This window comes from Scyliorhinus torazame, chromosome 18, assembly GCF_047496885.1.
Source record: "Scyliorhinus torazame isolate Kashiwa2021f chromosome 18, sScyTor2.1, whole genome shotgun sequence".
Taxonomy (NCBI): domain Eukaryota; kingdom Metazoa; phylum Chordata; class Chondrichthyes; order Carcharhiniformes; family Scyliorhinidae; genus Scyliorhinus; species Scyliorhinus torazame.
Genome location: NC_092724.1, coordinates 24,525,528 through 24,597,616, shown reverse-complemented (window position 1 = coordinate 24,597,616; position 72,089 = coordinate 24,525,528). Strand labels below are relative to the sequence as shown.

Sequence of the window (72,089 nt, the reverse complement as noted above, 5' to 3'; positions counted from 1 at the left end):
GTCCTCCCACTGGTTCCACTCAGGGGTGATGAAGACGAGGACAACACGCTCCCGGTGTCACAGGTGACCAAGTCGGCACCCACATCCCCACCAGGACCGAGGCGATCACAGCGGAAGATCAAGGCCCCCGACAGACTGAACTTGTACATTTTTCCACCACCCCTGCCGGACTCTTTTTTAACAGGGGGTGAATGTGGTAGTCTGTATTAGATGTATATTAGATGTAGTATAGTAAAACTCCTGTACTAGAGGTACATGGGTAAATCCCTGCCTGCTGGCTCCGCCCAGTAGGCGGTGTATAAAGGTGTGTGCTCACCGGTGCTGCTCCCATTCTGGTAGCAGCTACAGGAGGCCACACATCTTTGCTCAATAAAGCCTCGATTATTCACTACTCTCGTCTTTGTAGTAATTGATAATACATCAGGGTGATATAGCGCCGTCTGGATGTGCTTAATGCCGTTCGACTTCAAGAACATCTGGAACTCCCCACTCGTAAAGGCTTCTGGTTTGCACGAGTACAAAAGCTCTGATGGAGTTTCTCTATTGTAGCATGAGAAGTCATAGAGACCAAACGGCGCACTTCCATCCATTTAGAAAGGGCGTCCATCATAATGTGGCACGGTAGCACAGTGCTTATCACAGTTGCTACACAGCGCCAGCGAACTAGGTTCGCTTAACGGCTTGGGTCACTGTCTGTACGGAGTCCGCACGTTCTCTGCATGGGTTTCCTCCGGGCGCTCCGGATTCCTCCCACGTGCTTGTTAGGTTTATTCCACAACAAAAGCAAAGCTGGAGCCGCGGCATATAGAACAAGCCAGCCCGGGACCATCGGGAAGTCCCCAGTCCGGGTCTGGATCAGTATTTAAAGCCTAATTAGCGGGGGATCAATCAGCAATCCCCCCTGGTCTTCGTGGGGTTTCTAACAGTGCGTAAATGTGTGCATTGAGTCAGTCACAGCAGAGGTTCAGTTAAACACGAGTTAATTTGCTTCTGGCAATCGCGAAACGCAGAAAGGAGATAAAACACTTTATTTAAAGAGCCTCTCCCCAGTTTTGCTTCCTGCCAATTTTGCTTTCACATTTACACCAGGGCAGGAATTTCAGAACTCATTTCACAAACATTAGTGGGACCGTGAGAGTATGAACAGTCACGCATGAGTCCCCTGTAGATCTCTGTCACATTTGATCAAAACCAAACTCAGATTTTACAAAGTTACAACTCAGAGACAGATGAAACAAACTATTCCAGAATACATTGGGCAGTGGATTCAGGCAGTGAGCTGCTGAGCCAGATTGACCTAACATGACACCATTTCCATGATTTAAGGGATTAATTTTGAAAGCAAGATGTGGCCTCATTACTTCCGGGTTGAGGAGAGGGGGAGAAATCAGCCAGACTTCCCATTTAGGACGCGCCTTCAGGACACGCGACAACGCAGAATCGCCGAGCAGAAACTTATAGCCAAGTTCTGCACACATGAGTGCGGCCTCAACCGGGACCTGGGATTCATGTCGCATTACATTCATCCCCCACCATCTGGCCTACGAAATCCTACCAACTGTCCTGGCTTGATACAATTCACACCTATTTAACCTGGGGTTACCCCATCTCTGGATCTGTAAAGATTTAATCACGGGCTAATGGTTGCATTCCAAGCATTGTTTGGCATCTTTGAATTTGTCTATATATGTGTTTCTGGAACATACCTCTTCATTCACCTGAGGAAGGAGCAGCGCTCCGAATGTTAGTGACATCGAAACAAACCTGTTGGACTTTAACCTGGTGTTGTAAGACTTCGTACTGTGTTCCTATTTACCATCAGTGATCCCGATCCTGCAGAATGATGTATGCAAATATATGTGTGAATGTATGGGTGTCTGCGTGCATGTTCTGGTTCAGGACAGGACAGCATTAGGTACGATGCCTTTTTGAAAAATATAACCATCACCCCATCTCTATAGTGGTGCAAAGCAAAGAATAGGCAATTGGGCGGAGCCTGTGCCTCGACACGGAGCCATTTGGGCAGGAGGAAAATGAAAAGCACGAGGATAAAGGGTATTCAACTTGATTGATGCGTCAAGTTGAACACAATCAACTTGTGTTCTCATCCTGCCCAGTGGTGGTTGGAGGGAGGGGGAGGGGGGGGGGGGGGGGGGGGGAGTATCTGATGCTGAGGACTTTCTGCCCTCAAATGTCCCTTTGCCAGGAAGCTGTTTAAACATTTGATGAACTTTGCACAGCATTTCAACCTGAGGCCACACAAGCTCTTTCTACAACAAATAAAAATTGCAAACACACTGATCAACAAACTTTTTTTTTTAAATTTAGAGTACCCAATTATTATTTTTCCAATTGAGGGGCAATTTAGCACGACCAATCCACCTAATCTGCACATCTTTAGCTTGTGGGGGTGAAACCCACGCAGGCACGGGGAGAATGTGCAAGCTCCACACGGACAGTGATCCAGAGCCGGGATTCGAACCCGGGTCCTCAGCACCGTGAGGCAGCAACTGATCAACAAACATAACACCTGAAATAAGAAACCATGATCTGACCCATCAGGAACTGCAGCGGGAGAAGGCTGACCAAATTACAGCTCAGTGAAAGGAGCATATTCATTTACATTCAAACACCTTAAACACCCTCAGGGGGAATCTTACATTCTGTCAGTGGAGTGGCCGTAGCAAACCAAGGTCACGAGAAGAAGCTGGGAAGGTTATCGGGAGTAAAGGAACCGTGAAAAGAATCGTGTCTGTGTCAGATTCTGACAATCTTTCTTTTGTGTAGAGGAGTCACGTTCACCTTGGGTTTAGTTACAGGGATTTAGTAACTTCTAAATAAATATTGTCAGAAGAAAGAAAATAATTTTACAAGTTGGTGGTAAATGAATGATTTTTGTTGCGAGTCTGTCGTAGTCACTGAGCTGCTCCAGGATTGAGGTAGGAGGACGGAGTTTAGACGCCGAGTCCACAATTTGGAAGGTTGTCTTTGAGGAGGGGACATCCTGATGATCCCGGGCTGGCACGGTTGCTCTGTAGGCCGCGGCTCCAGCTTTACTTTTGTTGTGGTATAAACCGGGGTTCACCTGGAATTATTACACAGGCGATGAGGATCAAGCTCGGATTGCGCTCAGCCTTTAAAAGTACAGAAAACAGCTCCAGTAAGAAATGAAACCCCGGAAATGCTGTTGTTTGGCAAACTCTAGCCATACAACGCAAACGTAGAATACTGGGCCCAGGATGCCGAGCGCATGTGCTGTTTGTTTTGTGCCGGCGGCATTGAAGGGGGCAAAAAGCAGAAGGCAATCCTCCTGAAAGCATGTGGGGCTCCGATGTTTAGCCTAACGTATCCAGCAACCCCTGGCACTATATCATTAAACAAGCTCGTAGACCTGGTGTGGTACCATTACGACCCAAAGCCATCCATCATCCTCCAACGTTACTGTTTTAATACGGGTGGGAGAGCCTGAGGGTATCGTATTACGGAATTTCTTAGTAGATTGCATAAGTTGGCAGAGTACTTACAAATTTGGCCTACACCTGACTAAGATGTCAGGGGGCAGCACGGTAGCCTTGTGGATAGCACAATTGCTTCACAGCTCCAGGGTCCCAGGTTCGATTCCGGCTTGGGTCACTGTCTGTGCGGAGTCTGCACATCCTCCCCGTGTGTGCGTGGGTTTCCTCCGGGTGCTCCGGTTTCCTCCCACAGTCCAAAGATGTGCAGGTTAGGTGGATTGGCCATGATAAATTGCCCTTAGGGTCCAAAATTGCCCTTAGTGTTGGGTGGGGTTACTGAGTTATGGGGATAGGGTGGCGGTGTTGACCTTGGGTAGGGTGCTCTTTCCAAGAGCCGGTGCAGACTCGATGGGCCGAATGGCCTCCTTCTGCACTGTAAATTCTATGAAATCTATGAAGATGCTTCGCGATAGACTGGTGTGTGGGAATAACCTTTTTTTCTTTGTTTCAAATAAATTTAGAGTCTCCAAATCTATTTTTTTCCAATTAAGGGGCAATTTAGCGTGGCCTATCCACCTAGCCTGCACATCTTTGGGTTGTGGGGGTGAGACCAATGCAGACACGGGGGGAATGTGCAGACTCCACACGGACAGTGACCCGGGGCTGGGATCGAACCCGGGTCCTCGGGTGTGTGGGAATAACAACGTCGCAACTGTCATGGGAATGTCACTTTAAGAAATGTTTGTCTGCTCAAGTGGCTGCAGTGATGTCAGAGTGTGGGTGGAGCTGAGCTCTGGCTCTGCTTTATAGTTTCGCTTTGAGGAAAAGCTTGTTTTTTTAGTTTCGTTTCAGTGTTGGAGCTGCAGCCAGTCAAAGAAGGTGTAATTTTGTTCTCTCTGCCATCTAAAGACTATCTCCAGATCATTTGGTGAATTCAGAGTGATAACTGCTCTCAGTAGAGCATTTAAACCTGATGTGCTTCTGTAAAAAGGGTTTTTGTCTTATGGATGTTAAAAGGAAAGTTTAAGGATTACTTAGAGTGTTGTATTCTTTGGGGGTTGTATTTGAATTGATGTTTCTAAGATGTTCATTGTATGTTTTAAAAAGGTTAACTGAGTTCATAGAATAAACATTGTTTTGCTTAAAAAAATTACTTTTAGATGTCTGCTGCACCACACCTGTAGAGTGGGTCGTGTGCTCCTCATACCACTATCTAGTAAAAGTCGTGGGTCAGGTGATCTCCATGATATACTTTGGAGTTCTTTCCCTTGCCCATAACAAATTGGGGGCTCGAGGGGGATAAAAGTCTATCTATTGGGTTGGCTTTGCGAACATAAAGACAGTGCGGGGTGAGCATATTATGGTAGCTTTTCAGGTGTGGTAGTTCAGTTTAAGTAGGGAGTGTGTTGTCGACAATGGCTCTTTCAGAGGCTCTGAAGTTTTTAGGGGTGGAGATGGTCACACGCAGTACCTTACAGACAGAGACTTAAAACAGACTGTTAGATTAGGCAAATACAGGGCGAGCACGGTGGTGCAGGGGTTAGCCCCGCTGCCTCACGGCGCCGAGGTCCCAGGTTCGATCCCGGCTCTGGGTCACTGTCCGTGTGGAGATTGCACATTCGCCCCGTGTTTGTGTGGGTTTCGCCCCCACAACCCAAAAGATATGCAGGCTAGGTGGATTGGCCACACTAAATTGCCCCTTAATTGGAAAAAATGAATTGGGTACTCTAAATTTTTTTTTTTAAAGATTAGGCAAATACATTGCATTTAACATTACCTGCCAAGGTACGAAAAGATGAGGTACTTACGGCAGTAGCTGAGCATTTTAAATTGCCTGAGATACAGTCTGACGCATTGGAAATGGCAAAAATTCAATTACAACTCAAGCAACTTGAACATGAAAAAGAATTTAAGCAGCTTGAATACAAAATGAGAGAAAAAGGAAGAATAGCCCCAGCAGAACAAAAAATGAGAGAAAGGGAGATACAGATCAGTTAAAAAGAAAAAGAGAGAGAAAGAGATGGAGAGGAAAAAGAAAAGGAGAGAGAAGAAAGTAGAAAAGAAAGAATGGCACTAGCAGAACAAAAAGAAAGAGAAAGGGCAATACAGATCAGGGAAAAAGAAAGAGAGAGAGAAAGAGAGAGAGAGAGGGAAAAGAAAGAAAGAGAGAGGACAGGGAAAGAGAGGGAGAGTTTGAACTTCAGAAAATGGTCTTGAAACATGACAGTCAGTTAAGATTGGCGGTTGGGAAGAAAAACTTACAGTTGGAGGATAGTGAAAGGATCAAACAGAGTAATTTTGATAGGTGGATAAGGGCTTTGAAAATAGACCAAATGTATGAAGCTCTCAGAGAAATTATACATTTGGAGGAGTTTAAAAAGGCAATTCCTGATGCAGTGAGAACTCGTGTGGAAGAGCAGAGGGTTAAAACTGCGAGGTTAGCAGCAGAAATGGCAGATGATTATGAATTAGTTCAGAAATCAAAGTTTGGTTTACGTCATCAGTTTCAGCCTGTGAGGGATAGAAACTGGGGACATGAGAAATACTCAAGTGGTAAAGGTAAAGGTGATCTTGAATAAGGATTAAAAAGGAAATCCAGGAGGGTGGAAGAGACATGAAATGTTTAAAATGTTTTCATTGTAATAAACTAGGCCAGTGTTCTTCAAACTTTTTTCCGGGGACCTATTTTTACCAACCGGCCAACCTTCGCGACCCACTCCGTCCAACCTTCGCGACCCACTCCGTTCAACCTTCACGACCACCGCTGACCGACCTGCGTGACCCACCATTTTCTCTTACCTTGTTTGCTGCTGACAAAAATGGAGGAAATGGTTTTAGGTCCCTGTGGCCCTCGTACACGCTCCTCCAATGGAGCCTGTTGGGTGAAGGTGAAGCCTTTCGGTGTCGGAAAGTATGGAGTCTCCATCTGTCCAAAGTTCTGCATTTTTTTCCTGTAAAATTTTATCAAATAAAACCCCCCCTGAACTTGTGAAAAAAAAAGGGGAAACAATGAATAAAGTAAATGAAAAAAATAAAAGTTAAATGAATAAAATGAATAAAACCCCCCCGAACTTGTAAAACAAAAAGTGCGACCGTTTAAAAAAAAAACGGCCGCACTGCGCATGCGTGCCCGATCATCGGTGCGCGATGCGCAAAACTATGCCGGCGTTATTAACAGCCGGCTGCTGTGGCTATTGCACGCAGATTTGCGCGATCGGGCACGCCTCGACGGACGGCTGCGACTCTCCCGACACCCGCCCGCGACCCACCTGCGGGTCGCGTCCTCGGGTTTGACAATGCCTGAAGTATCATGTAAAGTCACAGTGTTGGTGGTGGAAGAAAAGCACTGGGAAGGCTGATATAGTAAAACAGGATAAGACAGTGGGGTTTGTTAAAGTGGTAAAGGAAAGCCCAAGTGAAGCAAAGGAGATGCAAAAGATTGTACAGCCTGATCAAGAGGTGATTGATAAGAAGGTGCCAGATCTCTTTAAAGAATTTACTTGTGTGGGTAAAGTTTACTCACGTGTATCAGGAGGAGCAGGTAAAGAAGTCACAATTTTAAGAGATATGGGAGCTAGTCAATCTTTGGTGGTAAGAGATGAGGAGTTATGTAGTTTGGGAAGAATGTTGCCAGAAAAGGTGGTAATATGTGGAATTCAGGGTGAGAAGAGTAGTGTTCAATTATATAAGGTAAGGTTGGAAAGTCCAGTGAAGAGTGGTGAAGTGGTAGTAGGAGTAAAGATAAACTATCTTGTTCAGGAATACAGTTTATCTTGGGTAATGATATAGCTGGTTCGCAGGTGGAGTGATGCCTACTGTGGTTGATAAGCCAGTGGAAAATCAGACAACTGAAGTGTTGAAGGACGAATATCCTGGGATTTTTCCAGATTGTGTAGTAACAAGGTCGCAAAGTCACAGGTTAAGACAAGAGGAGAAATCAAAGAGTGAAGATGAAGTTGAAGTGCAATTATCAGAAACGATTTTTGATCAAATGGTTGGAAAAGAACAAGAACAGGTGGAGGATGAGGCGGATATTTTTAGTTCAGGAAAATTGGCAGAGTTACAACAGAAAGATGTAGAAATAAACCGGATGTATCAGAAAGCATACCCGGAAGAGGAATCTGAGTGTATACCAGAGTGTTATTACCGTAAAAGTGATGTCTTGATGAGAAAATGGAGACCTTTACATATGCAGGCGGATGAAAAGTAGGCAGAAGTTCATCAAGTAGTATTGCCGGTAGGGGAGAGAAAGGAGGTGTTGCGAGTGGCACATGAGGTACCAGTGGGAGGTATTTGGGAATAAGGAAAACTCAAGCTAAAATCCAGAAACATTTTTATTGGCCTGGACTACATAAAGATGTAGTTAAATTTGTTGATCATGTCACACATGTCAAGTGATAGGGAAACCTCAAGCAGTGATAAAACCAGCGCCCTTAATACCCATTCCAGCATTTGAGGAACCATTTACAAGGGTCCTAATTGATTGCATAGGATCGCTTCCTAAAGCGAAAAGTGGGAATCAATATCTTTTGACTATAATGGATGTGTCTACTAGGTTTCCAGAGGCCATTCCAGTACATAATATTACAGCTAAAAAGATTGTGGAGGAGTTACTTAAATTCTTTACTAGATATGGACTACCCACAGAAATACAATCGGATCAAGGATCAGATTTTACCTCAAAGTTATTCAAGGAAGTTATGGATAGCTTAGGAATAAAACAATTTAAATCAACTGCGTACCATCCAGAATCGCAGGGTGTGTTAGAAAGGTGGCATCAGACATTAAAGACAATGTTGAGGAGGTGAGCAGCGCCGGGCCGCCTGTGGGTGCTCAGGCTCCGGGCGGCGCCCGCCCCTCCTAGCAGCCCGGGGCGGTCACACCAAAGCCGCTTCTCTGGGCTGGGAGCTCCTCCCGGGGGAGGGTCTGCGGTGTGGGGGAGGTGGAGCTGCGTGGGCGGGAGCTGGAGACCCCCCCACCCGGAGAGGAGGGAGACCCCCCTCGTCACCACCGCCACCTCATCACCACCCCCCCTCGTCACCACCTCCCCCTCGTCACCACCTCCCCTCGTCACCACCCCCCCTCGTCACTCCCCCCCCCGTCAACCCCCCCTCATCACCCCCCTCGTCACCACCCCCCGCCCTCGTCACCACCCCCCGCCCTCGTCACCACCCCCCCTGTCACCACCACCCCTCGTCACCACCCCCCCTCGTCATCACCCCCCGCCCTCGTCGTCACCACCAAAAAAAAAAAACAATGTTGAGGGCTTTTTGTCAAGATTATCCAGAGGATTGGGATAAAGGAATTCCATTCGTACTGTTTGCAATTAGGGATGCACCTAATGAGCCAACCAAATTCAGTCCTTTTGAACTAATTTTTGGTCATGAGGTAAGAGGACCACTTAAATTGAATAAGGAAAAAGTGTTGAGTGAGCAGTCGGAACTTACATTATTGGATTACGTGTCAAATTTTAGGGAACAATTAAATAGAGCAGGTGAATTGGCTGGACAACATTTAAAAAGTGAACAACATTTGATGAAAAGGGTAGCGGACAAGAAATGGTAGTTTTGCCAGTGGAGATAAAGTTTTAGTGTTGTTACCAGTGGTAGGTGAACCTTTAAAAGCAAGGTTTTGTGGACCTTATCAGATTGAAAGGAAATTAAGTGAGGTGAGTTATGTGGTAAGAACAGCAGATAGAAGGAAAACACACCGAGTGTGTCATGTGAATATGCTTAAAAGGTACTTTGAAAGGGTAGGAGAGCAAAAGGAAGAGGTTTTAATGATTCTAGCTCAAAGTGCCAAACCAAATCCAGATGACTGTGAATTTGACATACCTCAAATTAAATTGGAAAATGAGGATGTTCTTAAAAATTGGGATAAATTGGTGAGTTACCTTCCAGAGGAAAAACGGACTGACCTGAAAGAGTTATTGATATCACATGGGCAAGTTTGTAGAGATAAATTGGGAAGTACTAAAATGGCTACACATGATGTAGATGTGGGAAATGCTGTTCCAATTAAAAAACATCCATATAGACTTAACCCTTTAAAATTAGCACAGGTTAACAAAGAGATGTAAAGTATGCTTAGAAATGGCATAATTAGAGGGGGGTGGAGGCCTGGGGATAGGGAGTTGGGGTAAATCCGCAAAAAGGAGCTGTGCCAGAGGGGGCGGGGCAGGCTCAGGAAAGCGCGGGCTTTTTTCCGCGTTAGGGAAGGATGGGGGTGGGGTCGGGGGGGGAAGGGCGGTGCTGGAGAGGAGCGCACACTGACTGCCAAGGGGTGGGGGGATTCTCACACTGGGGGGCCGATGGAATGGCGGGAGAGGCCGGGGTCAGCAGGAGTCAGCTGACTTATGGGAGTGTCATGGGGGGAGCAAAATGGCTAGATGAGGATCTAGCAGGGGGGGGGAATGGGGGAGCGGGGAGGGGGGGTAACTGTGTTGCTGCTGCATTGGCCAAAAGGGAGCTGGAAGTAGGAGAGGTAGTCGGGGTGGGAGTCCGCCGCCTGGGGGACTGGAGGGTACGGGAGGCGCGGGCACGTGGCTGGCCTAGAAAAATAGATGGCGAGTCGGCGGGGGGGGGAGTAGCCCCCCCCGATCTGGCTGATAACTTGGAATGTGAGGGGCATGAATGGGCCGGTCAAGAGGGCCCGGGTGTTCGCGCACTTAAAGGGACTGAAGGCAGACGCGGTTATGCTCCAGGAGACACATCTGAAGGTGGCAGATCGGGTTAGGCTGAGAAAGGGATGGGTAGGGCAGGTCTTTCATTCAGGGCTGGATGCGAAGAACAGAGGGGTTGCAATACTGGTGGGGAAGCAGGTGTCGTTCCAGGCACTGAATATTGTAGTGGATAATGGAGGTCGATATGTGATGGTGAGTGGTAGGTTGCAGGGGGTGCGGGTGGTACTGGTGAACGTATATGCCCAAACTGGGATGATGCCGGGGGGGGGGGGTATTGAAAGATATTTGGAGGTCAACGACAACGGGGAGGTGCAGGTGGGGGTAGTCTGGGAGGCGTTGAAGGCGGTGGTCAGGGGAGAGCTAATCTCCATTAAGGCCCACAGGGAGAAGAGAGACGGGAGGGAGAGGGAGAGATTGGTGGGGGAGATTTTAAGGGTAGACAGGAGGTATGCAGAGGCCCCCGAGGAGGGGCTACTTAGGGAGCGACGGAACCTCCAGAAGGAATTCGACCTGTTGACCACGGGGAAAGCAGAGGCACAGTGGAGGAAAGCGCAGGGGGCGATGTATGAGTCTGGGGAGAAGGCGAGTCGGATGCTGGCACATCAGCTTCGTAAGAGGGAGGCAGCGAGGGAGATTGTTGGAGTTAAGGATAGAGGGGGGAATACGGTGCAGAGTACGGTGAGAATAAACAAGGTATTTAGGGACTTCTCTGGGGATCTGTACAGGTCTGAGCCCCCAGCGGGGGAGGAGGGGATGCGACGATTCCTAGATCAGCTGAGATTCCCGAGGGTGGAGGAGGAGGAGGCGGCTGGTTTGGGGGCGCCGATTGGGCTGGAGGAGCTGGTTAAAGGATTGGGGAGCATGCAGGCCGGGAAGGCCCCGGGGCCGGATGGGTTCCCGGTTGATTTCTACAGGAAATACGTGGACCTGCTGGGCCCGTTGCTAGTGAGGACTTTTAATAAGGCGAGGGAGGGGGGGGGACCTTGCCCCCGACAATGTCCAGGGCGCTGATTTCTTTAATCTTGAAGCGGGACAAGGATCCATTGCAATGTGGGTTGTATAGACCGATCTCGCTCCTCAATATTGACGCTAAGTTGCTGGCGAAGGTGCTGGCTACGAGAATTGAGGACTGTGTCCTGGGGGGTGATTCATGAGGACGGGATTTGTGAAGGGTAGGCAGCTTAACACAAATGTGCGGAGGCTCCTCAATGTGATTATGATGCCCTCGGTGGAGGGGGAAGCGGAGGTAGTGGCAGTTATGGACGCGGAGAAGGCCTTTGATTGGATGGAGTGGGAGTATCTTTGGGAAGTGTTGCGGAGGTTTGGGTTCGGGGAGGGGTTCATCAGTTGGGTCAGGCTGCTATATAGAGCCCCAGTGGCGAGTGTGGCTACGAACCGGCGGAGGTGGGAGTACTTTTGGCTGTACCGGGGGACGAGTCAGGGGTGCCTCTTATCCCCCTTGTTGTTTGCACTGGCAATTGAGCCGCTGGCCATGGCACTGAGGGAGTCCAGGAAATGGAGGGGACTGGTCCGGGGGGAGAGAGGAACACCGGGTGTCGTTGTATGCCGATGACCTGTTGTTGTATGTGGCAGATCCAATGGGGGGGATGGCGGAGGTCATGCGGATCCTTAGGGATTTTGGCGATTTTTCGGGGTATAAACTCAATGTAGGGTAGAGTGAGCTCTTTGTGGTGCATTCAGGGGGCCAGGGAAGGGGGATAGATGAGCTACCGCTGAAGAGGGCGGAAAGGAGCTTTCGGTACCTGGGGATCCAAGTAGCTAGGAGTTGGGGGGCCCTGCACAAGCTCAATTTGACGTGGTTGGTGGAGCAGATGGGGGAGGATTTTAAAAGATGGGATATGGTGCCACTCTCACTAGCGGGTAGGGTGCAGTCGGTCAAAATGACGGTCCTCCCGAGGTTTCTCTTTGTGTTCCAGTGCCTTCCCATTATGCTCCCCAAGGTCTTTTTCAAACGGGTAAGCAGGAGCATCATGGGATTTGTGTGGGCGAATAAGACCCCGAGGGTGAAGAGAGTGTTTCTGTAGTGTAACAGGGACAGGGGGGTGCTGGCGCTGCCGAATTTGTGTGGCTATTATTGGGCAGCCAATGTGGCGATGATCCGTAAGTGGGTAATGGAGGGAGAGGGGGCGGCGTGGAAGAGGCTAGAGATGGCGTCCTGTGTGGGCACGAGCCTGAGGGCGCTGGTGACAGCACCGCTGCCGCTCTCGCCGACAAGGTACACCACGAGTCCGGTGGTGGCGGCAACACTGAAGATCTGGGGGAAGTGGAGGCGACACAGGGACGAGGTGGGAGCCTCGGTTTGGTCCCCGATTCGGGAGAATCATCGGTTCGTCCCGGGAAGGATGGATGGGGGTTTTCGGAGCTGGCATCGGGCAGGGATTAGAAGAATGGGAGACCTGTTCATCGATGGGACGTTTGCGAGCCTAGGGGCGCTGGAAGAGAAGTTTGGGCTACCCCCGGGAAACGCTTTCAGGTACATGCAAGTGAGGGCGTTTGTTAGGCGGCAGGTGTGGAATTCCCGCTGCTTCCGGCACGTGGGATTCAGGACAGGGTGATTTTGGGTGTATGGGTTGGAGAAGGCAAGGTTTCGCCGATTTACCAGGAGCTGAAGGAAGAGGAGGAGGCCTCGGTGGAGGAGTTAAAGGGCAAGTGGGAGGAGGAGCTTGGGGAGGAGATAGATGAGGGTCTGTGGGCTGATGCCCTGAGTAGGGTTAATTCTTCCTCCTCTTGCGCCAGGCTCAGCCTAATACAGTTCAAAGTTACTCACAGAGCGCATATGACAGGGGCGAGGTTGAGTAGGTTCTTTGGGGTGGAGGACAGATGTGGGAGGTGCTCGGGGAGCCTGGCAAATCACGTCCATATGTTCTGGTCGTGCGCGGCGCTGGATGGGTTTTGGAGGGGTTTTGCGAGGACTATGTCCAAGGTGGTGAATGCCCGGGTCAAGCCGAGCTGGGGATTGGCATTATTTGGGGTATCGGATGAGCCGGGAGTACAGGAGGCGAAAGAGACCGGTATTCTGGCCTTTGCGTCCCTGGTAGCCCGGCGGAGGATTTTGCTACTATGGAAAGATGCAAAGCCCCTAGTGTGGAAGCTTGGATCAATGACATGGCAGGGTTCATCAAGCTGGAGAGGATAAAGTTTGCCTTGCGAGGGTCTGTGCAAGGGTTCCTCAGGCGGTGGCAACCGTTCCTAGACTATCTCGTGGAGCGTTAGGAGGAGGTCAGCAGCAGCAGCCCAAGGGCGGGGTGGGGGGAGGGATGGGGGGGTTTCTCTTGGGGTGGCGTTTGGGTGAAGGTGGGGGGGGGGGTTCCCTATTTGTGTTTTTAAATGTTTTATGGAGGGTTATTGTATATGGGGGAAATCCAATGTATAATTTCTGATTGTTGTGTTCTTGTTTCTTTCTTTTTGTTGGGGGGGGGGTTTGTTGAAAATGTGCTGAAAATTTTGAATAAATATATATATATTTTTTAAATGGCATAATTGAAGTGGGTTGCAGCCAATGGAGCTCACCTATCGTGATGGTACCAAAACCGGTCGGTACCCAACGGTTGTGTGTGGACTATAGAAAGGTTAATGCAGTTACAAGAACGGACTCTTATCCTATTCCACATTTGGAGGATTGCATTGAGAAAGTGGGACAATCAGTTTTCATTTCCAAACAGGACTTACTTAAAGGTTACTGGCAGGTACCTTTATCCGAAAGGGCGAAGGAGATTTCAGCTTTTGTGACTCCAGATGGTATATACCAGTTCAAAGTTATGCCATTTGGCATGAAAAACACTCCAACCACATTTCAACAGTTAACTAACAAAGTTGTTTCAGGATTACCCAATGGTGCGGTATACATCGACGATCTGGTAATTTTCAGTCAGTCATGGAAAGAACATTTGAAGCATCTGATGGATTTATTCGATCGACTTCAGGAGGCGGGTTTGGTGATAAACCTGGCCAAAAGTGAATTTGGAAAAGCCCAAGTCACTTTCCTTGGCCATACAATCGGACAGGGTCGAATGGACCCACGGGATGTGAAAACAAAAGTTATTGGGGAGTTTCCGATACCCTCGACATGACGGGAAATAATGCGATTTCTTGGTATGAGTGGATTTTCCCGGAAATTTGTACTGAATTTTAGCAGTGTGGTCGCTCCACTGACGGACTTGCTCAAGAAACGTAACATTCCCGTGGACAGCGGAGTGTCAACAGGCATTTGACGCCCTGAAGGCTGTGTTAACCACTGCTCCTGTGTTATTCATCCCAAATTACACAAAACCATTCAAAGTGGCTGTTGATGCGAGCGATGTGGGTGTAGGTGCGGTGCTTCTACAGGATGACGACGAAGGGCTAGAGCGACCTAGTGGTTATTTTTCAAAGAAATTGAATTCTCACCAGAAGAAGTATTCAACGATTGAGAAGGAGACGTTGCGTTTGGTGCTAGCTTTGCAACATTTTCACATTTATGTGACCTGCAATCCGCCTGACACCATTATAATCATAATCCATTGACGTTTTTGAAGCAATTCCGGAATAACAATGCACGGCTGTTTCGATGGAGTTTATTGTTACAGCCATTTCATTTTAAAATAATACATGTGGCAGGACGAGAAAACGTGATAGCTGATGCTTTGTCTCGAATGTGATGATGCAAAGCCGGTTCGGTGGAGGAAGAAGAACTAAAATGGACTATGTTATTATACCTGTTTGCATGTGTTGTTTTTTGAAACAAAAAAGTATATTTACTGTCTGCATTTCTTAAAGGATGGTGAAAAGGTGAAAAATGACATCATCTTGAAGTTGATGATTTTTTTTTTCTTGGGGGGAGGTGTCATGGGAATGTCACTTTAAGAAATGGTTGTCTGTCAAGTGGCTGCAGTGATGTCAGAGTGTGGGTGGAGCTGATCTCTGGCTCTGCTTTTTAGTTTTGCATTGAGGAAAAGCTTGAGTGTGTCTGCGTTTTTTAGTTTTGTTTCAGTGTTGGAGCTGCAGCCAGCCAAATAAGGTGTAATTTTGATCTCTCTGCCATCTAAAGACTATCTCCAGATCATTTGGTGAATTCAGAGTGATAACTGCTCTCAGTAAAGTATTTAAACCTGATGTGCTTCTGAAAAAAGGGTTTTTGTCTTATGGATGTTAAAAGGAAAGTTTAAGAATTACTTAGAGTGTTGTATTCTTTGGGGGTTGTATTTGAATTGATGTTTGCTAAGATGTTCACTTTATGTTTTAAAAAGGTTAACTGAGTTCATAGAATAAACATTGCTTTGCTTAAAAAAATTCCTTTTAGATTTCTGCTGCACCACACCTGTAGAGTGGGTCGTGTGCTCCTCATACCACAATCTAGTAAAAGTCGTGGGTCAGGTGATCTCCATGATATACTTTGGAGTTCTCTAAGCCAGGCATTGTCAAACCCGGGAGGGCGACCCGTGGGTGGATCGCGGGCGGGTCGCAGAGCCGCCCATCGTGGCGCTCCCGATCGCGCAAATCTGCACGCAACAGCTGCAGCAGCCGGCTGTTAATAACGCCGGCTGCAAGCGGCCTTCAAAATGGTCGCGAACATGTAAAAAAATGCGGCCGCACTGCGCATGCATGCTAGATCATCGGCGCGCATGCGCGAAACTATGCGCATGTGCGTTGATGATCGGGCACGCATGCGCAGTGCGGCCGATTTTTTTAAAATGGTCGCAGCTTTTTGTTTTACAAGTTCGGGGGGGTTTTATTCATTTATTTTATTCATTCAATTTTTTTTTCATTTAGTTTATTCTTTTTTTTTACAAGTTCAGGGGGGGTTTATTTGATAAAATTTTACAGGAACAAAATGCAAAACTTTGGACAGATGGAGACTCCATACTTTCCGACACCGGAAGGCTTCACCTTCATCCAACAGGTTCCATTGGAGGAGCGTGTACGAGGGCCAAAGAGACCCAAAACCATTTCCTCCATTTTTGTCAGCAGCAAACAAGGTAAGAGAAAATGGTGGGTCGCGCATGTCGGCCGGCGTGGGTCGCGCAGGTCGGCTGGCGTGGGTCGCGCAGGTCGGCTGGCGTGGGTCGCGAAGGTCAGCCGGCGTGGGTCGCGAAGTTTGGCCGGTTGGTGTAGCCACCTAAAGTGGCCAACTCCCGATTTAAAATGGCGAATGGCAAAGGCTGATGGGAAAGTCAGCCAACAAGACAAAAAACCAGCAGCTGCAGGTTTGCTGTGTATTTACCTCTGCAAAAACCAGACAACATCGATACCAGCGACAATCAGCATAACAAAGTAAACAGCCATCTGCATACTGATGAGCAATCCCCGGGAACAATAAGAAACATTTTGACACACAAAGCCATCGATCAGGGAACCGCTCCAATATTGGAGAAAACCGAACCAAGCGATTGGGACAAAGTCCAATCACTTGGGACCAGGTACAGGGTCCGCCCCGAAAGGCGGGAAGCCCCTGGGGACTATAAGAGTTGAGCCCCAAGTTCAAATCGCTCTCTTCTTCACCTCTCTTCACCGCTTTCTTCTTCCTGCCCGGGTCACCCAGCAAAAGGAACCAACATTGACCGTGACCGGCGCAGTGACTCCAGTGATGATCGAAATCAGTAAGTCTTAATTCAACGCTCGCTACGAGATAGGCGCTCCTAGCTACCAGTCCGTACCAACTTCGAATCCCGCAGACTCAGAACCCGAACGAAAGGCCATTTGTTCCCCTGACCTGGTGGGCCAGTTCAAAGTTAAGTATAGGCCTGTTAGTTGTAGAAGTAGCTTAGACGTAGAATTTGTGCATGAGTAGCGATTACTGTGTATAATAAATGTGCTTTGATTTAAATCTTACTCATCGGTGTATTGGATTATTGATCAGTATAGAATTTACAGTGCAGAAGGAGGCCATTCGGCCCATCGGGTCTGCACCAGCTCTTGGAAAAAGCACCCTAACCAAGGTCAACACTTCCACCCGATCCCCATAACCCAGTAACCCCACCCAACACTAAGGGCAATTTTGGACACTAAGGGCAATTTAGCATGGCCAATCCACCTAACCTGCACATCTTTGGACTGTGGGAGGAAACCGGAACACCCGGAGGAAACCCACGCACACACGGGGAGGATGTGCAGACTCCGCACAGACAGTGACCCCAAGCCGGAATCGAACCTGGGACCCTGGAGCTGTGAAGCAATTGTGCTAACCACCATGCTACCATGCTGCCCCACTCGGACTTGAACCTCGTGACGGTATCATAAAGATACCTGGCGACTCGAGAGCAAAGGTAATAAAACAGAGCAATTGAACCAAGGAGAAAATCAGCAACATTGGTAAACAGGTCCCCAGAAAAAAAGTTTGAAGAACACTGCTCTAAACCCTGGCCCATAACACAACCCAAAAATAATTACTGGTGGAACCCAAATAAGACCTGAAAAAGGCCATTGCGATAGCCTTCTCCCTGGAGAATGCCAAAAAAAGGGCTCTGGAACTTCAAGGGATGTCGGATGGTATTGTCCTCGGGTTGGGGGGTGGGTTTTGCATAGGAAAGCTTGCTTTTCTGGCGAAGGCACCCACATGCCCCACCCACCCAACATTCCGGAAGGACGTCCCGGCATTCTAAGAAACATCAGGATTACTCTAGAGGTACCCGGGAAATCTCTCCAGAGGGACACAAGTGTCAGTTGCTGGAGACGGGCTCGGCTTAGACAAGGCTGCCAGAATCGGCAGTACAGCAATTGGAAAACACTGGGATAATGTTGGCCAGTGAGGTTCGCGAGTGGGCCGCACCCATAGTTCCCATTCTCAAACCCGACAAGTCATTCCCTCTTTGGGGGGGTTAAAACTTACAGTCAACAAGGTCTCATGACTGGACCGGTACCCCATGCCACGCATAGAGGATTTGTATGCCAAGTTAGCAGGTGGTCAAACCTTGACATGAGCCATGCCTCCCTCCAGCTCAAACTAGATGAACCATCCCGAAAGTACGTCACAATTAACATCCATAAGAGCCTGTCCAAATGTACACAACTGCTCTTTGGAGTCATGTCGGCATGCGCCATCTTTCAGCGTGTCCTGGAAAATGTTCTCCAAGGGCTCCCCAGGGTGGCAGTATATCATGATGATGTACTAGTTACTGGGGTATTATACAAGAGCATCTTGTGAACTTGGAAGAGAATAAGACGATTTTCAAATGCAGCCATACATCTCAATGGGAGAAATGTGTATTCAAGGCAGGTGAGGTGAGCTACTTAGGGTACCGGGTGCATAAGAAAGGCCTATACCCTGTGGAGGACAAGGTCAAGGCCATTAAGGAAGTACTGACACCGCAAAATACAAGAGAGTTTAAATCCTTTTTGGAGTTGATAAATTATGGGAAATTCATCTCAAATCTGGCTACTTCGCTGTCACTACTGTACCTGTTACTCAAGAAACACCAGAAGTTGTTGTGACAGGCACACAGGGTGAAGCCTTTGTGTAAATAAAACAGCAACTGCTGTCGTAAAACATGCTGGTCCACTACGATTCTAGAAAGGAACTAATATTGACATGTGATGTCTCTCCCTATGGACAGTAAGAAGTCTTACAACACCAGGTTAAAGTCCAACAGGTTTGTTTCAAACACTAGCTTTCGGAGCACTGCTCCTTCCTATGGAGTGGGAGAAATCCTCTCACAACATTGGGAAGCTGGCATGCAAAAGCCCATTGCCTACTCGTCCAGAACCCTTGTGGATGCAGAGCAGCGCTACTCACAAATTGAGAAGGAAGGGTTGGCTGTAATTTGTGGTGTGAAAATATTCCACCAGTATGTTTACAGCCAGAATTTCAAAATCGTAACAGATCACAAGCCTGTTCTGGGCCTTTTCAAAGAGGATAAAGCAATTCCTCCCCTTTCTTCAGTCTTGATCCATCATTGGGCCTTGTTACTTGCAGCCTATGAATACTCTCTCTTACTCCCTCAAGCACTGCCCTTGAGTGCATACAGCCAACGCAGTCGCCTTGAGTGGCCTCCGCTGCCTACGGGCTTTGCCCCTTTGCCAGGTTGGAAGAGGTGTGTCAGTGTTAGTGGGCTCCTTCCTTCAGATGAGGCTCTACACCAAGGCACCAGATGCTTTGAAAAAATCCCTGGGCTCCACATCAAAGACAGTAGGTTGACTGGGAAGCAAGTTAGGATGTGCTGAGGCCGTGAATTGCAGCTTTGTTCATTTCCAATTTATATGAGAAGGCTGGATCCCTGAACGTACACAGATATTGGCCAAGGAGTGGACTTTCCCTGGTCAAATAGATTGAAATGAAAAAATGCAATTCGAAATAGAGACAATCTGGCTGCCTGGAGTTCAGTGCTCACCTCAGGGAGGGAAAAATGGTTGAAAGTGGAATCAATTGCAATGATCATAGATTCAGACTCTCACTGAGGTACGGGTTCCACACACACCGACTCTCACTGGGGTACGGGTTCCATACACACTGGCTCTCACTGGGGTACGGGTTCAACACACACTGACTCTCACTGGGGTACGGGTTCCACACACACCGATTCTCACTGGGGTACGGGTTCCACACACACTGGCTCTCACTGGGGTACGGGTTCAACACACACTGACTCTCACTGGGGTACAGGTTCCACACACACTGGCTCTCACTGGGGTACGGGTTCCACACACACTGACTCTCACTGGGGTATGGGTTCCACACACTGACTCTCACTGGGGTACGGGTCCCACACACACTGACTCTCACTGGGGTATGGGTTCCACACACACTGACTCTCGCTGGGGTACGGGTCCCACACACACTGACTCTCACTGGGGTACGGGTTCCACACACACTGACTCTCACTGGGGTATGGGTTCCACACACACTGACTCTCACTGGGGTACAGGTTCCACACACACTGACTCTCACTGGGGTACGGGTTCCACACACACTGACTCTCACTGGGGCACGGGTTCCACACACACTGACTCTCACTGGGGTACACGTTCCATACACACTGACTCTTACTGGGGTACGGGTTCCACACACACTGACTCTCACTGGGGTACGCGTTCCACACACACTGACTCTCACTGGGGTACGGGTTCCACACACACTGACTCTCACTGGGGTACGGGTTCCACACACACTGACTCTCACTGGGGTACGCGTTCCACACACACTGACTCTCACTGGGGTACGGGTCCCACACACACTGACTCTCACTGGGGTACGGGTTCCACACACACTGATTCTCACTGGGGAACGGGTTCCACACACACTGACTCTCACTGGGGTACGCGTTCCACACACACTGACTCTCACTGGGGTACGGGTTCCACACACACTGACTCTCACTGGGGTACGGGTTCCACACACACTGACTCTCACTGGGGTACGGGTTCCACACACACTGATTCTCACTGGGGTACGGGTTCCATACACACTGGCTCTCACTGGGGTACGGGTTCAACACACACTGACTCTCACTGGGGTACGGGTTCCACACACACCGACTCTCACTGGGGTACGGGTTCCATACACACTGGCTCTCACTGGGGTACGGGTTCAACACACACTGACTCTCACTGGGGTACGGGTTCCACACACACCGATTCTCACTGGGGTACGGGTTCCACACACACTGGCTCTCACTGGGGTACGGGTTCAACACACACTGACTCTCACTGGGGTACAGGTTCCACACACACTGGCTCTCACTGGGGTACGGGTTCCACACACACTGACTCTCACTGGGGTATGGGTTCCACACACTGACTCTCACTGGGGTACGGGTCCCACACACACTGACTCTCACTGGGGTATGGGTTCCACACACACTGACTCTCACTGGGGTACGGGTCCCACACACACTGACTCTCACTGGGGTACGGGTTCCACACACACTGACTCTCACTGGGGTATGGGTTCCACACACACTGACTCTCACTGGGGTACAGGTTCCACACACACTGACTCTCACTGGGGTACGGGTTCCACACACACTGACTCTCACTGGGGCACGGGTTCCACACACACTGACTCTCACTGGGGTACACGTTCCATACACACTGACTCTTACTGGGGTATGGGTTCCACACACACTGACTCTCACTGGGGTACGCGTTCCACACACACTGACTCTCACTGGGGTACGGGTTCCACACACACTGACTCTCACTGGGGTACGGGTTCCACACACACTGACTCTCACTGGGGTACGCGTTCCACACACACTGACTCTCACTGGGGTACGGGTCCCACACACACTGACTCTCACTGGGGTACGGGTTCCACACACACTGATTCTCACTGGGGAACGGGTTCCACACACACTGACTCTCACTGGGGTACGCGTTCCACACACACTGACTCTCACTGGGGTACGGGTTCCACACACACTGACTCTCACTGGGGTACGGGTTCCACACACACTGACTCTCACTGGGGTACGGGTTCCACACACACTGATTCTCACTGGGGAACGGGTTCCACACACACTGACTCTCACTGGGGTGCGGGTCCCACACACACTGACTCTCACTGGGGTACGGGTTCCACACACACTGACACTCACTGGGGTACGCATTCCACACACACTGACTCTCACTGGGGTACGGGTCCCACACACACTGACTCTCACTGGGGTAAGGGTTCCACACAAACTGACTCTCACTGGGGTATGCATTCCACACACACTGACTCTCACTGGGGTCCGGGTCCCACACACACTGACTCTCACTGGGGTACGCGTTCCACACACACTGACTCTCACTGGGGTACGGGTCCCACACACACTGACTCTCACTGGGGTAAGGGTTCCACACACACTGACTCTCACTGGGGTACGCGTTCCACACACACTGACTCTCACTGGGGTATGGGTTCCACACACACTGACTCTCACTGGGGTATGCATTCCACACACACTGACTCTCACTGGGGTATGGGTTCCACACACACTGACTCTCACTGGGGTACACCCATCTTCCTTTCTTTTTTAAAATAAAGTTTAGAGTACCCAACTCATTTTTTCCAATTTAGCGTGGCCAATCCACCTACCCTGCACATCTTTGAGTAGTGGGGGCGAAACCCACGCAAACACGGGGAGAATGTGAAAACTCCACACAGACAGTGACCCAGAGCCGGGATCGAACCTGGGATCTCGGCGCTGTGAGGCAGCGGTGCTACCCACTGCACCACCGTGCTGCCCGCCCACCTTCCTTTCTGCTAGATATGACTCCAACCAGTGGAGATTTTTCCCGATTCCCATTGTCTCCAGTTTTGCGAGGGCCCCTTGATATCAGACTCGGTCAAATGCTACCTTGATGTCAAGGGCAGACATTCTCACCTCACCTCTGGAGTTTAGCTGTAATGAGGTCAGGAACTGAATGACTCTGTCAGAACCCAAACTGAGTGTCAGTGAGGTTATTGCTGAGCAAATGCCACTTGATAGTCTCACTTGGTTACCCCTTCCATCACTATACCGATGATAGCGAGCAGACTGATTGTCGTGTTGGGTGTTCTGGTTCACAAACAAGCCAACAATGCTGGAAGTGGTGTAACGCTATTTTATTAACTGTTCAACTATGCTAACATGCTGTAAACGTGGGTATAAGCAATACCAGCTTAACTGTGGACCCTCTCCTATCACTAGCTATGGTGATGCACTCAGCACATGGTGAATGTCTGTGATGCAGGCTGTGAGCTCTGTGCTCTGAGCTGGCTGCTGCTAGAATGAGTGGGAACTCTCCTGTCCCCTGTCTTTATAGTGCTTGTTCTCTCACTGGTGATTGGCTGCAGTGTTATGTATGCTGGTTGGTCCTACTGCATGTCCATCAGTGTGTGTATGTGATTGCACTATAATGTACTGATGTATATCATGACACTGATGGGGTGTTAATTGGCCAGATTGCATTTGTCCTGTTCCTTGCGTACAGGATAGACCGTGCAATTTTCCACATTGCCGGGTAGATGCCAATGTTGCAGCTGTACTGGAATAAACTGGCTAGTGGCACCGTGGCAAGTTCTGGAGCAGATGTCTTTAGTACTGCAGCTGGGATGTTGTCTGGGCCCATACCCTTGTGATGTCCAGTGGTTTCAGTCATTTATTGTCATGTGAAGTGAATTGAACTGGCTGAAGACTGACACCCACAATTGTGGGAATTCCCCGGGAGGCCGAGATGCATCACCTACTCGGCCCGCCTGGCTGAAGCTTGTTGCAAACGTTCCAGCCTGGTCTTTTGCACTTGTGTAACCTTCCTCATTGAGGATGGGTTAAATGTGGAGCCTCCTCCAGTGAGTTGCTTAATTGTCCACCACCTTTCAAGACTGGACGTGGCATCACTGCAGAGCTTAGATCTGAGCAGTTGGTTATGATATAATTGAAGCTCCACTGCATGCTGTTTCTATTCTTTAGCATGCATATATAATCCTGTGGTGCATCCTCACCCTCAATCGCAAACCGTGACGCCATCCTCACTCTCGCCCCTATCTGCTCCCCACAATCTCGGAGAAGATGCAAAAAGCAGACACAGAAAGCTGCATTTCATTCAATTTACAGGACTCAAATGTTACAATCTTACAGGAACAGGGCAGAACTCTTCCAAATTCAGGTGGGTAGAGGGAGTGATCTGATCTCGGCATCACGATCCAAAAACAGCCTCCGAATGGATGCACCTTGGACGTCACAAATTCATCAGACCCCGGTTTTACTCGTTATATCTGACGTAGGGTTAAAAATAAGCAGGGCCTGGGGAATGTTACCTTGGAGTTTCTGTTTACATCAGCACCGGTTTAAGACAGAAAGGCCACAATCTGTCACTATGGCAACGGTGACATCGTCTGACGACAGCATCCTACACAGTGGGGGTGGGGGGAGAGCTGAAAATCGCACTCAGCAAGTGAGACGTTTGGTAGCAGCCCCCCCAACACCCGAGATTTGAAGTCCAGTTGCTCCTTGTACTCCAGCTCTCTGCCTTTCACACGATAATGATCAAATTGCCTTAACAGAAACTAGGCTTCCAATTTACAACGGTGATTGTATTTTCCTCTGTCCCCACCCAGTCCATGTTGCTGTGATATGCACTAGGGTCATGAGCTATTCTGGTTTGCTTTGTGCCCAGTTTATACCCAAGAAACAGGGGCAATACATAACAATAGTTACCCATTTATCTCATTGTGGTTTGCAGGATCATTCTGTGCAGATTGGCTGCTATGTTTCCTGAAGCACAACAGCGATCATACCTCAAAACAACATTATTGGCTGTGAAGCGCTTTCGGGGGTGACAGGCATTTGCTGTTTAACAATAGCGACAGACCACATCGGAACGGAGCCGGTCATGTATATAGAGACCAGGGGCACGATGTACCGGCTGCGTTATCCCTGAAAGGCAGTGCGACGTGACCGGTGGATGCCAGGAAATCACTTTTCTGGGATCTAACCGGCTCGCCACTCCTCGTGAGATCTGACAGGATCTGACGAGACGTCACGATGTGAATCCCGCCCATTATGGGAGGATCACTTTTTAGCAAATCTGCACATTAGTCAGACAGCTAGTCTCTCTAATATGCTCTCCCACAATCTGCCCAAGGAGTGGGATCTAACCCCCTCCTCTTGGGAGACCTCGGGCGAGCGAGCGCCGTTCAATGCTGGTGTCCGCAAACCGGGACCAGCCGGAATGGCACTCGTGGGGGTCTCCCAGGGGATTGGAGGCCCCCAGGTGCTTGCCCTCTAGCAGTGCCACTTGGTACAGCCTACCCTAACAGTGTCACCTGGGTGCCAGGCAAGCAATTTTTCTGCGCAGTTGACTGGGTCCACAGGATACCCTGCACGTGTGCGCCCACCCCTCGGGTTGGGTTGGGCAAGTTGAGAGTTCAGGCCGCCATTTAAAAATAGTGTTCTGACTTCCGGTTGCGGCTATGCGGAGCTAAGCCGCACGATTCGGCAGCTCCCGCGAAAACGGACTTTCGGGCTCAATAGAAGAGCCCCAACGGAACTTTTTTCACAGCCAACCCGTGGGGAAGAGAGGAGAGAGGTCCCCTACTAACGTGTATGGACCGGACCCGCAGTGAAACGGCCAAAAAAGTGGCATTGGAGCAGCGGGAGAAGAGAGGGAAAACAAGCAAAATGGCGGCGGCCGGGGACAAAGAGGAGATGCAGGAATTCATCAAGCGCTGCTTCGAGGAGCTGCGTAAGGAGATGGTGGCGCCTATGTTGGCAATAATTGAAGGACTGGGGGCAATCCAGAAAGCCCACGAGGTGAAGATCCAGGAGAAAGTGAGTGAGAATGAGGACGAGCTCTTGGGCCTGGCGGTGAGAGTGGAGCGGCACGAGGCGCTACACAAGACGTGGGCGGGAAGACTCGAAGACTTGGAGAACAGGTTGAGGAGGAATAATCTGAGGATCCTGGGTCTCCCAGGAGTGGAGGGGGCCGATGCCGCGGCATATGCGGGCACAATGCTCGGGGCACTGATGGGCGTGGAGGCCCCCCCGGGATTGCTGGAGCTGGAAGGGGCGCACCGAGTGCTGGCGAAGAAGCCCAAGGCAAATGAGCCGCCAAGGGCGATGGTGGTGAGATTTCACCGGTTTATGGACAGAGGGTCCTGAAATGGGCCAAGAAGGAGCGGAGCAGCAAGTGGGACAATGCTGAGATTAGAATATACCCGGACTGGAGCACGGAGGTAAGCTAAGCGGAGAGCGGGTTTCAACCGGGCTAAAGCGGTGCTGCATCGGAAAGGAGTGAAATTTGGAATGTTGCAGCCAGCGCGACTGTGGGTTACACAAAATGGCCAACACCACTACATCGAAACGCCCAAAGAGGCGTGGACCTTTATATTAACTGAAACGTTGGACTCTAATTAAGGGTTTGTGAGGGTGGGGGGTGTTTGAGGGTTAAAGTACGATGGTTGTTGTCTATAGGGGGTCAATCGCGTGCAGGGAATGTTATATGGGCTGGGGGAGAGAGACAAGGCCGCGGCAGGAGCTGCGCCAGAGGGGGTGGGGCAGGCTTTGGAAAGCGCGGGGTTCTTTTCCCCCGCGCGGGAAGAAAGGCGGGACGGGGAACGAAGGAACGTATATTGATGGGGAAACTCCCACACGGGGGGGGTCAAAGGGATGGCAGGGGAAGTCGGGGTCAGCAAGTGTCAGCTGACTTACGTGAGTGATATGGGGGGAGCAAAAAAGCTAGACAGGGGTGTAGGGGGGGGCGGGGTTTGCTGCTGCACTGGCCGAAAGGGAATGGGACACAGAAGAGGTGGTCGGGACCGGTTGGGGGACCGGAGGGTGAGGGAGACGCGGACACGGGGGGGGGGGCCGGAGAGAGCCCCTCCAATCCGGCTGATAACGTGGAACGTGAGGGGCCTGAATGGGCCGGTGAAGAGGGTTCGAGTGTTCGCGCACTTAAAGGGACTGAAGGCTGATGTGGCCATGCTCCAAGAGACGCCCCTGAAGGTGGCGGACCAGCTTAGGCTAAGAAGGGGATGGGTAGGACAGGTATTTCACTCGGGACTGGACGCGAAAAACAGAGGGGTGGCAAAGCATGTGTCATTTGAGGCCAAGACTATCGTAGTGGATAATGGAGGGAGATATGTGATGGTGAGTGGTAGGTTGCAAGGGACGTGGGTGGTGTTGGTAAATGTATACGCCCCGAACTGGGATGATGCTGGACTCATGAAGCGCATGTTGGGTCGCATTCCGGACCTAGAGGTAGGAGGACTGATAATGGGAGGGGACTTCAATAAAGTGCTGGATCCAGCACTGGACCGCTCCAGATCAAGGACAGGAAAGAGGCCGGCGGCGGCCAAGGTGCTCAGGGGGTTTATGGATCAGATGGGGGGAGTGGAGGTTTGTAAGACCGCAGGCCAGGGAATTTTCTTTCTTTTCCCACGTGCACAAGGCCTACTCCCGGATAGATTTCTTTGTTCTGGGCAGGGCGCTCATCCCGAGGGTGGAGGGGACGGAGAATTCGGCCATAGCCGTTTCGGACCATGCCCCGCACTGGGTGGAAATGGGGCTGGGAGAGGAGAGGGACCAACACCCGCTTTGGCGGCTGGACGTGGGACTGCTGGCAGATGAGGTGGTGTGTGGGAAGGTAAGGGGGTGTATCGAAAGGTACATGGAGGCCAACGACAACGGGAAGGTGCGAGTGGGGGTGGTATGGGAGGCGTTGAAGGCGGTGATCAGGGGCGAGCTAATCTCCATCAGGGCTCATAGGGAGGGAGAAGACAGAGGGCATGGAAAGGGAGAGGTTAGTGGGGGAGATTTTGCGAGTGGACAGGAGATACGCAGAGGGCACGGAGGAGAGATTACTTGGGGAAAGGCGACGGCTCCAGACGGAGTTTGACCTGTTGACCACGGGGAAGGCGGAGGCACAGTGGAGGAAGGCGCAGGGGGCGACCTACGAGTACGGGGAAAAGGCCAGTCGGATGCTGGCACACCAGCTCCGTAAGAGGATGGCAGCGAGGGAAATAGGGGGAAATCAAAGATGGAGGGGGAGACACGGTTCGGAGTGCAACAAAAATAAACAAGGTATTCAAGGCCTTCTATGAAGAGCTGTACAGATCCCAGCCCCCAGGGGGGGGGGAAGAGGGGATGAGACGATTCCTTGACCAACTGCGGTTCCCGAGGGTGGAGGAGCAAGAGGCGGCTGGTTTGGGGGCACCAATCGGGTTGGAGGAGCTGAGCAAGGGCCTGGGGAGTATGCAGGCGGGGAAGGCCCCGGGCCAGACGGGTTCCCGGTGGAGTTCTATAGAAAGTATGTGGACCTATTGGCCCCGCTACTAGTGAGGACCTTTAACGAGGCAAGAGAGGAGGGGACCCACTGCAATGTGGATCGTACAGGCCGATTTCGCTCCTCAATGTGGACGCTAAGTTATTGGCAAAAGTGCTGGCCACGAGGATTGAGGACTGTGTACCGGGGGTGATACGAGGACCAGACGGGATTCGTAAAGGGCAGGCAATTAAACACTAACGTGCGGCGGCTCTTAAACGTGATAATGATGACGTCGGAGGAGGGAGAGGCGGAGATAGTGGCAGCTAGGGACGCAGAAAAGGCCTTTGACCGAGTAGAGTGGGAGTACCTCTGGGAGGTGTTGCGTAGGTTTGGGTTCGGGGGAGGGTTTATTAGCTGGGTTAAGCTCCTTTATAGTTCCCTGGTGGCGAGTGTGGTGACGAACCAGCGGAGGTCGGAGTACTTTCGGTTGTACCGAGGAATGAGGCAGGGGTGCCCCCTGTTGTCTGCATTGGCGATTGAACCCTTGGCCATAGCACTGAGGGAGTCTAATAAATGGAGGGGGGTGGTCCACGGGGGAGAAGAGCATCGGGTGTCGCTATACGCGGATGATCTGCTGTTGTACGTGGCGGACCCAATGGAGGGGATGGTGGAGGTCATGCAGACTCTGAGGGAGTTTGGGGAGTTTTCGGGCTATCAGCTCAATGTAGGGAAGAGTGAGCTTTTTGTACTACAGGCAGGGGACCAAGAAAGAGGGATAGGGGACCTACCGCTGAGGAGGGCGACGGGGAGTTTTCGGTATCTGGGGATCCAGATAGCTAGGAGTTGGGGGGCCCTACACAAATTGAATCTGACGAGGTTGGTGGAGCAAATGGAGGTGGACTTCAAAAGATGGGACATGTTGCCGCTCTCGTTGGCGGGTAGAGTGCAGTCGGTCAAAATGGTGGTCATTCCGAGGTTTTTGTTTGTGTTTCAGTGCCTTCCCATCGTGATCACCACGGGCTTTTTCAAGAGTGTAGGTAGGAGTATTATGGGGTTTGTGTGGGCGAATAAGACCCCGAGGGTAAGGAGAGGGTTCCTGGAACGCAATAGGGACCGAGGAGGGCTGGCACTGCCAAACCTAGGGAGCTACTACTGGGCAGCAAATGTGGCGATGATCCGCAAGTGGGTTATGGAGGGAGAGGGGGCGGCATGGGAGGATGGAGATGGCGTCCTGTAAAGGAACGAGCTTGGGGGCGTTGGTGACAGCACCGCTGCCGCTCTCGCCATCAAAGTATACCACGAGCCCAGTGATATCGGCAACGTTAAGGATCTGGGGCCAGTGGAGACGGCACAGGGGTGCAGTGGGAGCCTCGGTGTGGTCCCCGATCAGGGGTAACCACCGGTTTGTCCCGGGGAAGATGGACGGGGGGTTCCAGAGCTGGCATCGGGCGGGGATTAGAAGAATGGGGACCTGTTCATTGACGGGACATTTGCGAGCCTAGGGGCACTGGAGGAGAAGTTTGAGTTACCCCCGGGAAATGCATTTAGATATATGCAGGCGAGGGCTTTTGTGAGGCGACAGGTCAGGGAATTCCCGTTGCTCCTGGCACAAGAAATTCAAGACAGGGTGATCTCGGGTGTATGGGTCGGGGAGGGCAAGGTTTCGGCAATACACCAAGAGATGAAAGAAGAGGGGGAAGCCCTAGCAGAAGAGTTGAAGGGTAAATGGGAGGAGGAACTGGGGGAGGAGATTGAGGAAGGTTTGTGGGCTGATGCCCTAGGTAGGGTTAATTCCTCCTCCTCGTGTGCCAGGCTCAGCCTGATACAATTTAAGGTGGTTCACAGGGCGCACTTGACGGGGGCGAGGTTGAGTAGGTTCTTTGGGGTAGAGGACAGATGTGGAAGGTGTTCAGGGAGTCCGGCGAACCATGTCCACATGTTTTGGTCATGCCCGGCACTGGAGGGGTTCTGGAGAGGAGTGGCGGGAGCAATATCTCAGGTGGTGAAAGTCCGGGTCAAGCCAAGCTTGGGGCTAGCAATATTCGGAGTAGTGGATGAGCCGGGAGTGCAGGAGTCGAAAGAGGCCGGAATTCTGGCCTTTGCGTCCCTCGTAGCCCGGCGAAGGATCTTGTTATTGTGGAAGGAGGCAAAGCTCCCCAGCCTGGAGGCCTGGATAAACGACATGCCGAGTTCATTAAGTTGGAGAGGATTAAGTTTGCCTTGAGGGGTTCTACAGGCGGTGGCAACCGTTCCTAGACTACCTCGCGGAGCGTTAGAGGAAGGCCGGTCAGCAGCAGCAGCAACCCTGGGGGCGCGAGGGGAACGAGAGACTGTTTGAGGGGATGGATGAGCGGGAGATAACATGGAGGGTGGGCGAAACTGGCACATGCGGGCGAGAGCCAGTGTATAAAGCTATGTTAATATACCATTTTGCCATGTATATATCTTGCTCAGTGCGATTTTGTGTTATTTTGTTACTGGGGGTGGATGGTTATTGTTTGTACGGGGAAAAAATTGTGTTGTCAAAAAATCTTAATAAATATATATATTTTTAAAAATAGTGTTCAATCTCATCCTGCACTGAGGAATTCAGGTGCGCCAAACAGTGCAGAAAACGGGACAATGTGTGGCCTCATTGGGGAGTTCCCCACCTGAATGGGCGTTCAATAACGTGGTCTTTCGCGCCGTTCCGAGCTCTGGGAAATACTCACCTAATTACACGTTATGGCCCCACCCCACCAATTCGGACAGACCGCGCCCCAGAAAAAGGAGCATAGCCCAGAGAAATCTAACAGTGCTAATGTTAACAACTCTCTGCAAAGCAACATGTTTGCAAGTTGGCCGTTTTTCACCAGTCAGTCTGGTGACAGAGCTCAGCAGCCACTCCGCTCTGTCAGATACAGTACCTGTTCAGCCTAAGCTGCACATTCTCTTCACTCTTCGCCTTTATTTCACATTTCCAACATTTGCCACCACTTTTTGAAATTACATAAAGCATCAAATTTTGACAACTTGTGCGACAAGTCAGTAAACTCCAAACTCGCAGATAGAAACAGCTCCATCTGCGTATGGCTCTCTGCCATTATTACAAAACAATACTTAAAAAACAGCGACAGGGAGCTGGAGTGGTTCAGCGTGTAGCTCTCGTCCCTCTGAGCGATGTGCAAAAGGTCCGGGTTTAAGTCGCACTCCAGGGCTTGTTGGCTGTGAACGGATCCAGCCACAGGGGCAGATCGGTGCTGGCCCCCAGCGCAAATAAATGAGGAGGGCATCCACCTGTAACATTATCTTCCAAATTCAAAGAAAGCTGATGGCTGATATGAAGGTGAGCAACCAGCATTGTGGCTTGCCCCATGGAATATGGGAGTAGTGGAAAAAGGTGGAAACAACGACATTCCTCTGCTTAACTCAGAATGTGGGGTAGGACCAGGCTATTGTAAAGCAGACAGAGAGTCAGTTGTTACAGAGTTGGTCATGATGACTTCACAATACAATATCTCGAGGCAGAGTTTTTACAAAGTGTATTTAATGGGTCAGAGAGACAGTGGGGGTGATCGCAGAGAATTCATGGCGGGAACTGGGATTGTAACAATCACTCGACCCACACTGAACCCACAGGAGACAAAACAAAAATCAACCTGGCATCATGTGAATCCACGGCCCGAGCTAAAGGCTGCGGACAAACCGTCACCATCTAATGTCTGATGTCCAAATCAGCAGACCTGGAACCCCCTCCCCACTCTCCCTCACCAGATTTATCTACGAGCTGCCGTCACGGGATAAGGAAATAACCCCCTCACCATTCACTGTACTCTGAACTGTCTCACCAGCTCCACCAACAAACAGCTATTTCTGGGGATGTGGAGCGAGAGCTGGGAATGAAGATATAATGAACACCCAGAATGTTCAACCTCCACAATGATGCAGTGACCAAGCAGGGCTATAATTTATATCAAAATTATACACCAGGTTCAGCGAGAATTGTAATAGCTGGTCTTGGTGCGTGGGGAGCTCACCGCCACCCCCTCTCACCCCTGGGTGAGTCAGGCCCCCTATTGCCCCCTAGGAGTTGCCTGGAGTTCACAGACTTGCTCCCAAAGTTCTCATTCCTGAGCAGCTCAGTGACTATGACAGACGCACAACAAAAATCATTCATTTACGAGCAATTATTGAAATGATTTTTTTTCTTCTGACAATATTTATTTATAAATGACAGAATCTCTGTAACTAAACCCAAGGTGAATGTGACTCCTTTACACAAAAGAAAGATTGTCAGAATCTGACTCTCTCACACACTCTCTCACTCACACACACGCACACACACAGACACACACGCACGATTCTTTTCACGGTTTCTTTACTCCCGATAACTTTCCCAGCTTCTTCTCGTGTCCTCGGTTTGCTCCGGCCACTCCACGGCCCCGCCCACCAAACACACCTGCCGAGAGGAAACAGCACCAGGTTACACTGGCCCTTCACACTCGTCCCTTCAGAACCAGATAACATTTCTGTTTGCCCCACTAGGGGGCGATGCCTTTCGGGTGACAGGTTAATCAAAAGATCCTGAGGGTTCTCCCAGGTGAATAGGAGATCCCGTGACCCACAATTTCAAAGAGCAGCAGGAGGGGGTGCTCTCCCTGGTATCCCGGCCAATATTTATCCCTCCCCCACCCCCAGCATCACGGAAACAGATGATCTGGTCATTTATCACGTTGATAATTGTGGGATCTTGCTGTGCAATACAGCTACTGCTTTTCCTACATTGGCTGGAAAGCATTAAACGGACAGCACAGGGTCCTGAAAGGTATGCAAGTCTTTTTTTACCCGGAGGCACTGGATAGGAACTTGGAAGCAGGGCCAACCACCCTCTGCTCTCTCTCTCCCCCCCGCCAATATGTCCAGGACTTATGTACATGGGCAGGGACGACCCTGGGGCTCGGGGGCAGAGAATCTGGTCAATATTTAGTCCTTAGTTTGACACCAATTGATACAGGAGGCAGCTTGAAGGGCTGAACTTGGGCTGATGCCAGGAGGTGAAGACAGGCACACAGGCAGCTCAACCCAGGAGTGTCTCCTATCATGGTGCAATATTCCTCTTTATTGAACAGCCTGTCTGCAAACTGGGTGGGAGGGAGAGGGAAATTAATCTCACAACGCTCCTTACTGCCACCCTCCAGTCCCAAGTCAATCCAGAATGGTCCATTACCTCTGCCAGCACCACCACCAGCTCCTCGCCCTTTCTGTTGTTGCTGCTGCTTCTGTTGCTGGAGGCCACGACCTCTGCCCTTTGACACCACCTCTTCTTTCACCATGTCAATGATTTCATCAGGGATGCGGAGATATTTAATGGTGCTGCCACGAATGTAACATTCCGGCATCTTCCAGAACTTGTCCCCATCCTGCAAAGCAGGGAGATACAAGAGACGGCTATAATAACAGTCTTCCAATCAATGAAATGGAGTTAAGTTGCAGTCAGAGTGATGACCTCCAACAGCAGCACAGCATTGCACTACCCCTCACACAACATAACCAACTGCAACAAGAACCTACATCCCAGCAGCCAAGACACAGCAATGTGGGTGTTACTGCTAATGCATGATCAGGGCGGCATGGTAGCACAGTGGTTAGCACAGTTGCTTCACAGCTCCAGCATCCTAGGTTCGATCCCCGGCTTGGCTCACTGTCTGTGCGGAGTCTGCACCTTCTCCCCGTGTGTGCGTGGGTTTCCTCCGGGTGCTCCTGTTTCCTCCCACAGTCCAAAGATGTGCAGGTTAGGTGGATTGGCCATGCTAAATTGCCCTTAGGTTAGGTGGAGTTGCTGGGTTACGGGATAGGGTGGAGGTGTCAGCTTAAGTAGGGTGCTCTTTCCAAGAGCCGGTGCAGACTCGATGGGCTGAACGGCCTCCTTCTGCACTGTAAATTCTGTGATTCTATGATCATACTTGATGTCATTAATTCACGATTAATTGCAATTCACGATTTATCCAGAGCTACTAATACATCCCCATAAATTACCAACACTCACCAGTACTGTCCCCCAGTGTGACACAGTGACAGACCCGTGAAGTTTGATCATTGTTATGCAGGATACCCGGCTTACTCACTCTTCTAACTTCTTCCATCGGCAGGAGATACAAAAGTCTGAGATCACGCACAAAAGTCTGAGATCACGCACTAACAGATTCAAAAACAGCTTCTTCCCCACTGTTACCGGACTACTAATGACCCTCTTATAGACTGACCTGATTAATACTACACTCCAGTCTGCTTCACCCATGTATTTACATTGTATCTCTTATGTTGCCCCATTACATTTTTTCTTTTCATGTACTAAAGTTTGAGCTGCACACAGAAAAATACTTTTCACTGTACCTTGGTACACGTGACAATAAACAAATCCAATCCAATGCATACAGCTAAAGGTCCCTTCGCCCTCCCACAAGCATGGCCTCTGCTGCCACCCAGTGGCTACAACCTGACCAGCTAGACATATTTTTGATTCTTTCATGGGATGGGCTTTGTAAGCTGGGCCTACATGTTTATTCTCCATTCCTAATCGTCCTCGAGAAGGTGGTGGTGAACCACCTCCATGAACCGCTGCAGCCCATGTAGTGTAGGTACATCCACCGTGCTGTTAGGGAGAAAGTTCCAGGATTTTGACCCAACGAGTGATGGAATGGCCAAAGATTTCCATGTCAGCAAGTTCATCTCACTCGAGCCAGTGGCCAAGCCCCATAGGCCAGGGAGCAGGTGCTGGTTTCAGGCGAGATAGAATTCCAGTTACTGACAGCCCTCGCACACTCCACCCAAACGACCTTGCTGCACAATCTCCATACAAGTCACTGAGCCGCCCACCTGGATTAGTCAGGGGACTGCAGGCCCAGATGCTTCACAATCACCTCCACGTCATCCTGGAAAATTCAATGGCCTCCTGAATTGGCTGGTCAAGCAACAGGAAGTATTGGACTGCATGTTTTCACTGGTAGTGTTACTGTGTGCTTTTCGGGGTCAATAAGCCTGAGGTCTTAGTCTGTCACTAACACCCCCCCCCCCCCCCCAATGAAGGCCAATTTAGTGAGACCAATTCACCTGTCTTGCACATCTCTGGGTTGTGGGGGTGAGAGCCACACAGGCACGGGGAGAATGTGCAAACTCCACACGGACAGTGACCCGGGGCCGGGATCGAACCCGGGTCCGTCATACCGTGAGGCAGGGCCAACCATCACGCCACCCCATGGTGGTGAACAATTAAACAACTCACTGGAGGAGGGGGCTCCACAAATATCCCCATCCTCAATGATGGGAGGAGCCCAGCACATCAGTGGGAAAAAAATAAGGCTGAAGCATTCGCAACAATTCAGCCAGAAGTGCCGAGTGGATGATCCATCTCGGTCACCGACAGAGGTCCCCAGCATCAGATGCCAGTCTTCAGCCAATTTGATTCATGGGTTATCAAGAAACAGCTGAAGGCACAGGATACTGCAAAGGCTCTGGGCCCTGACAACAAGGAGCCTGAGCAAAACTGGAGTCAATGGGGATCAGGGGGAAAAGTCTCCACTGGTTGGGAGTAATACCAGGCACAAAGGAAGATGGCTGTGGTGATTGGAGGTCAATCATCTCAGCTCCGGGACATCACTGCAGGAGTTCCTCAGGGTAATGTCCCAGATCCAACCATCTTCAGCTGCTTCCTCGGGACCTTCCTTCCATCATAAGGGGATGTTCGTTGATGATTGTACAATATTCAGAACCTTTCGCGACTCCTCATTTACCAAAGCAGTCAATGTCCAAATGCAGGGTGGTACGGTGGCGCAATGGTTAGCACGGCTGCCTCACGGCGCCGAGAACCCTGGTTCACTGTCCGTTTGAAGTTTGCACATTCTCATCCCCACAGCACAAAGATGTGCAGGGTCGGATGATTGGCCACACTAAATTATTTGCCCCTTAATTGGAAAAAAGAATTTGGTACTTTAAATTTTAAAACAATGTCCAAATGCAGCAAACCCTGGATAATATCCAGGCTTAGGCTGACAAGTGGCAAATTACATTCGTGTCGTGTAGGAGCCAGGCAATAACCATCTCCAACATCTTGACATCCTTGACATTCAAAGAACAAAGAAAAGTACAGCACAGGAACAGGCCCTTCGGCCCTCCAAGCCTGTGCCGACCATGCTGCCCGTCTAAACTAAAATCTTCTACACTTCCGGGGTCCGTATCCCTCTATTAAAGAACAAAGAAAAGTACAAATTCAATGGCATTATCATCATTGAATCTCCCACCATCAACATCCTGGGAGTTACTATTAACCAGAAACTGAATTGGACTAGATATACTGTGGCAACAAGGGCAGGTCAGAGGTTGGGAATTCTGCTGTGTGTAACTCACCTCCCGACTCCCCAAAGCCTCTCCATCATCTACAAGGCACAAGTCAGGAATGCGATGGAATATTCTCCACTTGCCTGGATGAGTGCAGCTCCAACACTCAAGACGTTTGACACCATCCAGCACAGAGCAGTGTGATTGGCACCCCTTCTACCACCTTCAACATCCACTCCCTCCACCATCCAACGCTGGCAGCTGTGTGTACCATCTATAAGATGCACGGCAGGAACTCACATTGACTTCAACAACACCTTCCAAACCCATGACCACTGCCACCTGGAAGGACAAATGCAGCAGACACATGGGAATACCACCGCCTGGAGGTTCCCCTCCAAATCACTCACCGCCCCAATTTTGAAATATATCACCATTCCTTCACTGTCGCTGGGTCAACATCCTGGAACTCCCTCTCTAATAGCACTGTGGCTGTACCTACACCACATGGACTGCAGCGGTTCAAGGCAGCAGCTCACCACCATGGTACGCATTTGTCAATGGCGGTTTGGGACCTGAGTGAGGCGCCATTTGATTTTTCAGCTCAATCTAGACAATGTCGACATTCAGATCAGCAAGGTGCGGGATTTCTCACACACACAGATATTAGGTTGTTCCAAAGATCACCAGGGCCAAGTCAATTGTCATATTTCACAGGGGACTAAATGATCAGAGAAATAAAGATAGAACATAGAACATTACAGCGCAGTACAGCCCCTTCTTCGGCCCTCGATGTTGCGCCGACCTGTGAAACCACTCTAAAGCCCATCTACACTATTATAGAACATAGAACAAGGGAAAGAACCAGGGACGAATGGAGAATTATTTTTTTGTTTTGCTTTTACATCTCGCTGCCAGAAAGGGCGGTGGAAGCAGATTCAATAGGAATGTTCCAAAGTGAATTAGATAAATACTTGAAAGGAAACATTTGAGGTATTCTGGGAAAAGAACACGGGGTTTGGTTCCAATGAGATCGCTCCTTCAAATAGCTCCCTCCCTCAGCCATGATGGGCTGAATGGTCTCCTCAGCAGGAAGGCTATGATTAAACGGCATCAGGGAAATAGCGTCAAAAGAGCTTGAGTGTATAGCTAGCACTGATAGTACAGGGACAATGGGCTGAATAGCCTTCGCTCTGTGCTGCAATTTCTATGACTATGTGCGGAAACCGAGGACAGGAAAGGTTTTGCGTAGGAGGCAGATGCACAAGTAACGTTCCAGTAAAACAGCTCACGGAAAATACGAGGCACAAAATAACTACCGAGCAACTTGGCTTTAACACAACACTGGAATAGACAGCACGGGGAGGGAGGACAGATCCTGGCATAACACAGCTTCCCCAGATTGAAGAGGTTAAAACAGCATCATTCCTCGGCAGCAGCTAGACACTTTCGATGGGAAAAGCTGAGTGTCTTTAGATTATAGGGCAGACATAGAAAAGATACTTCCACTTGTGGGGGGCTCAAACAGTAGTCACTGATAAATCCAAAATCAGGAATTCAGGAGAAAGATTGGCGAGAATGTGGATCTCACTCCCAGGGTGGTTGAGGTTAATAATATCAATCTGTTCAGGGGAGGTTGGGTAAACATAGAGGGGGAAAGAAAGAGAGGGATAAGTTGATGAGGGGAGATGGAGAGGGGGCTGGGATGGACATGAACACCAGCATTGATTTGCTGGGCAGAATGGGCAGAAGCAAGCGAGGGTCCTGGAGGGTGAAGAGCAGATTACCAGAACGGCTCTAGGAATGAGGAGCTTTGAGCTGCAGGTTGGAGAATCTGGGGTTGTTCTGAGAGCAAAGAAGGTTGAGAGATTTGATTGAGACGTGCAAGATTATGACAGGTTTAGACGAGGTAGACGAAAAAAAGCTGTCCCCCATTAGCTGATGGTACAAAGACAGTCTGGGAGGAACAATTTCATTTCTGCAGCAAGTGGCAATGATCTGGAATGTGCTGCCTACGAGTGGGGCAGAAGTTGGTACGATGAACAATTTCAAAAGGAAATGGGCCTTTGAGAGGTAATGGGACTGACAGCTCGACAGGGAGCAGGCACAGATTCAATGGGCCCAAAGGCCTTCTTTTGTGCTGCAATGTCTCCACGGGGATCACAATATTACAGACGGTTGTGGTGGGGCATTGATGACATAGGCTGACTGACTTGTTAACAGTCACTTCAGTGCAAAAATAATTAACTGTGCCAGTGAGGTTTCAATGACAGGACAAGGCATTTTATAAATATTATTATTTATTCAATGCCGGTGAACTATTCCTTACGGAAACTGTTTTCTCCACGCTGTGGAACCTGCAACCTTGAGTCCCTCTACCAACAGCAATATATAGCTTATTAACAATTTACTTAGTATTAGAGATTCAGCTTGCAGTACTCCCAGATTTCCACTCAGTCTCACAACTTCTGTCACGGCACCTCCACAAAACCTCTCTTTTCAAAGCAAGTGTCTATACTCAGCTTGCCTCCACCTTGTGTAGTTTTACAGTTGAACTATTTAGAACATGGAACATACAGTGCTTAAGGAGGCCATTCGGCCCATCGAGTCTGCACCGACCCACTTAAGCCCTCACTTCCACCCTATCCCCATAACGCAATAACCCCTCCTAACCTTTTTGGTCACGAAGGGCAATTTATCATGGCCAATCCACCTACCCTGCACGTCTTTGGACTGTGGGAGGAAACCGGAGCACCCGGAGGAAACCCACGCAGACTCGGGGAGAACGTGCAGACTCCGCACAGACAGTAACCCAGCGGGGAATCGAACCTGGGAGCCTGGCGCTGTGATTTTTGCAATCATTATTACCTAAAAGATCATCCACATACCCTGGACGTACAAATGACCTCTCGCAGGTTAATATTCATCCAGTTGTCACAGCTGACCAGGTGACCATTGTAGGTTTCTCCATTCTTCAACTCCACAAGCTGCCAAACGCAAGAACAATTTTTATTAAAAGGAGGAGAGTTTCTCAAGGCTTATGTACAGTTGATGCGAACATTAGAACCTTAATGAGAGACAGGAACCATTCCACCCATCAGGTATTTCGTAATCTGCGAAGGGACTGATTTCAACCCCATAAATTCAGCCGAGTTCTGTCCCTCAACTGGACTCGGCCCCAGGACCACCTGCTGATGTCTGTCCTCTGCCACGGGCATGGAGTTGGTCTGCTGTCTGAAATGTGCTTGGAACGGAAGTGCCTTGCTCAGGGTGGTTCTGTGTCAATACAGGGGTGCTGGGGAGTGGCTGAGGTTGGTGTGTGGAGATCTGGGTTGGGGGAGGGGTGGGTGGAGAGAAGAGAAAGAATGGAAATTCAGTAAAAAATTGTTTGCCGTAAGGGCAGCACGGTGGGTGCAGTGGTTAGCACTGCTGCTTCTCGGCACCGAGGGTCCCAGGTTCGATCCCGGCTCTGGGTCACTGTCCGTGTGGAGTTTGCACATTCTCCCAGTGTTTGCGTGGGTTTTGCCCCCACAACCCAAAGATGTGCAGGGTAGGTGGATTGGCCACGCTAAATTGCCCCTTAAAGTGGAAAAAATGAATTGGGTACTCTAAATTTTTTTAATTTTTTAAAATTGGTTGATGTGATTCCGACAGTGATCACACTTCACAATGATATCACACAAGGTGAAACAATCTGGGGGGGGGGGGGGGGGGGGGGGGGGGAGAAACATTTTTAATGCTGGTGAGGGAGTGAAAGGTGTAGAATGTTTAAATAGCTAATTAACAAGAACACTGCACCCCCGAAGCGGGCAGCACCAGAGTGGGCTGCGCCCACCAGAGCAGGCAATAGAGCGAGCTCTGTCTGGATTGATCAACACGCATTAATGCAGACACTTCTTCAACCTGACTCACCATCGGATGATTTTGTGCCGTCTTCAGTAAAGAGAGGGGAAGCTGAAATAAAGGAAAAAAACAATTACATTTGGGAAGAAAGTTTCACTTGTCACTTGTTGGGGCAGCACGGTAGCCTTGTGGATAGCACAATTGCTTCACAGCGCCAGGGTCCCATGTTCGATTCCCGGCTTGGGTCACAGTCTGTGCGGAGTCTGCACGTTCTCCGCGTGTCTGCGTGGGTTTCCTCCGGGTGCTCCGGTTTCCTCCCAGTCCAAAGATGTGCAGGTTAGGTGGATTGGCCATGATAAATTGCCCTTAGTGTCCAAAATTGCCCTTAGTGGTGGGTGGGGTTACTGGGTTATGGGGATAGGGTGGCGGTGTTGACCTTGGGTAGGGTGCTCTTTCCAAGAGCCGGTGCAGACTCGATTGGCTGAATGGCCTCCTTCTACACTGTAAATTCTATGTTCTATGTCACAGTGGCTAGCACTGCTGTTTCACAGCGCCAGGGGCCCAGGTTCGATTCCGGTCTTGGATGACTGTCTTGTGTGGAGTTTGCACCTTCTCCCAGTGTCTACATTGGTTTCTATCAGGTGCTCCAGTTTTCTCCCACAGTCCAAAGATTTAAAAAAAATAAAAATTTAGAGTACCCAATCATTTTTTCCAATTAAGGGGCAATTTATCGTGGCTAATTCACCTACCCTGCACATCTTTTGGGTTGTGGGGACGAAACCCACGTCGACACGAGGAGAATGTGCAAACTCCACACGGACAGTGACCCAGAGCCGGGATCGAACCTGGGACCCCGGCGCCGTGAGGCAGCAGGGCTAATCCACTGCGCCACCGTGCTGCCCTCCCACAGTCCAAAGATGTACAGGTTAGGCGAATTGGCCACTCTAAATTTTCCCATAGTATCGAAAGATTTATAGGTTAGGTGGGGTTACATGGTGGGGGAGTGAGCCTAGGTGGGGTGCTCTCTCGGGAGGGTCGTGCAGACCTGATGGGCTGAATGGCCTCCTTCAGCTCTGTAGGAATTCTACGGATTCTAAAACAATCAAAGCCACAGAAGGGTGCAAGAGTTCAGGAACTGAGGCTCCCACACCAACAAATGCTGAAACTCAGGCAGACCAGTCACTTCTAGTTACTCCTTTATTAAATACATTTTATAATAATAATCTTTATTATTTTCACAAGTAGACTTACATTAACACTGCAATGAAGTTACTGTGAAAAGCTCCTAGTCGCCATATTCCAGTGCCTGTTTGGGTACACTGAGGGAGAATTCAGAATGCCCGAATTACCCAACAGTGCATCTTTCGGAATTTGTGGGAAGAAACCGGAGCACCCGGAGAAAACCCATGCAGGCACAGGGAGAACATGCAAACTCCGCACAGAGAGTGACCCAGGGACAGAATCCAACCTGGATCCTCAGCCCCGTGAGGCAGCAGTGCTAACCACTGCGTCACCGTGCCGCCCCGCTTCTAGCTTCTCAACAATTCCAGAACATTATCTTCCAGTACAGACAGGGGCTTTGCTTGGTTTGCTTCAGGTACCGAAGAGTGGAGATTCGAGATCTCTCCCTGGCCAACACGCATAATACAAGGGTGGCTATGTTAACAGTGGTTAACAGCGCTGCCTCACGGCACCAAGATCCGAGGTTCGGGGATTGGCCACTCTAAATTGCCCCGTAATTTGAAAAAAATAATTGGATACTCTAAATTTATTTTTAAAAAACAGTGCCCCTAAGCTAGTGTCCTTACAAGGGGCTATCACCATAGACGCCCTGTCATGTGAGAGGACCTTTAAGAAATGGGCGTTTAGGAAATGTACCTTTAAGAAATGGGTGTTTATCAGTGATGTCAGAGTGTGAGTGGAGCTGGGCTGTCGGTCAGCGTTTTACTTTTATTTTAGGCTGTTTGCTGCAGGGTGTGTTTTAGTTTCCTTTTCAGAGCTGGATAGCTGCAGTCACGGCTGCTGGGGTATTACTCTCTCTCTCTGTAATCGAAAAACTGTAAATCGATCCTTTGGTGATTTAAAACTAATACCTGCTCTCAGTAGTGACTTTAACCTAATGTGCTTCTGTTAAAAGTTATTGTTTAAGTCTTATGGATGTTAAAAGGACAGCTTAAAGGATTACTTAGTGTTGTATTCTTTTGGGGTTGTATTTGGATTAATGGTTGCTAAGATGTTTACTGTATGTTTTAAAAAGGTTAACTTGAGTTCATAGAATAAACATGGTTTTGCTGTAAAAAATACTTTTCCATTTCTGCTGTACCACATCTGTAGAGTGGGCCGTGTGCTCCCCATACCACAATCCATTAAACGTTGTTGGTCAGGTGAACTCCATGATACACTTTGGGGTTCTCTAAACCCTGGCCCATAACAAATTGGGGGCTCAAGGGGGATAAAAGTCTATCTATTGGATTGGCTTAGTGAACTTAAAAGACAGTGAGGGGTGAGCACATTGTGGTTGCTTTTCAGGTGTGGTATTATAGTTTAAGTAGGGAGTGTGTTGTGGACAATGGCTCTTTCAGAGTCTCTGAAGTTTTTGGGGGTGGAGATGGTCACACGCAGTACCTTGCGGACAGAGACTAAAAGCAGACTGTTCGATTTGGCAAAAACATTGCAGTTAACATTACCTGACAAATTTGAAAAGATGAGGTAATTATGGTGTTGGCTAAGCATTTAAAGTTGCCTGATACAGTTTGACTCATTGGAAATGGCAAAAATTCAGTTACAAATTAAACAAATGGAACATGAGAAAGAATTAAAGCAACTTGAATACGAAAGAGAGAGAGAGAGGAAAAAGAAAAAGAGATAGAGAGGAAAAAGAAAGGGAGAGAGAGGAAAAAGAAAGAGAAAGTGAGATACAGATCAGGGAAAAAGGGAAAAAGAGAGAGTTTGAACTTCAGAAAATGGCCATGAAACATGACAGTCAGTTAAAATTGGCAGGTGTAAAGGAAAACGTACAGTTGGATGATAGTGATGAGGATAATGAGAAAGAGCGTCATAGTCAAAGGCTTGGTGGGGATCTATTTAAATATGTCCAAGCATTGCCAAGGTTTGATGAGAAGGAGGTAGAAGCCTTTTTCATTTCATTTGAGAAGGTAGCTAAACAAATGAAATGACCACAGGACATGTGGGTATCACTGATTCAAACAAAGCTGGTAGGTAGGGCTAGTGAAGTGTTTGCATCACTATCAGAGGAGGTATCGGAGTCGTATGAGGAGGTGAATAAATCCATCTTAGGTACAAATGAACGTGTGCCTGAAGCCTACAGACAAAGGTTTAGAAATTTAAGGAAAAAACCTGGTCAAACATACATGGAGTTTGAAAGGATCAAACAGAGTAATTTTGATAGGTGGATAAGGGTTTTGAAAATAGACCAAACGTATGAAGCTCTCAGAGAAATTATACTTTTGGAGGAGTTTAAAAAGTTCAATTCCTGATGTAGTGAGACCTCATGTGGAATAGCAGAGGGTTAAAACTGCGAGATTAGCAGCAGAAATGGCAGATGATTATGAATTAATTCACAAATCAACGTTTGGTTTCCGACATCAGTTTCAGCCGGTGAGGGACAGAAACTGGGACATGACAAATACTCAAATGTAAAGGTAAAGGTGATCTGATGGGAAATAATAAGGAGAGTGTACCTCAGATTAAAAAAAGAAATCCAGGAGGGTGGAAAAGAAAGGAAAAGTTTCAAATGTTTTCACTGTAATAAACTAGGCCATGTAAAGTCACAGTGTTGGTGGTTGAAGAAAAGCACTGGGAAGGCTGATGTGGTAAAACAGGATAAGACAGTGGGGTTTGTTAAAGTGGTAAAGGAAAGCCTAAGTGAAGCGAAGGAGGTGCAAAAGATTGTACAGCCTGATCAAGAGGTGATTGATAAGACGGTGCCAGATGTCTTTAAAGAATTTACTTGTGGGGGTAAAGTTTACTCATGTGTATCAGGAGGAGCAGGTAAAGAAGTCACAATTTTAAGAGATATGGGAACTAGTCAATCTTTAACGGTAAGAGATTAAGAGTTATGTAGTTTGGGAAGAATGTTGCCAGAAAAGGTGGTAATATGTGGAATTCAGGGTGAGAAAGAGTAGTGTTCCATTATATAAGGTAAGGTTGGAAAGTCCAGTGAAGAGTGGTGAAGTGGTTGTAGGAGTAATAGAGAAACTATCAGGAATACAGTTTATCTTGGGTAATGATATAGCTGGTTCGCAGGTGGGAGTGATGCCTACTGTGGTGGATAAGCCAGTGGAAAATCAGATAACTGAAGTGTTGAAGGATGAATATCCTGGGATTTTTCCAGATTGTGTAGTAACAAGGTTGCAAAGTCACAGGTTAAGACAAGAGAAGAAATCAAAGAGTGAAGATGAAGTTGAAGTGCAATTATCAGAAACGATTTTTGATCAGATGGTTGAAAAGGAACAAGAACAGGTGGAGGATGAGGCGGATATTTTTAGTTCAGGAAAATTGGCGGAGTTACAACAGAAAGATGTAGAAATAAAACGGATGTATCAGAAAGCATACACGGAAGAGGAATCTGAGTGTATACCAGAGTGTTATTACCGTAAAAGTGATGTCTTGATGAGAAAATGGAGACCTTTACATATGCAGGCGGATGAAAAGTGGGCAGAAGTTCATCAAGTAGTATTGCCGGTAGGGTATAGAAAGGTGGGGTTGCAAGTTGCACATGAGGTACTAGTGAGAGGTCATTTGGGAATAAGGGAAACTCAAGCTAAAATCCAAAAACATTTTTATTGGCCTGGACTACATAAAGATGTAGTTAAATTTGGTCAATCATGTCACACATGTCGAGTGATAGGGAAACATCAAGTAGTGATAAAACCAGCTTGCTTAAAACCCATTCCAGCATTTGAGGAACCTTTTACAAGGGTCCTAATTGATTGCGTAGGACCGCTTCCTAAAACAAAAAGTGGGAATCAATATCTTTTGACAATAATGGATGTGTCTACTATGTTTCCAGAGGCTATTCCAGTACGTAATATTACAGCTAAAAAGATTGTGGAGGAGTTACTTAAATTCTTTACTTGATATGGACTACCCACAGAAATACAATCGGATCAAGGATCAAATTTTACCTCAAGGTTATTCAAAGAAGTTATGGATAGCTTTGGAATAAAACAATTTAAATCAACTGCGTACCATCCAGAATCACAGGGAGCGTTAGAAAGGTGGTATCAGACATTAAAGACAATGTTGAGGGCTTATTGTCAAGATTATCCAGGGGATTGCGATAAAGGAATTCCATTCGTACTGTTTGCAATTAGGGATGCACCGAATGAGCCAACCAAATTCAGTCCTTTTGAACTTATTTTTGGTCATGAGGTAAGAGGACCACTTAAATTGATTAAGGAAAAATTGGTGAGTGAGAAATCGGAAATTACATTATTGGATTACGTGTCAAATTTTAGGGAACGATTAAATAGATTAAGTGTCAAATTTTTAGGGAACGATTAAATAGAGCAGGTGAATTGGCGAGACAACATTAAAAAGTTGCACAAAATGTTATGAAACGGATAAGTAGGTAAACGTTTAAAAGCAAGGTTTTGTGGACCATATCAGATTGAAAGTAAATTAACGGAGATGAATTATGTGGTACAAACACCAGATAAAAGGAAGACTCAATGTGTGTGTCATGTGAATATGCTCAAAAGGTACTTTGAAAGGGAAGGAGAGAAAAAGGAGGTTTTAATGATTCTAAATCAAAGTGACAAACCAAATCCAGATGACTGTGAACTTGACATACCTCAAATTAAATTGGAAAGGAGGATGTTCTTAAAAATTGGGATAAATTGTTGAGTTACCTTCCAGAGGAAAAATGAACTGACCTGAAAGAGTTATTGATATCACATTGGCACTTTTGTGGCGATAAATTGGGAAGTACGAAAATGGTTATACATGATGTAGATGTGGGAAATGCTGTTCCAATCAAACAACATCCATATAGAATTAACCCTTTAAAATTGGCACAGGTTAACAAAGAGATTGAGAGTATGCTTAAAAATGGCATAATTGAAGTGGGTTGCAGCCAATGGAGCTCACCCATAGTGATGGTACCTAAATCAGACGGTACCCAACGGTTGTGTGGACTATAGAAAGGTTAATGCAGTTACAAGAACGGACACTTGTCCTATCCCACATTTGGAAGATAGCATTGAGAAAGTGGGACAATCAGCTTTTATTTCCAAACTGGATTTACTTAAAGGTTACTGGCAGGTATCTTTATCCGAAAGGGCGAAGGAGATTTCAGCTTTTGTGACTCCAGATGGTATATACCAATTCAAAGTTATGCCATTTGACATGAAAAACGCCCCAGCCACATTTCAATGGTTAACTAACAAAGTTGTTTCAGGATTACCCAATTGTGCGGTATACATCGACGATCTGGTAATTTTCAGCCAGACATGGAAAGAACATTTTAAACATCTGATGGAGTTATTCGATCGACTTCAGGAGGCGGGTTTGGTGATAAACCTGAGCCAAAAGTGAATTTGGAAAAACCCAAGTCACTTGGCCATACAATCGGAGAGGGTCGAATGGTCACACGGGATGTGAAACCAAGAGTTATTGAGGAGTTTTCAATACCCTCAAGAAGTAGGGAAATAATGCGATTTCTTGGCATGAGTGGATTTGATCAAACATTTGTGAAAACGTTTTGTAGCGTGATTGCTCCACTGATGGACTTGCTGAAGAAACGTAAAAAATTCCAGTGGACAGCGGAGTTTCAACATGCTGTAAGCTGTGATAGCCAATGCTCATGTGTTGGAGAATTACAAGGGTCTCTGCGATCAGATTGAACTAAAGTACCTGACTTTAAAGAAAAATGCCGAGGCGTAGAGAAATGGACGGATCGTGCAGAGACCTTCTTGTTCAAAGACATGTCAACCGCAAGGATTCCAGTTGGAGGAAGAACAAAAAATGGACTATATTGTTGTACCAGTATGCGTGTATTGTTTTTTTTTAAACAAAAAAGTATATTTACTGTGTGCGTTTCTTAAAGGACAGTGAAAAATGAAACCATCTTGAAGTTGATGGTTTACTTTTTTTTTCTTTGGGGGGGGGGGGGGGGGAGGTGTCATGTGAGAGTACCTTTAAGAAATGGGTGTTTAAGAAATGTACCTTTAAGAAATGGGTGTTTATCAGTGATGTCAGAGTGAGTGGAGCTGGACTGTCGGTCGGCTTTTTACTTTCATTTTAGGCTGTTTGCTGCAGGGTGTGTTTTAGTTTCGTTTTCAGAGCTGGATAGCTGCAGTCACAGCCAGAAGGGTTATTAGTCTCTCTCTCTGTAATCTAAAAACTGTAAATCGATCCTTGTTAAAACTAATAACCGCTCTCAGTAATGACTTTAACCTGATGTTAAGTCTTATGGATGTTAAAAGGAAAGCTTAAAGGATTACTGAGTGTTGTAGTCTTTGGGGTTGTATTTGAATTAATTGGATTGGATTTGTTTATCGTCACGTGTACCAAGGTACAGTGAAAAGTATTTTTCTGCGAGCAGCTCAACAGATCATTAAGTACATGAGAAGAAAAGGGAATAAAAGAAAATACATAACAGGGCAACACAACATATACAATGTAACTACATAAGCACTGGCATCGGATGAAGCATACAGGGTGTAGTGTTAATGAGGTCAGTCCATAAGAGGGTCATTTAGGAGTCTGGTGACAGTGGGGAAGAAGCTGTTTTTGAGTCTGTTCGTGCGTGTTCTCAGACTTCTGTATCTCCTGCCCGATGGAAGAAGTTGGAAGAGTGAGTAAGCCGGGTGGGAGGGATCTTTGATTATGCTGCCCGCTTTCCCCAGGCAGCGGGAGGTGTAGATGGAGTCAATGGATGGGAGGCAGGTTTGTGTGATGGACTGGGCGGTGTTCACGACTCTCTGAAGTTTCTTGCGGTCCTGGGCCGAGCAGTTGCCATACCAGGCTGTGATGCAGCTAAATAGGATGCTTTCTATGGTGCATCTGTAAAAGTTGGTAAGGGTTAATGTGGACATGCATAATTTCCTTAGTTTCCTGAGGAAGCATAGGCGCTGTTGTGCTTTCTTGGTGGTAGCGTCGACGTGGGTGGACCAGGACAGATTTTTGGAGATGTGCACCACTAGGAATTTGAAACTGCTAACCATCTCCACCTCGGCCCTGTTGATGCTGACAGGGGTGTGTACATAAGAACATAAGAACTAGGAGCAGGAGTAGGCCATCTGGCCCCTCGAGCCTGCTCCACCATTCAATGAGATCATGGCTGATCTTTTGTGGACTCAGCTCCACTTTCCGGCCCGAACACCATAACCCTTAATCCCTTTATTCTTCAAAAAACTATCTATCTTTATCTTAAAAACATTTAATGAAGGAGCCTCTACTGCTTCACTGGGCAAGGAATTCCATAGATTCACAACCCTTTGGGTGAAGAAGTTCCTCCTAAACTCAGTCCTAAATCTACTTCCCCTTATTTTGAGGCTATGCCCCCTAGTTCTGCTTTCACCCGCCAGTGGAAACAACCTGCCCGCATCTATCCTATCTATTCCCTTCATAATCTTATATGTTTTTATAAGATCCCCCCTCATCCTTCTAAATTCCAATGAGTACAGTCCCAGTCTACTCAGCCTCTCCTCGTAATCCAACCCCTTCAGCTCTGGGATTAATCTAGTGAATCTCCTCTGCACACCCTCCAGCGCCAGTACGTCCTTTCTCAAGTAAGGAAACCAAAACTGAACATAATACTCCAGGTGTGGCCTCACTAACACCTTATACAATTGCAGCATAACCGCCCTAGTCTTAAACTCCATCCCTCTAGCAATGAAGGACAAAATACCATTTGCCTTCTTAATCCCTCTGCAGACTTCCAGTATCCTCTGCACTTTTTGCTTTACCATTTATCTTAGTGTCGTCTGCAAACTTGGACACATTGCCCTTGGTCCCCAACTCCAAATCATCTATGTAAATTGTGAACAGTTGTGGGCCCAACACTGATCCCTGAGGGACACCACTAGCTACTGATTGCCAACCAGAGAAACACCCATTAATCCCCACTCTTTGCTTTCTATTAATTAACCAATCCTCTATCCATGCTACTACTTTCCCCTTAATGCCATGCATCTTTATCTTATGCAACAACCTTTTGTGTGGCACCTTGTCAAAGGCTTTCTGGAAATCCAGATATATCACATCCATTGGCTCCCCGTTATCTACCGCACTGTTAATGTCCTCAAAAAATTCCACTAAATTAGTTAGGCACGACCTGACCTTTATGAACCCATGCTGCGTCTGCCCAATGGGACAATTTCCATCCAGATGCCTCGCTATTTCTTCCTTGATGATAGATTCCAGCATCTTCCCTACTACCGAAGTTAAGCTCACTGGCCTATAATTACCCGCTTTCTGCCTACCTCCTTTTTTAAACAGTGGTGTCACGTTTGCTAATTTCCAATCCGCCGGGACCACCCCAGCGGATTGGAAATTAGCAAACGTGACACCACTGTTTAAAAAAGGAGGTAGGCAGAAAGCGGGTAATTATAAGCCAGTGAGCTTAACTTCGGTAGTAGGGAAGATGCTGGAATCTATCATCAAGGAAGAAATAGCGAGGCTATTATGGTAAATTATCACTAGTGCATTTGCAATTTCCCTAGCTATCTCTTTTAGCACTCTGGGATGCATTCCATCGTCCAGGAGACTTGGCTACCTTTAGCCCCATTAGTTTGCCCTACAGTACAGTACTTTGCTTCCTGAAGTCAATTACCAGCTCTTTAGTTTTGCTGGCATTGAGGGAGAGATTGTTGTCGCTACACCACTCCACTAGATTCTCTATCTCCCTCCTGTATTCGGACTCGTCGTTATTCGAGATCCGGCCCACTATGGTAGTATTGTCAGCAAACTTGTAGATGGAGTTGGAACCAAGTTTTGCCACGCAGTCGTGTGTGTACAGGGAGTAGAGTAGGGGGCTAAGTATGCAGCCTTGCGGGGCGCCGGTGTTGAGGACCATTGTGGAGGAGGTGTTGTTGTTCATTCTTACTGATTGTGGTCAGGTGGTCAGAAAATCGAGGATCCAGTTGCTGAGTGGGGAGCCAAGTCCTAGGTTTTGGAGCTTTGATATGAGCTTGGCTGGGATTATGGTGTTGAAGGCGGAGCTGTAGTCAATAAATAGGAGTCTGATGTAGGAGTCCTTGTTTTCTAGATGCTCTAGGGATGAGTGTAAGGCCAGGGAAATGGTATCTGATGTGGACCGGTTGCAGCGGTATGCGAATTGCAGTGGATCAAGGCGTTCTGGGAGTATGGAGATAATGCGCTTCATGATCAACCTCTCGAAGCACTTCATTACGACTGGAGTCAGGGCCACTGGTCGGTAGTCATTGAGGCACGTTGCCTGGTTCTTCTTTGGCACCGGTATGATGGTGGTCTTCTTGAAGCAGGTGGGGACCTCGGAGTGGAGTAGGGACAGGTTAAAGATGTCCGCGAATACCTCTGCCAGCTGGTCCGCGCAGGCTCGGAGTGCACGACCAGGGATCCCGTCCGGGCCCGTCGCCTTCCGAGGTTTCACTTTCAGGAAGGCCAATCTGACTTCAGAAGCTGTGATGGTGGGTATGGGTGAATTATGGGCTGCTGGGGCACTCGTCAGCGGTTTGTTGGTTACCTGCTCGAACCGAGCATAGAATGCATTGAGTTCATCGGGGAAGGGTGCGCTGTTGCCAGAGATACTGTTTGGCTTCGCTTTGTAGCCCGTTATGTTGTTTAGTCCTCAGCCTTGGGGAACTCCAACCCGTCCGTCCAACCAACCCTCCCCCCCCACCCCCCTCTCCCGGAGCCGGGGGCTCAGATTCATACAACCTCTTCTAAAAGTACTCAAATACCTCATTCAACCCCACCGGATCGAAGACCACTCTTCTCCTCCCATCCTTCACCTTTCCAATTTCCCTCGCCATCTCCTGCTTCCTCAGTTGATGAGCCAACATCTGGCTCGCCTTCTCCCCATACTCAGACTGCCCCCCGGACCTCCACAACGGCCCCACTGTCTCCCCCGTAGACACCAGCCCAAACTCAATCTGGAGCTTCTTTTTTTTTATAAAAAAGTATTTTTATCAAGGTTTTGCAGAATTTTTCATAATAAAACAGCAGTAACAATAACAAAACAAACTAGAGTGAACATTAACATAGTGTAAAAAGATAATTTACAATAACAATTAAATAGACATTACCCACGCGACCCAGTCTTCCCACACCATCCCAATGAAGCACTCCCCCCACGGATTGCTGCTGCTGACATTTTAATTTTCCCCGAGAAAGTCGCCGAACAGCTGCCACCTCCGAGAGAACCCTAGCGTAGACCCTCTTAAGGCAAATTTTATTTTCTCGAGGCTCACCGGAGCTTCTGCCGCTCTTTCAACAACCCAGTCTCAGGGGCCTCCGAATGCCTTGCATCAACCTGCAGGATCTTATCTACCAGCCTCGCCATCTCTGCCCACTCCGTCTTGTCCCTATCGATATAAACTCCTCCCGCCCACTGCCTTAAGCGCCACCTGTGGCGGCCAAAACCTCACCCGTATCATTCAACTCCACATAACCCCGAATCGCGGCCCTCACCCGCTTACACACAGTCTCATCCATTAACAACCCCACGGTAGCATTGTGGATAGCACAATTGCTTCACAGCTCCAGGGTCCCAGGTTCGATTCAAGCTTGGGTCACTGTCTGTGCGGAGTCTGCACATCCTCCCAGTGTGTGCGTGGGTTTCCTCCGGGTGCTCCGGTTTCCTCCCACAGTCCAAAGATGTGCAGGTTAGGTGGATTGGCCATGATAAATTGCCCTTAGTGTTGGATGGGGTTTCTGGGTTATGGGGATAGGGTGGAAGTGTTGACCTTGCGTAGGGTGCTCATTCCAAGAGCCGGTGCAGACTCGATGGGCCAAATGGCCTCCTCCTGCACTGTAAATTCTATGATAATCTAACCTCACAGTGCAGATGCCCCCCCCACCCACCCCCCCATGTCCACACAATGCGGCGCATGGTCCGAGATCACAATCACCGAATACTCCGAGCCGACCATCCCTGCTAGCAGAGCTTTATCCATCACGAAGTCGGAGAACACGCACGAACAGACTCAAAAACTGCTTCTTCCCCACTGTCACCAGACTCCTAAATGTCCCTCTTATGGACTGACCTCATTAACACTACACCGTTTTTGGGCAGCACGGTAGCATTGTGGATAGCACAATTGCTTCACAGCTCCAGGGTCCCAGGTTCGATTCCGGCTTGGGTCACTGTCTGTGCGGAGTCTGCACATCCTCCCAGTGTGTGCGTGGGTTTCCTCTGGGTGCTCCGGTTTCCTCCCACAGTCCAAAGATGTGCAGGTTAGGTGGATTGGCAATGATAAATTGCCCTTAGTGTCCAAAATTGCCCTTAGTGTTGGGTGGGGTAACTGGGTTATGGGGATAGGGTGGAGGTCTTGACCTTAGGTAAGGTACTCTTTCCAAGAGCCGGTGCACTCGATGGGCCGAATGGCCTCCTTCTGCACTGTAAATTCTATGATCTATATGTTTCATCCTATGCCAGTGCTTATGTAGTTACATTGTATACCTTGTGTTGCCCTATTATGTGTTTTCTTTTATTCCCATGTACTTACTGATCTGTTGAGCTGCTCGCAGAAAAATACTTTTCACTGTACCTCGGTACACGTGACAATAAACAAATCCAATCCAAAGTAGTCGATCCAGGTGTACACCCTGTGCACATGAGAGAAGTACAAAAATTCCTTCACCCTCGACCTCCCAAACCTCCATGCGTCCACTCGCCCCACGCGCTCCATAACTCCTTTTAGCTCCCTCGCTACCACCGATACCCTCCCTGACCGCGGACTTGACCTGTCCAATTTCGGCTCAATAACTGTATCAAAATCTCCCCCCATTATTAGGCGGTGTGAGTCCAGGTCCGGAATCTTCCCCAGCACCAGCCTCATGAACTCAACGTCATCCCAATTTGGGGATAAACGTTTACCAAGACCACTGGCATCCCCTCCAATTTCCCACTCATCATCACAAACCTTCCGCCTGAATCTGCTACTATATTCCCCACCTCAAGTGCTATCCATTTATTTATCAGCACTGCCACCCCACGGGTCTTCATATCTAAACCCGAGTGGAAGGCCTGGCCTATCCACCCTTTCCTTAGCCTAATCGGATATCCGATCTTCAAGTGCGTTTCCTTTAAAAAAAGCCATATCTGCCTTTAAGCTCCATTTGACTGGCCCATTCAGTCCTCTATCATGATCAGTCTGGTCGGAGGGCACCCCCCCCCCCTTCGGATGATCCAGGCCCGCCCTCGGATGCCCACTGTCACCGGCCCCCTCCTTATTGCACTTCAACAGCCCCACCCCTGACTGCAGTCTCTCTCCCTGCCCCCCAAGCAAAACAACAATCCCAACCCCCTCTAACACTCTAATCACCTGCTCACCCCCCACTGCGCTCCCATGAACTAGCCCGCCCAGCTAGCCTGGCAGCCTCCACCTTCGCGCCAAACATCCTAACCCCGCACTGATTCCCCTCCCGCTTGCACACTTCCGTGGTGTAAACAACAATAACAGTAAGGAAAAAGGTGCACTCACCCAGCACGGTCCTCCAGCAACCACCAGAGAACCCCACAAGAAAGAAAAATGACCCCCAGGTGAAAAAGAGGTTCTCCTCTGACCATTGCCACAAAAGAAACAGAGTGATAACAAAAAAAAGGGGGGGGGGTGGGAAGAGGCAGAGAGAACCAACATCCCCTCACACCTTCAAAGTTCAATGTCTTCCCTCTCCTGCCAGTCCATTGTCTCTCACAAACTCCAATGCCTCCTCCGGTGCTCCAAAATAATACTCGTGACCATTGTGGGTCACCCAGAGGCGGGCTGGGTACAGCAACCCACAATTCACCCCCTTCTTAAAGAGTGCAGAATGACTCGGTTGAATCCCGCTCTCCTCTTGGCCAGTTCTGCACCCAGGTCCTGGTATACCCAGAGCTCATTACCCTCCCAGGTCCATCTTCTCGTCTGCCTGGCCCACCTCAAGATCTTCGCCGTATCCAGGAATCAATGTAACCTGACCACCATTGCCCTCGACAGCTCGTTCGCCTGCGGCATCCTCATCAGCGCCCTATCAAAGCCCCCCCCCAGCATTTTGACTAGATAAGAGCCTGCGGCCGCTCCCTTGATGCCCTTTGGCACCCCACAATTCTCAGATTTTTCCTTCGTGAGCGGTTCTCCAAATCCTCCACCTTCTCCTTAAGCCGGTTCTGGGTCTCCCGCATCATCCCAATCTTGGCCACCAATGAAGTAAGCTGCTCCTCGTGCTCCCCAACAGCCCCCTCCACCTTCTGGATCACCTGGCCCTGGGTCGCCAGCCTCAGCTCCACACGGTCGATCCCTGCTAGCAGCGGGTCTACCACCTACTCCAGGTCCTCCTGGGCCTCCCTCCTCTGCTGACTGAACTTTTCGTCAGAAAGCCCACCAACTGCTCTTTCGACCATTGGGCTGGTAGGGCCAACCCCTTGCTCTCCGCCATCTTTCCCCGTGTCGCACAAGTTGCTCTTGCAACTCCTTTCTTCCAAATCCACTTCTGGTTCACGAATCCATTCACCGGTGGAGTATAGTCTTCCTATTCCTTAATTCAGCCAATCGAGGCTGCACCGGCTCTTGGAAAGAGCACCCTACTTAAGCCCACGCCTCCACCCTGTCCCAGTAACCTCACCTACGCTGGACACTAAGGGCAATTTAGCATGGCCAATCCACCTAACCTGCACATCTTTGGACTGTAGGAGGAAACTGGAGCCCCCGGAGGAAACCCACGCAGACACGGTACAAACAAAAATATTCAATCAACTCAAATTTCTGAAACCCCACTGACCAAGGAGAACTACTATTCACTGTTTCCAGATCATAGCCCCTTGTGATATTACATCCATCCATCACTCCTTCATCTTCTCAGCTCCAGCGATAGCTCCTAATGTTGAGTTGCTTTCTTCAACTCTTCTGCCCTGGTAACAGCTGCCCTGGTAACATGCGAGTGAATCTCTGCAGCTTAATCCCAATGTTTTTACATCTCTCCTATATCAAAGTACACAGAACTGCAGACAGCATTGTCAACTCCAGTACTGTGCAAGATCATAACAACCCGCTTTGCTTTCGTATTTGTTTTCACCTCTCGATACAAAACCAAGTATTTTGAATAGTTCATTTTTAAATAAACAACCATAACAGTTTATCAAACAACTTTGAAATATCTTTGAACCCGGGCTGTACACCCAGTGTCATTTCACCGTTAAAAATGTTACAGCAATAATGACAAAATACACTAATTGAAGCAAATGAGCAAATCGAGAAACTTTCTTCATCGATCTGTGGAGTTGAGGAGGATTTAAGAGATTTCCAACTGTTTATGCTCCCTGACAGTCTTTACTGTGCATAACCCCTATGCCCACACACCACAGGCAAAGGTAAAGTCGCCATAGTCCCAGGTGACCATAGGCTGCTTTCCCCTTTGAGGGGGAGAGCTGACTGGTGGTGATTTAACCTGAGGATCACCACACCTCAGGCGGGGCAAGGTTGAGAAGGCAGGGCCTTCATGAATAATAATAATCTTTATTAGTGTCACAAGTAGGCTTACATTAACACTGCAATGAAGTTACTGTGAAAATCCCCTAGTCGCCACACTATGGCACCTGTTCGGGTACACAGAGGGAGAATTCAGAATGTCCAATTCACAGAAAAATACAGTGCAGAAAAGGCCCTTTGGCCAATCGGAGCCTGCACCGCCACATGAAAGGCACCTGATCAACAAATCCTAATCCCATTTGACAGCACTTGGCCCATAGCCATGAATGTTAAGATGTGCCAAGTACTCATCCGGGTACTTTTTTAAAAGGGTGTGAGGTGACCCATCTCTACCACCCTCCCTGGCAGTGCGTTCCAGACAGTCACCTCAAATCGCCCCTAAATGTCCCACCCCTCACCTTAATCGTGTGCCCCTCGTAACCGACCCTTCAACTAAGGGGAACAGCTGGCCCCTATCCATCCTGTCCATGCCCCAAATAATCTTGTACACCTCGATCAGGTCGCCCCTCAGTCTTCTCTGCTCCAACGAAAACAAACCAAGCCTATCCAACCTCTCTAAAAAGCACGTCTATCGGGAATTGTGGGAGGAAACCCACGCAGAACAGGGGAGAACTTTCAGACTCCGCAGTTAACCTCAGCCAGTAGGGGGATTGAACCCGCTCTGCTGGCCTCGCTCTGCATCACGAACCAGCTAACCAGCCAAATGAGCTAAACCGGCCCCCAACAATGAGTGGCCCGTACAGGGACCACAAGGAGAGGGTGTAATGGACAGTGTCTATTCGGAATGTTGATGTAGAAATCTATAACAGAAAATATTAAAATAAGGACAAAAACTCCTCCTTTAAACCTGGATGTTGAATACAATAATTACAACTGTCCCACAGCTGACCCAGACTGGGGTTAACCGTACAGCCACCCTCCCCACGGGGGTGCTCTCCCAGGTTTGGGGAGGGGGGGGGGAAACTCTCCTGGGTTTGGAGGGTGGGGGTGGAGCTCTCCTGGGTTTGTGGGGGCTCTCCCGGGTTTGTGGGTGGGAAATTCTCTGGGTTTGGGGGTGGGAAACTCTCTGGGTTTGGGGGGGGGCAATCCCGGGTTTTTTTGGGGGGGCCTCTCCCGGGTTTTTTTGGGGGGGGGGAAGAACTCTCCCTGGTTTGGGGAGTGGGGCTCCCTCCCGGGTTTGGGGGGGGGGGGGAATTCTCTCCCAGATTATGGGGGCGGGGGGGGTCTCTCTCCCGGGTTGTGTTGGAGAGGTGTCTCTCCCAGGTATGGGGGGGGGGGGGGGGGTTCTCTCTCTCCCGGGTTGGGAGGGGTCACTCTCTCTCTCCCGGGTTGGGGTGGGGGTTTATCCCGGGTTGGGGTGGGGGGTTTATCCCGGGTTGGGGTGGGGGGTTTCTCCCGGGTTGGGGTGGGGGGTTTCTCCCGGGTTGGGGTGGGGGGTTTCTCCCGGGTTGGGGTGGGGGGGTTTCTCCCGGGTTGGGGTGGGGGGTTTCTCCCGGGTTCGGGTGGGGGGTCTCTTTCCTGGGTTTGGGGGGGGGGGCTCCCTCCCGGGTCTTTTTGGGGGGGCTCCCTCCCGGGTTTGGGGGGGGGTCTCTCCCTCCCATGTTTGGGGGGGGTCTCTCTCTCTCTCTCTCTCTCTGCAGGGTTGGGGGAGGGGGTCTCTCTCTCCGGGTTTGTTGGGGGGGGGGGTCTCTCCCTCCCATGTTTTTTGGGGGGGGGTCTCTCTCTCCCGGGTTGGGGGGAGGGGGGTCTCTCTCTCCCGGCTTGGGGGGGGGGTCTCTCTCTCTCTCCCGGTTTGGGGGGGGGGGGTCTCTCTCTCTCTCCCGGTTTGGGGTAGGAGATTTCTCCTGGGTTGGGGTCTCCCTCCCGGGTTTTGGATGGGGGGAGGGGGAGAGGTGGGTCTTACCATTTTGTCGTCGCCGCTAAACTGACCTTTGGCCCCGCCTCCCGGCTAATTGACAGCGGGATCGTCCAATCAGCGGCCACGCTCCGCGGCGCAACCAATCACCGCTGAGCAAGTCCGGTTGCCCAGCGAACGCCGTAAAGTGTGTTTGTCGGCGGGAAAGTGGAAAACTGTCGTTAAACGGAACCTAGTCAGTGAGGAGAAGCCCGGGGTTTAACTGAGGCCGCTGGCGGCCGCTCGTTGGGCTTTTCCCCGTTAGGAGAATAAGGTTTAGTTGCATCAGGATATCCAGATTTGAGGAAAATGCTGACGCTGTCCGCATTCCCCCTCAGCCCACTCAAACCTCATGTCGCAAAATCACCCAATGGCCCCCGCTTCCCTCACAACCCTCCCCATCTCTCCCTCATCACCTCCAGTCCCACAACCCTCCCTATCACCCTCATCGCCTCCAGTTTGATTTATTATTGTCACATGTGAAAAGTATTGTTTCTTGCATGCTGTACAAACAATGTATACTGTACATGGGGAAGGAAGGAGAGACTGCAGAATATAATGTTACAGTTATAGCTAGGGTGCGGAGAAAAGATCAACTTAATACGAGGTAGGTCCATTCAAAAGTCTGATGGCAGTAGGGAAGAAGCTGTTCTTGAGTCGGTTGGTACGTGACCTCAAACTTTGGTATATTTTTCCTGACAAGGAGGTGGAAGAGAGTATGTCCGGGGTGCGTGGGGTCCTTAATTATGCTGGCTGCCTTTCTGAGGCAGTGGGAATTATAGATAGAGTCAATGGGTGGGAGGCTGGTTTGCGTGATGGACTGGGCTACATTCATGACCTTTTATAGTTTCCTGCGGTCTTGGGCAGAGCAGGCTCCATACCAAGCTGTGATACAACCAGAAAGAATGCCTTCAATAGTGCATCTGTAGAAGTTGGTGAGAGTCGTAGCTGACATGCCAAATTTCCTTAGTCTTCTGAGAAAGTAGTCGTTGGTGGGCTTTCTTAACTATAGTGTCGGCATAGGGGGGACCAGGACAGGCTGTTGGTGATCTGTACACCGAAAACCTCTCGACCCTTTCTACTTCGTTCCCATTGATGTAGACAGGGGCATGCTCTCCACTACGCTTCCTGAAGTCGATGACAATCTCCTTCGTTTTGTTGACATTGAGGGAGAGATTATTGTCGTCGCACCAGTTCACCAGACTATCTCATTCCTGTACTCTGTCTCGTCATTGTTTGAAATCTGACCCACTACAGTGGTGTCATCAGCAAATTTGAAAATCGAGTTGGAGGGGAATTTGGCCACACAGTCATAGGTGTATAAGGAGTATAGTAGGGGACTGTGGACACAGCCTTGTGGGGCATCAGTGTTGAGGATGATCATGGAGGAGGTGTTGCCTATCTTTACTGATTGTGGCCTGTGGGTTAGAAAGTTCAGGATCCAGTCGCAGAGGGAGGAGCCGAGGCCAAGGCCACGAAATTCGGAGATGAGTTTCGTAGGAATTATGGTGTTGAAGGCTGAGCTGTAGTCGATAAATAGGAGTCTGACATAGGTGTCATTGTTATCTAGGTTTTCCAGGGTAGACTGCAGGGCCTTGGAGATGGCGTCTGCTGTGGACCTGTTGCAGAGGTAGGCGAACTGTAGTGGATCAAGGCAATCTGGGAGGCTGGAGTTGATTCGTGCCATGACTAACCTTTCGAAGCACTTCATGATGATGGATGTCAGAGCCACTGGACGATAGTCATTAAGGCACGCTGCTTGACATTTTTTTGGTACAGGGATGATGGTCGTCTTCTTGAAGCAGATAGGGACCTCAGATTGTGGTAAAGAGAGGTTGAAGATGTCTGCGAATACCCCCGCCAGCTGATCCGTGCAAGTCCCGAGTGCTCAGGTAAGAAGGTAAGTAAGTGATTTTTACTCATTTTTACTTTTATACCTTTTTCAAATTGTGTGTGTGGGCGGCGGGGGGGGGGGGGGGGGGGGAAACTGAAGTGACATCACAGAAAAGTTGTGACCTGAGTGGCTGGCTGGGAATCTACACTAAATTTAAAAAATTAAGCATTGGTAACTAATTAAACACAATTACTTAATTATAATTTAGAGGGGTATCTAAGCCAGAGATCGGAGAGTACTATATTTAGCTTTCACATTTATATTAGAAATCTAGTGCTAGGAAACAGATAGTTAACAGTAACTTTTAAAAAATTTTAACTTTTCATTTTAATTAATTGACGCAATGTCAGTTAGAGGGGTGCAGTGCTCTGACTGTGAGATGTGGCAGGTCCGGGAGGCTTCCAGCGTCCCGGATGGCTTCATCTGCAGAAAGTGCATCCAAATGGAGCTCCTCACAGACCGCATAGTTCGGATGGAGCAGCAATTGGATGCACTTAGGAGCATGCAGGTGGTGGAAAGCATCATAGATCGCAGTTATATAAATGTGGTCACACCCAAGGTGCAGGCAGAGAAATGGGTGACCACCAGAAAGGGCAGGCAGTCAGTGCAGGAATCCCCTGTGGTTGTCCCCCTCTCAAACAGGTATACTACCCCTTTGGATACTGTCGGGGGGGATAGCCTATCAGGGGAAAACAGCAGCAGCCAGAGCAGTGGCACCACGGCTGGCTCTGATGTTCAGGAGGGAGGGTCAAAGCGCAGAAGAGCAATAGTAATAGGGGACTCTATAGTCAGGGGCACAGATAGGTGCTTCTGTGGACGTGAAAGAGATTCCAGGATGGTATGTTGCCTCCCTGGTGCCAGGGTCCAGGATGTCTCCGAATGGGTAGAGGGCATCCTGAAGGGGAAGGGCAAACAGGCAGAGATCGTTGTACATATTGGTACTAACGACATAGGCAGGAAGGGGCATGAGGTCCTGCAGCAGGAGTTCAGGGAGCTAGGCAGAAAGTTAAAAGACAGGACCTCTAGGGCTGTAATCTCGGGATTACTCCGTGTGCCACGTGCCAGTGAGGCTAGAAATAGGAAGATAGAGCAGCTAAACACGTGGCTAAACAGCTGGTGTAAGAGGGAGGGTTTCCGTTATCTGGACCACTGGGAGCTCTTCCGGGGCAGGTGTGACCTATATAAGAAGAACGGATTGCATCTAAACTGGAGAGGCATAAATATCCTGGCCGCGAGGTTTTCTAGTGTCACATGGGAGGGTTTAAACTAGTATGGCAGGGGGGTGGACACGGGAGCAATAGGTCAGAAGGTGAGAGCATTGAGGGAGAACTAGGGAATAGGGACAGTGGGGCTCTGAGGCAGAGCAGACAGGGAGAAGTTGCTGAACACAGCGGGTCTGGTGGCCTGAAGTGCATCTGTTTTAATGCAAGAAGTATTACGGGTAAGGCAGATGAACTTAGAGCTTGGATTAGTACTTGGAACTATGATGTTGTTGCCATTACAGAGACCTGGTTGAGGGAAGGGCAGGATTGGCAGCTAAACGTTCCAGGATTTAGATGTTTCAGGCGGGATAGAGGGGGATGTAAAAGGGGTGGCGGAGTTGCGCTACTGGTTCGGGAGAATATCACAGCTGTACTGCGGGAGGACACCTCAGAGGGCAGTGAGGCTATATGGGTAGAGATCAGGAATAAGAAGGGTGCAGTCACAATGTTGGGGGTTTACTACAGGCCTCCCAACAGCCAGAGGGAGATAGAGGAGCAGATAGGTAGACAGATTTTGGAAAAGAGTAAAAACAACAGGGTTGTGGTGATGGGAGACTTCAACTTCCCCAATATTGACTGGGACTCACTTAGTGCTGGGAACAGACGAAGCCTGTGTGGAATATAAGGAAAGTAGGAAGGAACTTAAGCAAGGAGTCAGGAGGGCTAGAAGGGGTCACGAAAAGTCATTGGCAAATAGGGTTAAGGAAAATCCCAAGGCTTTTTACACGTACATAAAAAGCAAGAGGGTAGCCAGGGAAAGGGTTGGCTCACTGAAGGATAGGCAAGGGAATCTATGTGTGGAGCCAGAGGAAATGGGCGAGGTACTAAATGAATACTTTGCATCAGTATTCACCAAAGAGAAGAAATTGGTAGATGTTGAGTCTGGAGAAGGGTGTGTAGATAGCCTGGGTCACATTGAGATCCAAAAAGACGAGGTGTTGGGTGTCTTAAAAAATATTAAGGTAGATAAGTCCCCAGGGCCTGATGGGATCTACCCCAGAATACTGAAGGAGGCTGGAGAGGAAATTGCTGAGGCCTTGACAGAAATCTTTGGATCCTCACTGTCTTCAGGTGATGTCACGGAGGACTGGAGAATAGCCAATGTTGTTCCTCTGTTTAAGAAGGGTAGCAAGGATAATCCAGGGAACGACAGGCCGGTGAGCCTTACTTCAGTGGTAGGGAAATTACTGGAGAGAATTCTTCGAGACAGGATCTACTCCCATTTGGAAGCAAATGGACGTATTAGTGAGAGGCAGCATGGTTTTGTGAAGGGGAGGTCGTGTCTCACTAACTTGATAGAGTTTTTCGAGGAGGTCACAAAGATGATTGATGCAGGTAGGGCAGTGGATGTTGTCTATATGGACTTCAGTAAGGCCTTTGACAAGATCCCTCATGGTAGACTAGTACAAAAGGTGAAGTCACACGGGATCAGGGATGAGCTGGCAAGGTGGATACAGAACTGGCTAGGTCATAGAAGGCAGAGAGTAGCAATGGAAGGATGCTTTTCTAATTGGAGGGCTGTGACCAGTGGTGTTCCACAGGGATCAGTGCTGGGACCGTTGCTGTTTGTAGTATATATAAATGATTTGGAGGAAAATGTAACTGGTCTGATTAGTAAGTTTGCAGACGACACAAAGGTTGGTGGAATTGCGGATAGCGATGAGGACTGTCAGAGGATACAGCAGGATTTAGATTGTTTGGAGACTTGGGCGGAGAGATGGCAGATGGAGTTTAATCCGGACAAATGTGAGGTAATGCATTTTGGAAGGTCTAAGCAGGTAGGGAATATACAGTGAATGGTAGAACCCTCAAGAGTATTGATAGTCAAAGAGATCTAGGAGTACAGGTCCACAGGTCACTGAAAGGGGCAACACAGGTGGAGAAGGTAGTCAAGAAGGCATACGGCATGCTTGCCTTCATTGGCCGGTGCATTGAGTATAAGAATTGGCAAGTCATGTTGCAGCTGTATAGAACCTTAGTTAGGCCACACTTAGAGTATAGTGTTCAATTCTGGTCGCCACACTACCAGAAGGATGTGGAGGCTTTAGAGAGGGTGCAGAAGAGATTTACCAGAATGTTGCCTGGGATGGAGGGCATTAGCTATGGGGAGCGGTTGAATAAACTCGGTTTGTTCTCACTGGAACGAAGGAGGTTGTGGGGAGACCTGATAGAGGTCTACAAAATTATGAGGGGCATAGACAGAGTGGATAGTCAGAGGCTTTTCCCCGGGGTAGAGGGGTCAATTACTAGGGGGCATAGGTTTAAGGTGAGAGGGGCAAGGTTTAGAGTAGATGTACGAGGCAAGTTTTTTACACAGAGGGTAGTGGGTGCCTGGAACTCACTACCGGAGGAGGTGGTGGAAGCAGGGACGATAGTGACATTTAAGGGGCATCTTGACAAATACGTGAATAGGATGGGAATAGAGGGATACGGACCCAGGAAGTGTAGAAGATTGTAGTTTAGTCGGGCAGCATGGTCAGCGCGGGCTTGGTGGGCCGAAGGGCCTGTTCCTGTGCTGTACATTTCTTTGTTCTTTTTACTCGTCCGGGTACCCCATCCCGGCCAGTGGCTTTCCGTGGGTTGACCTTCGAGAAGGCTGCTCTGATGTCTGCAGTGGTCATCTCGGATACAAGTTCATCCGCGGCTTCTGGGGTGGAGGGCTCGCTCTCGCTGACCTCTTGCTCAAAGCAGGCATAGAATGCGTTGAGCTCATCCGGTGCGTTGGGAGCCGACGATTTTACATGCCTTCATCTTGTAGCCCGTTATGTCTTGCAGACCTTGCCATAGACGGCGGGGATCCGTGTGGCTAGCCTGGGACTCGAGCTTGGTCCGGTACTGTCTTTTGGCATCTTTGATGGATTTCTTTAGATCATATCTGGCTTTCTTGTAGAGGTCAGGGTCGCCTGACTTGAACGCCTCAGACCTAGACTTCAGCAAGCAGTGGATATCCTTGTTCATCCAGGGTTTCCAGTTGGGAAACACGCGGATTTGCTTCTTTGGCACACAGTCTTCTACACACTTACTATTGAAGTCAGTTACTGTAGTAACGTACTCGTTCAGGCTGGTCGCAGAGTTTTTCAGTCGCACAACCCACCCCATCTCTCCCTCATCGCCTCGCAGTCCCACAACCCATCCTATCTATTCCTCAGCGTCTCCAGTACCACAACCCTCTCTATCTCTCCCTCAGTGTCTCCAGTCTTAGAACCCTCCCTATCTCTCCCTCAGTACCTCCAGTCCCACAACCCTCCCTATCTCTCCCTCATCGCCTCCAGTCCATGTAGTTCGAATATCTTGATTCTTTCCCATAGCGGTGTAAATTTTTCCTTTTCAAGTATTTATGCAGTACAGTTTCAAAAGTTAATTATTGAATCTCCTTCCACTGCCCTTTCAGATCCGAACAACTCGCTGTGGACAAAACATTCTTCTCATCTCCCCCTCTGGTTCTTCTACCGATTATCTTAAATCTGTGTCCCTCTGGTTACCGATCCTCCAGAGATAGAGGTCAGATGAGCAAATGTTTGGTCAAAGAGGTAGGTTTTAAACTTTTTTAAGGAGGATGGAGAGGTCTAGGGAGGAAGTTCAGGAGCTTTAGGCTCAGGCAGTTGAAAGTAAGGATGCCAATTTGGGGTGATTAAAATCAGAGTTTGGAAGGTGTTGCCAAAGGAGCCTTGGTGCTTTGCTGCAGTGCAACTTGTGGACATCCACACGGCTGCCAATGTGTGCCCGTGGTGGAGGGAATGAATGTTGAATGGGGACCAATCAAGTAGGCTTCTCTGTTCTCGAAGGTGTTGAGCTGCTTGAGTGCTGTTGCATTCATCTAGACAAGGGTTCCATCAAACCCCTGACTTGTGCCTTGTAGATGGACAGGATTTGGGGAGTCAGGAGCTGAGTTACTTGCTGCAGATTTCCCAGCCTCTGAGATGCTCTTGTAGCTATAATATTTATATGGCCAGTCCAGTTCAGTTTCTGTTATTAGTAATTCCCAGGCTATTGATAGTGGGGGATTCAGTGATAGTAATGTCAAGGGAGATGGTTGGATTCTCTCTTGTTGGGGATGGTCATTGCCCAGCCTTTGTGTAGTGTGAATATTACTTGTCACTTATCAGCTCTGAATGTTGTCCATGTCTTACTGCGTATGGGTATGGACTACTTCAGTATCTGAGGAGTCACAAATGGTGCTGAACATTGTGCAATCTTCAGTGAATGTAAGACCATAAGACATAGGAGCAGAAGTAGGCCATTTGGCCCATTGGATTTCTATCCTTATGATGGAAGGAAGGGAAGCAGTTGCACAGTGATATTGTCACAGGACTAGTAATCCAGAGACCCAGCGTAATGCTCTGGGTACCCAGGTTCAAATTCCACCATGGGAGATGGGGAAGTCTGAATTCAATAAAAGTCCAATGGTGACCATGAAACAATAGTTTGTAAAAACCCATCTGGTTCACTAATGCCCTACAGGGAAGGACGTCTGCTGTCCTTATCTGGTCTGGCCTACATGTGACTCCAGACTCTCAGCAATGTTCTTGACTCTTAAATGCCAATTAGGAATGGACAATAAATGCTGGCCCAACCAGCAATGCCCACATCCCCTGTATAAATATTTTAAACATTGATAAAGCAGCTGAAGATGGTTCAACCTAGGAAACTACCCTGAGAAACACCTGCATCTTGGGACCATCTTCCTTTGTGCCAACCAGCAGAGAGTTTTCCCATTTGTAATTTGATTCCCATTGATTTCATTGGGTAAAATGCTGCCTAGATGTTCAGGGCAGTCACTCTGTCATCTTTGGAGTTCAGCTCTTTTGTCCATGTTTGGATCAAGGTTGAAATGAGAACAGGAGCTGAGCAGCCCTGGAGGAATCGAAACTGAGTGTTAATGAGCAAGTTCTTGCGAATAAGTGCCCCTTTACATCACTGTCGATGACACCTTCCATCATTGATGACCAAGATTAGATTGATGGGACAGTAATTGGCCAGGTTGGATTTGTCCAGGGACATGACACAATGGGAATTTTCTACATTGGTTAGCACTGCTGCCTCATAGTGCCAGGGACCTGGGTTCGATTCCGACCTTGGGTGACTGCCTGTATGGAGTTTGCACATTCTCCCCGTGTCTGCATGGGTTTCCTCCGGGTGCTCCGGTTTCCTCCCACAAGTCAAAGATGTACAAGTGAGGTGAATTGGTCATGCCAAATTGCCCCTTAGTGTCCAAAGGTTAGGTGTGGTTATGGATTACAGGGATCGGGCTGGGTTGTGGGCTTGGGTAGCATACTCTTTCGGAGAGTTGGTGCAGACTTAATGGTGCGTGCGGATGGCCTCCTTCTGCACTGTAGGGATTCTATGATTGCTGGGTAGGTGCCAGTGTTGTTGCTGTACCGGAACAGCTTGACTCATGCATGGCAAGTTCTGGAGCAGAAGTCTAGAGTACTATTGCAGGAATTTCTCAGAGCCCATAGCCTTTGCAGCATCCGGTGCCTTCAGCCATTTCTTGATATCAGGTGGAGTGAATCAAATTGGTTGAAGACTGACAACTGTGATGCTGGGGACCTCAGGAGGAGGCCAAGATGGTTCATCCACTCAGCACTTCTGGCTGAAGATTGTTGTAAATGAGAGCGGCAAACCAGGGTCACCGAATGAGCCCTCGAGGGAGATTGAACACGCATCAACCCCCCCCCCCCCCACCCACCATCACCACTGGGCAGGGAGAGATCAATCCGAGGACAAATCAATCAAGTTGAGTACCCTTTATCCTTGTGTTTTTCATTTTCCTCCTGTCCAAGTGGCTCCTTGTCGAGGCACAGGCTTCGCTCAATTGCCTATTTGCTTTGTGTCACAAGAGAGATGGTTATATAAAAAAAGGCATTGTACCTGATCCTGTACTGTCCTGAACCAGAACATGCACACAGACACCCATACATACACACATAAATTTGCATACACCAGTCTACAGGATCAGGATCACTGATGGTAAATAGGAAGTCTGGCTGATATCTCCCCCTCTCCTCAACCCGGAAGTAATGAGGCCACATCTTGCTTTCAAAATTAATCCACTAAATCATGACATGGGGCGAAATTCTCCGGTATCGCTGTGATGTCAGCCGACTGGCGCCCAAAATGGCGTGAATCAGTCGGGAATCGCGCCGCAACTTTGGGGGCCGAGCCCCAACCTTAAGGGGCTAGGCCCGCGCCAGCCGAATTTCCGCCCCGCCAGCTGGCGGAAAAGGCCTTTGGTGCCCCGCCAGCTGGCGTGGAAATGACATCTCCGGGCGGCGCATGCGCGGGAGCGTTAGCGGCCGCTGACGGCATTCCCGCGCATGCGCAGTGGAGGGAGTCTCTTCCGCCTCCGCCATGGTGGAGACCGTGGCGAAGGCAGAAGGGAAAGAGTGCCCCCAAGGCACAGGCCCGCCCGCGGATCGGTGGGCCCCGATCGCGGGCCAGGCCACCGTGGGGGCACCGCGCCCCCCCCCCCCCCCCCCCCCAAGGACCCCAGAGCCCGCCCGCGCCGCCTTGTCCCGCCGGTAAGGTAGGTGGTTTAATCTACGCCGGCGGGACAGGCATTTTAGCGGCGGGACTTCGGCCCATCCGGGCCGGAGAATCGCGGGGGGGGAGGGCCGCCAACCGGCGCGGCGTGATTCCCGCCCCCGCCGAATATCCGGTGGTGGAGAATTCGGCAACCGGCGGGGGCGGGATTCACGCCAGCCCCCGGCGAGTCTCCGACCCGGCGGGGGGTCGGAGATTCTCGCCCACGGTGTCATGTTAGGTCAATCTGGCTCAGCAGCTCACTGCCTGAATCCACTGCCCAATGTATTCTGGAATAGTTTGTTTAATCTGTCTCTGGGTTGTAACTTTTTAAAATCTGAGTTTGGTTTTGATCAAATGTGTCAGAGATCTACAGGGGACCCATGCGTGACTGTTCATACTCTCACGGTCCCACTAATGTTTGTGAAATGAGTTCTGAAATTCCTGCCCTGGTGTAAATGTGAAAGCAAAATTGGCAGGAAGCAAAACTGGGGAGAGGCTCTTTAAATAAAGTGTTTTATCTCCTTTCTGCGTTTCGCGATTGCCAGAAGCAAATTAACTCGTGTTTAACTGAACCTCTGTTGTGACTGACTCAACGCACACATTTACGCACTGTTAGAAACCCCACGAAGACGAGGGGGGATTGCTGGTTGGTCTTTCAATACTGATCCAGACCCGGACAAGGGGAGGTCCCTATGGTTCTGGACTGGCTTGTTCTATATGCTGCGGCTCCAGCTTTACTTTTGTTGTGAAATTGTCATGTGAGAGTACCTTTAAGAAATGGGTGTTTATAAATGGGTGTGTATATAAATATCTGTAGTGAGAGTCCCTTTAAGAAATGGGTGTTTATTACTGCAGTGATGTCAGAGAGTGGGTAGAGCTGGGCTGTCTGTCAGCTTTTTACTTTTGTTTTAGGCTGTTTGCTGCAGGGTGTGTTTTAGTTTCGTTTCAGTGTTGGAGCTGAAGCCAGACAAAGCAGGTGTACTATTGATCGCTGCCATGAAAAGACTATCTCTTGATCATTTGGTGAATTCAGAATTATAAATGTTTTCAGTAGTGAATGTAAAGCTGATGTGCTTCTGTTAAAAGGTGTTTTTTTAGTCTTCTGGATGTTGTTTGGCAAGTTATTAAGGATTACTTAGTGTTGTCTTCTTTGGGGGTTGTATTTGAATTGATGGTTGCTAAGATGTCCACTGTATGTTTTAAAAAAGTTAACTTGAGTTCATAGAATAAACATTGTTTTGCTTTAAAAAATACTTTTCCATTTCTGCTGTACCACACCTGTAGGGTGGGCCGTGTGCTCCCCATACCACAATCTGTTAAAAGTTGTGGGTCAGGTGAACTCCATGATACACTTTGGGGTTCTCTAAGCCCTGGCCCGTAACAAAATAAACCTTTGTTCCCTCCAGCCCAGGTTCACCTGGAATTATTACACTGGCGATGAGGATCAAGCACGGATTCTGCTGAGCCTTTAAAAATACAGAAAACAGCTCCGCTAACAAAAGAAACCCCAGAAATGCCGTTCTTTGGCAAACTGAAGCTGTACAACGCAAACGTAGAAGACAAGGCCCAGGATGTCGAGCTCATGCTCTATTTGTTTGGTGCCAACGGCATTGAAGGGGGCAAAAAGCAGAAGGGAATCCTCCTGACAGCATGTGGGGCTCCGATGTTTTGCATTATAAAAAGCCTACCGTACCCAGCAACCCCAGCACTAAAACATTAAACAAGCTCGTAGACCTGGTACGGAACCAATTTGACCCAAAGCCGTCCATCATCCTCCGACGTTACCGTTTTAATGCGGCTGGGAAAACCCTGGGGGATCCCATTACAGAATTTTTTAGTAGATTGATGAAGTTGGCAGAGTACTGCAAATTTGGCCCACACCTGACTGACATGCTACGCGATAGACTGGTGTGTGGGATTAACTTTTTTTTTTCTTTGTTTTAAATAAATTTAGAATACCCAATTCTTCTTTTTTCCCAATTAAGGCACATTTGTGGGGCCTGGGTGTGAGGGTGAGACAAGACGCAGACTAGGGGAGAATGTGCAAACTCCACCCGGGCAGTGATCCGGGGCCGGGATCGAACCCGGGTCCTCGGGTGTGTGGGATTAACCACGTCACAACCCAAAAATAATTACTGGTGGAACCCAAACAAGACCTGAAAAAGGCCAATGAGATAGCCTTCTCCCTGGAGAATGCCGAAAAAGGGGCTCAGGAACTTCAAGGGATGTCGGATGGTATTGTCCTCGGGTTGGGGGGGGGGGTTCCTCGATTAGGGAAGCCTGCGTTTCCTGTGAAGGCACTCGTATGCCTCACCCACCCAACATTGCGCAGGGACATCCTGGCAGTCTAAGAAACAGCCGGATAACTCCAGAGGAAACCTCTCAAGGGGAGTAGAAGTGTCAGTCGCTGCAGAAGGGCTCGACTTAAATACGGCTGCCAGAATCGGCAGTACACTGGGCAGAATGTGGCACAGTGGTTAGCACTGGGACTGCGGCGCTGAGGACCCGGGTTCGAATTCCGGCCGTGGTCACTGTCCATGTGGAGTTTGCACGTTCTCCACATGTCTGCGCGGGTTTCATCCCCCACAACCCAAAGCTGTGCAGGTTAGGTGGATTGGCAATGCTAAATTGCCCCTTAATTTGAAAAAAATAATAATTGGGTATTCTAAAAAAAAATTTAAATGGGCAATGCACGTACCACCCAGGCAGGAAGCCTAAACCACCTCAGGCCATGCTTTACAAGTATACCAGCCCTCCGAGGAGGAAACGATGCACTTCAACCAATAACGCCCCACCAAGGATAAGGCTTTTCATCAACGGCCATTCTTTAGAGATGGAGGTAGATACTGTCATAATATCCACTCATATATATAATGAGATGCAGACAGGCAGTGATTGACACATAGGATGACCAGTAAGCATACAACACAGCACAGCCAATCACCAGACAGGACACTACCACTATAAAGCCAGAGGGCACTAGGTTTCCCGCTCTCTCGGGACCCAGCTACTGAGACAGTCAGAGTCCACGAGCTAGCAAGTACAAACACCATGCGGTAGCTAGTCAGTCTGGTCAGGCTACTACAAGGTCACTAGTCAGATCAGTGTAGTGTCGACCCACAGCTGAATATGTACAGCAGTTCATCTAGTTGAATAAACTAGGGCAGCATGGTGGTTAGCACAATTGCTTCACAGCTCCAGGGTCCCAGGTTTAATTCCCAGCTTGGGTCACTGTGTGTGCGGAGTCTGCACGTTTTCCCCGTGTGTGCGTTGGTTTCCTCCGGATGGTCCGGTTTCCTCCCACAGTCCAAAGATGTGCAGGTTAGGTGGATTGGCCATGCTAAATTGCCCTTAGTGTCCAAAATTGCCCTTAGTGTTGGGTGGGGTTACTGGGTTATGGGGATAGGGTGTGGGCTTGGGTAGGGTGCTCGTTCAAAGAGCTGGCGCAGACTCAATGGGCCGAATGGCCTCCTTCTGCACTGTAAATTCTATGAAAACAGTGTTGGATCTTCTCCTGTGTTAGATGTTTGTTTCTTATCCTCCCTGCATCGAGTGCAGTCCACATCAAACCAACCTGCCTGACACATCAGATACAGGAGCTGCCATCGCCGTCATGGGGGCCGACATTCTATTGTTTCCAAACCGGTCTTCTGCACTTAAGTCGAAGAAATACGAATGACAGACTAGCCATATATACGGGAGAACCTTTGGAAATTATGGGGACCACCATGATCCTGGTAGCTTATAGACTCATAGGTGTAGGAGGGTCACAATCAAGTCTCATGGGTAGGAATTGGCTCCAGAAGTGAGGTGGTGGGGGGAGAAGGCCGGGTGGGGGAGAAGGCCGGCAGGGGGTGGCCCTGTTTCATGGCTGGGGGTGAAAGATGTTAGGGCCGGAGAGGGGGGCCAGCTGGGATGGGCTAGGTAAAGGGTGCAATTAAAGGGCTGGAGTTAAGTGGGGAAGATGACAGACGGTATAGGGGATTGGAGGCTTGATGAGGGATAGGGAGGGTTGTGAGGGAAGCGGGGGCCATTGAAGGGATTTTGCGACATGAGGTTTGAGTGAGCTGAGGGGGAATGCGGACAGCGTCAGCATTTTCCTCAAATCTGGATATCCTGATGCAACTAAACCTTGTCCTCCTAACGGGGAAAAGCCCAACGAGCGGCCGCCAGCGGCCTCAGTTAAACCGCGGCCTTCTCCTCACTGGGTGATCGCTGGGCAACCGGATTTGCTCAGCGGTGATTGGCTGCGCTCCGGGCCGTGGCCGCCGATTGGTGGATCCAGTTGTCAATTAACCGGGAGGCGGGACCAGATATCAATTCCGCGGCGGCGACAAAATGGTAAGACCCCCCCCCCCCCCCCCAAAAAAAACCCGGGCGACCCCACCCCTCCCAAAACCCGGGAGACCCCCCCCAAACCCGGGAGACTCCCCACCCCCCATCCCCAAACCCGGGAGGGAGACACCCAACCCCCCCAAACCCGGGAGGGAGACACCCAGCCCTCCCAAACACGGGAGGGAGACACCCCCCCCAAACCCAGGAGGGAGACACCCACCCCCCCAAACACGGGAGGGAGACACAAACCCCAAACCCGGGAGAGGGAGGTCCTCAGGTTAAATCACCACCAGTCAGCTCTCCCCCTCAAAGGGGAAAGCAGCCTATGGTCACCTGGGACTATGGCGACTTTACCTTTGCCTGTGGTGTGTGGGCATAGGGGTTATGCACAGTAAAGACTGTCAGGGAGCATAAACAGTTGGAAGGGTTGTAATATATTATAGTTTTGAAATGGTTATTATCTGGTTTGGGATGTACATTAGTCTCTTTATTCAGGGTGTGTGCCCTTTTTGAGGATTTTTGGAGGGATCCCAAGGTGAGGCTTCTGTTCAGTATGATGCCCAGGACTCTTGGTTGCAGTTTATTTC

At 49.1% G+C, this 72,089-nt stretch overlaps 1 protein-coding gene across 1 annotated transcript; it reads right to left on the bottom strand.

Moving 5' to 3' along the window:
* Window positions 1-31,967: 31,967 nt before the first annotated feature.
* On the bottom strand, window positions 31,968-57,610 carry LOC140395049 (U6 snRNA-associated Sm-like protein LSm4). The gene is made up of 5 exons (XM_072482398.1): window positions 57,496-57,610; window positions 40,027-40,068; window positions 39,003-39,101; window positions 33,008-33,200; window positions 31,968-32,239 (listed from the first exon to the last, which is right to left on the bottom strand). Exons 1-5 carry the CDS (start codon window positions 57,496-57,498, stop codon window positions 32,148-32,150), a joined length of 429 nt encoding a protein of 142 aa, XP_072338499.1. The 5' UTR covers window positions 57,499-57,610; the 3' UTR covers window positions 31,968-32,147.
* Between the last annotated feature and the right edge of the window lie 14,479 nt (window positions 57,611-72,089).

Excerpts from the sequence above, each read along its gene's own strand:
- LOC140395049 (XM_072482398.1), bottom strand. Across the intron at positions 33,201-39,002 it reads AGGTCATTTGTACGTCCAGG|GATGGGGACAAGTTCTGGAA; the intron begins GTATGTGGATGA and ends CCTGCTTTGCAG. Across the intron at positions 32,240-33,007 it reads TGGTGGTGGTGCTGGCAGAG|GTGTGTTTGGTGGGCGGGGC; the intron begins GTAATGGACCAT and ends TCCTCTCGGCAG.